General features: G+C 37.9%; 1 protein-coding gene across 2 annotated transcripts; it reads right to left on the bottom strand.

The window, feature by feature from the left end:
• Window positions 1-22,566: 22,566 nt before the first annotated feature.
• Window positions 22,567-65,696, bottom strand: PCMTD1 (protein-L-isoaspartate (D-aspartate) O-methyltransferase domain containing 1). Of its 2 annotated transcripts, XM_026050074.1 has the most exons (7): window positions 65,632-65,687; window positions 64,088-64,143; window positions 46,081-46,501; window positions 42,786-42,888; window positions 31,006-31,177; window positions 29,380-29,503; window positions 22,567-25,093 (listed from the first exon to the last, which is right to left on the bottom strand). In XM_026050074.1, exons 3-7 carry the CDS (start codon window positions 46,385-46,387, stop codon window positions 24,723-24,725), a joined length of 1,077 nt encoding a protein of 358 aa, XP_025905859.1. In that variant the 5' UTR covers window positions 46,388-46,501; window positions 64,088-64,143; window positions 65,632-65,687; the 3' UTR covers window positions 22,567-24,722. The 2 variants fall into 2 exon arrangements, with proteins under 2 accessions (XP_025905859.1, XP_025905858.1); XM_026050073.1 differs by lacking the exon at window positions 64,088-64,143 and having other exon boundaries at window positions 65,632-65,696.
• Window positions 65,697-72,089: the final 6,393 nt, after the last annotated feature.

Genomic DNA, 72,089 nt, shown 5'->3' with positions numbered 1-72,089 from the left:
CATTTATTAGAAATTCCCTCTTGCAAAGCATTTCTCTGCAGCCAAAACAGTAGTCTTACGGCCAAGTTTCAACACTCTATTGCTTATACTGCATATAGAAAAGTGAAGATGCTCAATCTTAAAGTATCCTAAAGGACAGAGATAGTCTCCATCTTCCTTCCCTTCTACAAAATCCCAAAAGCCACCCCTAAATCCACAGCTCTGAGTAATCATATAACAAGTAATTCTAATGCAGAATCATTAAAGCCACTCTTCAGGGATCAAAAAACTTAGAATAAACTTCAGTGTCTGGTAGTGATGGCTGATTATAATCCTGGATCCTTACTCAGGGCAAGCATATTACTGAGCACATGCTCTTGCCTCATGCTTTTATTGAAGAAATGCAAATATAACTGCAGGAAGTTAACTGCAGTCTCAATCTAGAGACCCACTTGGCATTTTTCCTCCCTTGTACAAAGGTTCTGACTTACCAGCACAGTAACTGTAATTTATCTTATGAATTAGATCATATGGTAAATTCTTCAAAACTGGTTTTAAAAACTGGTAAAACCTTTAATTTACCCTTTAGAATCATAGAATGATTAAGGTTGGAAGGGACCTCAGAGGTCATCTAGTCCAACCCCCCTGCTCACGCAGGGTCACCTAGAGCACGTGGCACAGGGCTGCATCCAAGCGGGTTTTAAAGATCTCCAAAGAAGGAGACTCCACAGCCTCTCTGGGCAGCCTGTTCCAGGGCTCTGTCACCCTCACTGTCAAGAAGTGTTTCCTTAAGTTCCTGTGGAACTTTCGGTGCCTCAGCTTGTGACCATTTCCTCTAGCCCTATCGCTGGCCACCACTGAAAAGACGCCGACCCCTCCTCCTCACTGCCTCCCTTGAGGTATTTATACTGATCAGATCCCCCTCAGCCTTCTCTTCTCTAGGCTGAACAGACCCAGCTCCCTCAGCCTTTGCTCATAGGGCAGATGTTCCAGGCCCCTGATCATCCTTGTAGCCCTTTCACTAAACATGTAGCATGCTAGTCACTAGTATGAGTTTAGAGGAACAGTTCAGCTTTAGGATGATTTCTCCCTCCCTCCTCATTGATTAGACACATGCTTCTAAGGATACACTTTATTCCCAATTCACAAATAACCTATGTTATATCCCAAAGCAAAACTTTTAAACAATTGCTTGCTACACGTTGAGATAGCTTTATCTAAGTTTATGCTCTTTTGATACTTCAAGGTCAAAGCAACAGTCTTCGGCATACTAGAATATATTTGATATTTCTTCATTTTTCATTCCTTATGTGTAAAAATAAGATTCTGCAAAACAATTTCTAATTCTTTATAACCACTTTTTTTGATCTACAGTACTTCATTAATCATTTTTATAGCACTTGCAGCAAGTGATTAAAGGGTTAATGTCAAACTTAAACTGAAGCCCTTTAGTTTTGCACGAAGACAGAGCCACAACAGATTCACAGATTCTGTCAACAGATTCACAACTAGAACTCAAATGTCAAGCACCTTTCATGTCAAAAGGTAAAGGGAAGCAAACCAACTTCTAGTTAAGACAAACACCTAAAAGACACTCAATGTAAGCATAGATACAGTCAAGATTTGAAGAGTTTGTCTGTTTTTCAAATTAAGATTTAGGAGCACACACAGAAGCAAGCACAAACAACTCACAGTCAAAGAGAGAAAATGAAACACAAATAAGCAAAGACAGCAGTCTGGGCTTATCCTTTCTCATCCCTTTCATTTCCATCTGTAAATGACTGCAGCTTTTAACCTGCTCAAGCTCCATTTCTTTAAGGGGTACTATGAATTCTATTGGTATTTAACCTGAGGAGGCAATGACTTATGAGCTCAATTATGATTGGAGACACAGATGGAGAATTTAAAAAGCTAAAGTTAAGCAGAAGGGGAAGGAGTTAAAAAGATACAAACAGAAGAACCTTACATGAGCTATTGTATCTAAATGGGTTTGCAATATTCTTGCTGTGTTGTTCATTTAATTTTCTCTTTAGGGGAAAAAAAACAAACAAACATCTTTTTGCATCCTTGGAGGAAAAAAAAAAACACTTAAGTCCTTGGAATTTGAAAGATGTAAATTTCTATACTGACAAACATGTGTATTCACAAGCACTTTTTACTTTGTAGTTTAATAAAGCACTTACCTGAATATCAAATAGCTGAATTAGTGAGTACTGATAGTTGCTTGTTTTTCAGCATAGCTCATGGTAGTTTAAATCTGCCAAGTTTAATAACATTATACTTGTGTATATGGGCAACAGTGAGCTCCTCAGAAGAGAGGATCTATCTGTGGCATATGATTCCACATCAAGGTGCTCACTCTCTCAAAAAAAAGTCTGAAATAGTTTTTTTTTTCCCCTTTAAAAAGAGGAATTATGAAAATATTCCTTCTTTTTGGCTCTCTGAACTTGAGGATTTCTCTAGACACAAATGGACTCCCCTGCAACATTAATTTTGTAGTTGTGCACATTTTACTCATGACCATATAGAGATAGGCAAAGCTATCAGTGAAGAAACAAAACACTGCCAAGCCTAGTTCTTATTCTGAATTAACATCTCCAGAAACTAAGGCATTACAAGGTAGTAAAACTCCTGGGCTATGTCTTGTACATATGAAACATTAGCACAAGAAGCAAAAAAAAAAAAAAAAAAAAGGTTTAGTTTTCTACTTGCATAGTCGTAGCTTGCATAGCTTGCATAGTCAATTAAAGAGAATGCCTACAAACATTTGCACTGTATGCAAATGAAAAAAGTTGCCTAACGCATTCTTATATATACATGGTCCTCTGATCTATCAATTTTCTTATGTGAGATAGGCCCTTGCCCAGTACCACAGAAGCTTCATCATTTCACGCAGCTGAACTGCACCAGAATACAGTACCTGACTGCATTTTTTAAGGCAATACCCACACTGTGTCAGAGGGGAGGATAAGAAAGAAAATTAAAGTAGTAATTTTCTTTTGTTCAAGATTTTTCTCCACTTTGATGTAATTTGTTAGAAGGCATTTAGTAATTTGGTAGCATTCTCTTTTTTTCTTTTTTTCCCTCCAGTCACGTGTCAGCAGTACTTTAAGAGAGCCCCAGGGTGCCTGTCACTATCTGACATCTGCTACAGCTGAAGGCCGTTAGCTGGGTTTGCATGTCAAAAACAAATTCTCTGTATTTCCTGTAATTTCTCTGCATTGTGGCTGTGCAGCAAAGTAGTATCTATTGATCACTGACTGGAATGGTGGTAGGTCAGTGATTACTGCTGGTGTGAGCTCTCCTCTGCCTCAATACGTGGGCATGCATTTATGTAGCTCTAAGTGAGCAGGGGGGTGATGGGATGGTGTTTGGGGTGTATGAGACAAAAAAGGTCTCTGCCCTTGAGAAATTCTTATGTAAACAAGGAAACTTTAAAACATTTACATATATAAAAATAAAACCACATAATCCAGAACAGAACAGCCGTGTGACACAGAAGTTAAAAAAAAAAGTCGTGGAAATCCGAGACTTGTGTAAGTCAGCGATGATAATCATTCCTAAAGCACCTCATTATTTGATTCTACATCTGATGCTCTAAATATAAATATTCACACACAAGGAATTAATGATGTGCTAATATCTTCTGCAAAGTACTAAAAGAAATTCTGCTTAGAAATGAAGTCGATTTACACAATGTTTCTTCCATTTTATAACATCACAAAATTTTGCAAATTCAATTATAGTCTATAGTCTAGTAAAAACTTACAGGACTAATCATAAGTGCAATAACTGTGAGTGACTGGGCTCTTTTGTACGGAGTTACACACCATTTACACATTTGTTTTTCTGGAGAAAAGATGACAAACATGAATTCAAGACAGAAACTTGGGAATTAGGTAGAATAGCACAAGTTGCTTTGTATCAGATGAGGTAGTATATAACAGCAGGCCAATCTCACTGGCAGAGCTTTGATATTATAGCATTTAGATCTCCCAGATAAAAATCTAGTTTCAGCCTTTGGACCTATAACTGCAAACGGACATATGCAAGTACTTGAATGAATAAAATATGTGTAACATCACTGTGAAGTCTTTTGGACAGTTAGCAAACATGACAATTCTTTCCATCTCTTTCACTCCACAAAACAAACAAACAAAAAAAACCCCAATGTTTGAAGTTTGAAGTATGTACTCTACCTACTACACCAAATATTCTGCTACCAGAAATAGGGCCAGGGCAGATGTCCTTGAGGTTCCTGGGTCAGCTTACATGTGCTTCTGTTTCTCTACCAAGCTGACCTTGACGAAGGTCTCAAATACTTAAAGAATCCTGGTTTCTTCCACAGACCATGCTGCTGGCTGGAGGCTCCTCTCCTTGGCCACATAACCACCAGTGACAGTGTGTTGATGTTGGCATGTTGATGACTGGGAAATGAGGTCTTGAGGGGTTAGAGTTCCCTCACCTGTCCCTCATCCCTATACCTCCAGGCTCACAAATAAAGTTGAACTTCACATAAAATGTAATTCCTCCCCTCACTGAGCAGACATGGTGTTCTGAAGTCACCAGGAACTCAACATATCTGGGTATTTGTGTTAAAGGTGTGTGGATAAATGTTATCTCGGTCTTGTAAGAGGGTCAAGAGCAGACATACTCACTTCACTGCATCAGTGTTTTCATCAACTCTGTTTCTAGCTTTGATCTGAAATGGAGTCTGAAGAGCAAGCACATGCAGATGATCAGACATTTCTCTACGAACAAAAAACTCTCATCTGGACAGAAGAGTCTTTGCCACTGTTACCTTTTACACATTAAGAATGCATTTGCTTCAGGGAACCTCAGCAGACAGCTGTGATGACAGTTTATCACTCTTTTTCCCACCCACTGCAGAAAAAAAAAGCATATGTACAAAAATAGATTTTTTGTTTTAAATCACGACAGGTAGTTTTGGACACTGTACGTGAATCAGAAGTCTCTAGAAAATATCTGTAAAAAATAACTGTGATAAATCAAATTTGTAATTTATATAAGTGCTCTCAAGAGTCAATTTAGTGTCTCTTGGGCAAAGAGGCAAAAGTATTTGTAATAACGCCTCTTCACACTACCTATAATGGCACTACATGGAATTAAACCATGCCAACATTCTTGCTATTTTAAACAAAGAATATTATCTGAAACTTTTGATAAGAAAAAAAAAAAAAAAAGCAAGAAATCATATTTTGGGTTCACAAATGAAGTAGAATCAAGAGATTTGTGAATTCAGCTATACTCACATAAATAGCTGGTAACAACAACATTAAGTAAGACACATTGTTTTGCAACAGTAACAGCTTGACATATCCTGTGCACTGCTTAAAACTTTGAAAGCATAAAAAGCATAACAGCTTTTTTTTTTTTTTTTCCCCTACTTAAGTAGGGGGAAAAAAAAGGCAACTTCTTGTCAGCACCAGAAATTCAGCAATTCTACACCAGTGATGAATATCTAAAACCATGTCTAAAAACATATTTTCTGCATCACTAAAAAGCTGTTTTCTCATCTATAACTAAAAAGACTGACCAACGTGCACGTAACTTAGGACACAGTTCTACTTCTGCTACTATGCTGGTGTTATTAGCCATAGCAAGTACAACTACATGACTGTAAACCAAGTCAAATGCAAACATACTCTATTCAATCAGCTGATAAGCTTTTCAGATTTCATTTTTCCTCACTTGCTTCCATCATTTCTGAAATAAATTTGCCACCTGCAGCTACAAACACTATTTTTATAACCTCTGATTATAACCTTCTCATGTCTTTCTACTTCAAGATTTTGGCAGCTCTTCAAATTCACTCTCATACTTCCAGTGTCCCAAGGCTTCAGTGTATATTGAGTGGCTTGTTTTGCTTCCCAAAGCTTAATTTTTTCTTCAAGGCTGAACTCAGGGTGTCAGGAATTTACCACAGTTGGGTTTGCTGCACAGCTATTTATGTTGCTGCCTTCCCAAACTGTAAGACTCTCTCTTCTACTTTAGCTCACCCTCAGATTCTTCCATGTGTTCTCACTTCTTCTGAAGCTCTTCATCCATCTCATTTTCATATGTTTATTTTTATTCATGGTATCTTTCTTTTGCTCGATTAGATTAAAAAAAAAGCAATCAATTAATAAAACTGGATTTTTTGTTTGCTTGTTTTGTTGAACACCTCATTCTTTCATTCAGGTATTTTCTTGCTTTTGCACCTGTCTAGTAACTAAGAGCAAGCTACATATCTGGTTCATCCACATATCCAATGAGATTTAGAACAAAGAAATAACAGGTTCCAAGTGCTTTTACTTTTACACTTTAAAACATGCAGAATTTAATCAGACTCCGAGAATTTCAAAAAGATAAACATCTTAGTCATCTTTACTTGCAAGCTTATTTTTACATTATGAATCAGTTGGAGTCACTTCGTTAAGAATTTCAAAAGATACAAGTGAAAGCCATGGTTTCATGTCATGTAGTAAGCTGTAATAAACCTAGGAAGCTGTGCTGATTTTGTTTAGCTATAAATTCTAAACTACCTTTAATTTCTATATCTATCTTTTGATTCATTAAGCAAATTTCCAAGTTTTATATGTGTAAGCATTTTGACTGCTGTAATAAAACGCTAGATTTCTCATGCTGGCAGTAGAAGCTAAGCAGAAACAGAAAAAGAATTAAGTTAGGAAACACAAAAAGCACCCTATTTAATATGGATTCTCTATTGTTATTGAGCTAAGTGTTCCACTTATCATCCTAATGAGCAAAAAAGAAAAAAAAATCAAAAAATCAAATTCTTATCAGTGAGATGTTCTGCATAATATGCATTTTTAGGTCTCTGCAATGTTGTAAAGAAGCACCATGCGGACTAATGCTCCTAATCCTACTTGAAACCGCAAATGTAATGAGACAATTTGAGTAAGCCAGGGAAAAGCTACACTCCTCCACGTAATGTTGAATTTCATGAATAAAAAGGAGCAGGAATTATTGCTAGCAGCCTGTCTAAAAGTAGAAGAAATAGCCTTAAGAAAGGAAAAGCAATTGAAATTGTGTAAAGTGTATGCTACAAAGTACATTAAAGCATATCTAGGGAGAAGCAAAAATTATGTTTAAATTGGATAAATGCAGCCTACCTTGCTCTTATGTGGTATAAATTGCAATGTAGTTCCCAACTGGTCAGATAATTTAAAATAAAAAGAATAGAGGAGCCTGCTTTCATAATACTACCTACAAGCAAAGCAGAAAATGCTGGAATAAACCAGCCCTTCTTTCGGCTATTGAATTTTATGGCATGTTTTCTTCATGTAATTATTAGAAAAGCTAGCAAAATTTGGACTCAGACCTACTTCCAGGTCCTTATTTTGCCAGTACTAACAATAAAGTTAAAATACTATAGAGGTATCAATAAGTAGAATACTTTATTCTGAAATAATCTTAATGCTAATATGGAGCATTTGCTCAGCTGCCCTCAGGCTCCAGGAGTTCCTCTGATGCCTGTTGTATTACAGGGATTTAGGATTTTATTGCCTCTAGATACCTGCCAGACAGCTGGTTCCTTAGCAGAGATCACCAGCTACATGCCAGCTACTCCAATTCCAGACTGACATTTTGAGTTAATCATCAAACAGAGGCCATGCTGGGTCACCAGAAGGCAAGATGGGGGCAAAGAGATTTCTTGTTTGGCCAGTAGACACTGCTGTAGCTCGATCAATCTGGAGATGTCTGTGAGAGACCTGGACCTTTGCTGGCCAAATGCTCTGGAGCCAATGTCTTGTGGTGGCAAAGAAAGACTTTTTCTCTTCCAGACCTTACATTTTAGTAAGATGGAGCAGCATGACTGCTGCCAGCAGATAAAATTAAAAGGGGATGATGTAACAGCTCCCCAGAGATGGCTCCTATTTTATTTTTAAATGCCACTTTTATAAATGGGAATTGTTTTTTTTTTTTTAATAGGAGAAAAGATAAAATCCATCCCATATTTGTATACAGGACCTAGTATTGTTTTTGCTAAAGTATTTGAAAGGTTTTCCATTTGACATAACAGAAAAAACATCTAGCTGGCTTTTTTTTTTTTTTTTTTTTTTTTTTTTTTTTTTGGGGGAATGGGTTTTTTTTTTCTGGGAGAAGATGCAGCTTTTAAATACCATCAGGAGACTACATCTTTTTTTATAGGGTTATGCAAATAACTGAAAAAGATACGAAATGAATAAAAAAAAATGTTCTAGTCATAGAAGGCAAATGTTTTGTCACAGCTCTGAAATGTAACTCTTGTCAAAGGTACAAGAAAGCTATTTGTTGTTAGGGGTCGACTTTTTTTTTCCCTTTCAATAACCAATGTGCAAACTTTTAGGCTCCTAAAGGCTGTACAAGATCCTGTTGGTTCTTTCTATTTTATGAATGCAAACTTGTGCAGACTGCTAGGAATGCAGACTTGACCTGAATGCGGACAGATGTGTCCTCAGGGCTACTTGTACATGCAGAGCAGCCACATCCATCTGGGGATGCAGATTGTAGGAGACTGACATCATAGCTTCTGTCCAGCACTGGAAAGATCATTAAAAAGATTAAAAGGGATAAAGAAAAAAAGAAAGAACCACAGCAGAGGCATTTTGCATTTGATCTTCCTGAAAACCAGTGGAGAGGCTGTGAAGTCGGTAAGGTTCACCATTTCAAATGAAATAAGACAGGATACGTAAAAAACAAACAAACAACAACAGAAAAAAAAAACTCTGAAATATAATAGACTATAAAGCTTTAGACTTGAACAAACAAAAAATACAGATATTAGAAATACTAACCTATTAGGAGAAGCTTTTTCTAGAAAAAAATTTGATTTGTAAGCAACTCCTCACCCCAGACCCCACCAAGATTTGCCAGTGATCTACGACTATGCAAGGTATTCCCCTCAAGCTCTCTTTTTATAGTCTTTTTTCACTGCTAGCAGTGAACTCTATTAACACAATTCCATGTTAGCTGCTTAAAAACTTTAAAGCTTAACTGTTTAAAAAAAATAAAGGGCTAAATCTTACCTCCATTTTTTGAACGAATAAGGGTGCATATATGGTCATTCACCATGTCTCAGATGTAGCAGGTGGTGGTTACTCAGTCATTAGGCAAGTGTACAAGGTAGGGACTGCTACAGGGTTCAGAACAACCTCATCTCAAAAAAAAAAAAAAAAAAAAAAAAAAAAAGGATAAAAAATGTTTGAATTATTCAGAATAAGATAGTTGTTTATGTATTCAGTCAATTTAGCCATTTACAATTCTTTGCTCAGTAAAAGAGACAATATTAGGAAAAGTACCAAAAAAACAAATCTATTTACTACTGAATTCACAGCAAAGTACCGTCGATACTCATAAACTGAGGAGTATACATTTTTATAGATCATTACCAGTTAACATGGTAACTGACAATTGTTGAATAATGGCCTTATATCCTTTAAGTAATCTCCAGTAAACTGCATATAAATGAACATTAATAGCACTTCTCCCTATTACATGCAATAAAATCTGTTTTCAATTTAATTTTGTGGAACACAAATGCACATAAGTAGTGTAAAAAGTTAATATAATGCCTTCCAAGCACAGATAAAACTAAAAGTTTTGCTAAAATATTTTACTTTCCCTACAGAATGAATACTCTTAGGACGTATTAAGATTCCTTTACTATCAAGTTCTCCTCACATATTTTACATTAGACTTACCTGGGTGTATATTGCAAAAGAAAATTGCCATTAAATTATTTTTGAAGTGATGACGTTGCTGAGTATATTAAAAATATTTTCTGTGCTCAACAGTTGCAGCAAATCAAAAAACATGTTTTGCAGGACTATTCAAAGACAGAATTAAGAAGTCAGCTTTCACTTCAGGACAGTGAGTATTTATTTATTTATTTATTTATTTAACTTATTGGGGGAAAAAAAAGAAAAACTCAGCCAAAATATACAAGGATTTTTTCCAAACAGGACAGAATGTATATTGAGGTTTTTTTTTTTTTTTTTTTTTTTTGAAATTGTTCTGGATCAATTCTTATTTTTTCCTTGATGTGGAAAAATTCTGTGTTTCGAGGACTTCAGGAAAAACTGAACACAGGGTCAGGACCGTTCAATACCTGAGAAAAAATTAAACATGCCTGGGTGCTACAAGCATTTGCCAATTACGTCCTGCTTCTTCTGAGATCTATCTGACAACACCTCCCACTGTCCAGGACACTCACAGTATCAAAGTATAATCAAACTATAGGTTTAAAGAATAAGTGTTTTCCCCTCTTGTTAGGGGGGAAAAGAATAAATGTTTTCCCCTCTATCCTCTAACAAGACTTATTCTTGTTCCCCTCTTTTTTCCCTATCTAAAATAATGTTTGGAAGCCAATCATCCTTCAATCTCTCTAAAAGACATCAAACCTGACTGCCCTCGCTCTCACTATAAACTTCTCCTTTCTTCTTTGCTTCTTCCTTTTCGTTTGGAGAGATGAGAAAACAGAGGTGTTCATAGCAAACTGCAGAGCAAAAGACTGCAGACTGGATAAATACAGTCCCTGCTTGCTTTGTCTCTAAAGACAATTCAGACCAGTTCATGACAAGAAATTGCTTAAATATTGCAGATTCATGATTAGATATAATTAATACTCTAAAAAAAAAATCACTCTCAAATGGCAATCAGTGAGTGGCAGGTTTGACAAGACACTGGGTGGAGGAAGATATAAGCAGAATGTGGACTCTTTATTCAGGAAGCCAGCTGTCAAATCAGCTCCATACTCACAGCATTTCTCCAACTGGATGCTTTTGTAAACATCTTGCAAAAAAAAAAATCTATTGTAGTCACATTGAAAAGGGTTTTCCAGCTTAGCTTATCAAAAAATACAAAATAAAAGAATCAGCCCACTAGATTAGAGCTTTAGGCATATCATGCAGAAAACAGCCAGACATGAAAAACAAAGCATCACATTTACCGCTAAGGAGAAATGAACTTCTTTAGATCCAAAAGAGCACACAGGTTAACAGATGGAATGAGAACTGCCAAACCTCAGGCAAAATCCTATTTTGTCCCTGACAAAGCAGAAATAAATTTTTCAAGATGGAAAAGTATCTTTTGATCAACCATATTTTTTTACAGTTTGCTTGATTTCTTCACAGGAATATGTGAACTAAACTTGTCTAAACCAAGCAATAAACTGTCAAAAATAGATAAAATGTAGACTTGACACATTTCAAGTTAAAAAAAAAAAAGTATAATAAAATAATCCTAAACTTAGAAAAACACAGTTTTAAGTAGGGGTTCAAAATTTATGCCTGAGAAATAATCATCTACATTCCAATGGAAACCAAATAACGCACCTATTTATTCAATTTTTTTATCCAAATGTTGTTCATGTTTTATGTGCATGCCTATGCAGCTCGCCAGAGAATTGCACAACGTATTAATCTGCTAATAATATAAAAAGCACTCATTTGAAAAGGTTTAGACAATGTCAGATTCTGCTAGTTAGTAGTAGGTTTACACTTAAAATATTCTTGTATTCTTAAAAATCTTCAAATGTCCCAATCCATTCCAAGAAATACAAAAACTGCATTTTCCATCCTTCAGCCTCATAAGGGAATTCATACTTTTTGAGGAATTTTAATGTTGTGTCATGCATTTATAGTCTGGTTAATAATTAAGATACAAGATAGGATTTCAAGTACGTGTAGTTCTGCATTTAGCTTGTTTGGCTTACATTTAAGCAATAGTAGTTTTGTATACTTTGACAGAATAAGGTTATAGATTGAATTAATAAAGAAAGATAAACAGCATCAATTAAATGTATACAAAGGTTTCCCTAGTGTTCTTGTGGGTACATTTGCAATACGGAGTATTTTTTTTTCCTCATAGTAAAAAACAGATTTGTTCCTGAACAGAACTGTTTTAATGTTGCTTTTGTTTTTTTTTTTTCAAGTTAATGTTTGAAAAGTGGTGGATTATGGGAGTTCAAGGTACTGTTTAGAATGCAGACGTTTGGGACCATTAAGTTAATTTAAATACTTCAAAATAAATCTATTAATGCCCAGAGGCTTTAATTTAATCTCTATTTATATTCCAGCTTCTGTGCAGTACCTCTCTTTGTTGTCGTTTAAAATCCCATATCAGTTCAATGTAAAACAACGATTAATTCTAATGCACCAAAGAAAAAAAGACTACAACAAAAAAAAGACATTCTCCTTTAAAAGAAAAGAAAAAAGATTACACCACACTCCTCGTGAAAGCTGTTGTGATGATTATTAGACACAATGATGACTGTTAGACATGAAGGTCTGCTATGAAGCAACAGTAGATATCCCACGTCCAGCAGTCTTGATGGGGATGATGGTCTTCTAAAAGACAGAACATTTGATGTGCAACTGCACTACCCATGACATACAAGAAATTATACTTGAAAACTTGTAGTCTTAAATATTTTGGCAAGTAACACTGCAAAGCATCTCTGTTAAGTAAAAGGTATACTTCAGTGGTTTTCTCTTCAGACACTTCACTAGCTCTCTTCTACACAGTCTCTAATAATGTCTTTCCTAAATGCTTTAACCCTCTCTACTATGTCTTTGCACATTTTTTTTTCGCCTTTTGGCAGCATTTCAGCAGGTCTCTGTCTAACTCAGAAAATTGATCCATTTGGGAAACAGGGAGCCTTTGTGTTCAACCTCACTATCTCCTATGGAAGGGGCTTCTGTACTGAAAAGCTGGGAAAGTCCAGCCTCAGGCCATAAGTTCTTTGGTACATGGACTGTGCAACAGGCTTGACACATATGGGCCTTTCATGCATGGTTATTGTCCCTGACAGCACAAAAAATAATAATGATGCTCTTGATAATACTGTTGTAATTCAATATTTAATTTCAATATAATATACAAGCAATTCATTTTCTTAGGTAAAACTCCAGCGATCAGCTGCAGGTAGGTGCTGTAACTGTGATTTACTCTATTCTACCTTAGGAGAAATAAATGAGGGTGCTAGGATGAAATTTTTATTGATCTGAGTTTTAGCAAAGAGATTTGGAAGGAACAATATACAGTGCTCTGGCTATAAAACTTGCTGCTTAGGAGCTTCAGGTAATATACTGTATCTGAGATTAATTAAGTTGTGGTCAAATCCAATCCAAAGTTTTTTCATTCTCCTTTAATTTCAGCCATCCGTTGACGACCCATTTAATGAACTGCCACTTGCTTCCCAGATTCCCCCAAAAGCTGCAGGCAGGTTGCCATTGGAGCTATTAAGAAAAAAACAATGATTACAAAGTTCTCAATGCCCCAATAGCTCTTTCTAAAGGTAAACTAGTCTGACTCCTCTGTGAGATCATGGCAGTCAAGGACACAAAATTGGACAGGTAAATGGAGTATGTCCACAGCAGTCTTAATCAGTTATAAGAAAGCTAACTTTGATTTTAAACAATTCACAAAAACTTAATCCTTTACAAACTCACACTCTGAAGTGATAATAACTAGTAATTCCCTTGCTGCAACTGTTATTTAGTGTTACTTGATCATTTCACACTTCTACGAAACAAATATTTCCATGCATCCCCTGTCTGATATACAGTGATAAAGAGAAGAAAATTGCAAGTGGGAACCTTAACTAAATGACAGTAGAGGCAATCAGAATGAAAAAAATATCTGCTATTACAGTGAAGTTTGCTTTAAAAACTTCAGTTTTTAAAGTGGAGGTGTTTTTTTTTTTTTTTTTTTTAATAGTGGAGGAGTCTTCTGCTGAAGATTCTGGCTCAGGTTCAAGGAGAAGCAGTAAAGCTCAGATCTACAAATGCACCTCGGTCATCTTACCCAAGGCAGTCACACCATGTGGTATCCCACCTGCCAGCCAACAATACCATTCAGCTTAAGCATGTTTGAAGACATTTCCTATTATTTGTACTACTATACTATCCACCTGCTTTTATATTTATCCAGGAGCACCATGGGATATTCACACATCAAATGGATGAAGGGAACTTCTCGTTTAAGCCGAAAATTTTCTGTCCTCCTGTCAACTTTTATTCTTTTTGTCCTGCTAGCTATAGGATTTTTGGAGCTGCTGCAGATGTAACTTCAGTATTTCCTGAAATGAAAATGTGCCCTGGGCCAGTTTCCCGCTTCCCTCTGCTCTTCTTGCAACTCAAACTATTCCTTCATAAGTAGTCAGTCAGGGCTGAGCCTTCCCCTGGCCAGACATCTCCTCCAGCAGCCCTGCTTCCCCAGGGATTGCCACCGCTGCCTGCCAGGTTCACACTAGCCTAATAGCCCATGACACTCCCGGTGAGTTCCTTTCCATGCCCCATCTAACACCTCCAGTGAGAAACTCTCTTCAGCCGCTCCCTGGGCCACTCACCAGACTCCAGCTTCAGTCTGGGAGAAAGCTTCAGGGAGAAACTTTCCTTACTCCCCTTAACAACACATTAAGCCCCTCAATGGCACTGCAACAGAGCACTACATCTGCCCCCCACCAGCACCCACAGACCGTATCCAAGAGATCTTTCTGTGGAGCTACAAGAAGAAGGAAAGAGAAGGAAACATAGGAGAGCTGTGAAAACCAAGGGTGATAGTGGCTCACCTGGCCAAGCTGGGCTGTCCAGGCCCTGCAGGAACCAGAAGAGGAAGGGTGGGAACAAGTCCAAATCAGTGTCTCATGGCAGCCACTAAGTTTGCCCCATTTACTCCTCTGGGCAGCCAGATCCCTCTTATTTTCCTGAACTCTCTATCTCTACTAACTGTTTCTGAGTCAAAGTTATCTCCTTGTACACATTTTTAGGTTAGATGGTGAAAGCAAGAGAGCTGGAGAAAAACCTATTTTACAGGGCCTACAGATGTAGATGTGTCCAATCTCCTCTGCACAGCAAGTATTTAGACCTAACAGACCTAACAGCCTTCATCAATGAAACATCATAAGTTTCTTCACAGTATTTTCTTGCCACAGTCAGTATGACATATTTAGGCAGCTCTGGAAAATATAATTACTTCCTGGTAAAGTTAGGTCAGAAGTCAAACAAGGACGCATAATTGCAGCTAGCCAACAATCCAGCTGATCGGAAAGGTCCTGGCTGGGGTTCTAGAAATTTTCAAAATCTCAGGTGCTTCTTATGGCAGAGCACAAAATTAGCAGCTTTCTTGACCTTACTGCCAACAGCACCACTTTCATCTCCCACTCCCTCTCACCCTTTCTCACCACAAGAGCAAGGCAAGACCACCCTCAGTGCTTGTTAGACACATTTCACGGTCATGTTCCAGCTTTCCCCCACATCACCTTCTGCTTCACATACTAACACTCTCTACGATCTCCTATCAACGCTGCATGTTACACATTTCAAACTGATCCAGAAAAGGCCTCACTTTTAAGTTTTGAACAAAATTATTCAAGCAAAACGCAAATGTTAAACCTAATGTGTCATGTGCCTGTTTTAATTCTTCTTGCATTCTGCATTGCTTTCTGATATTCCCACACATTTCACCTCTTCTTTGTGTTATATGAGAAACTCCTCAGAGATAATAAATTTTCGTGTCAATGAAATGCTGCATTTATCCTATTGACTTGAATGAAGCCAGGATTTCTCAGTAACAAGTATGGTTACTCCTGAGTAGATTGCAAGTTGTCAGAGGATAATCCAGCGAGAAGCTTATTGTTCAGCTATTTTCTTGAATGATTGTTTTGTCTTTTCTTAGCAGTATCCCCAAGCACTAATTAGGAAATTGCTTTGAAACAACTGAAATATGCTCCGAGCTGTAAAAAAGTCAAAGATGGCTTAGTGTGTTTTCTATTGCTGCTTATGACCACATACTTCCTGAAGCATTTCTCCCTCTTTCGTATTGATTCTGATACCTCCAAGCAACTTCAGCAATAAAGAAAGGCTGCACCATTCAGAACAATTGACTTGCACAAACCATCTTTGGGAAAAAAAAAAAAAAAGGCAGACATATAAACCTACCATAAAACACACAAGCAATTATACCTGTCACTCTGTGGTGCTAAGACCATGTTAAATCTATTTTTTGTTTGTTTTTTAAGAAATTTGCACATTACATAGCATGCAATGTTTAAACAATGTGGAGAAGTGTTATGATTTAAGCATCTTTTAAAACCTATCTGGAAATGTACATAGATAAACTTTTGGGGAGACGTTGAAAGGATCCTGGTCTGCATCAGGAGGAGTGTTGCCAGCAGGTCAAGGGAGGTGATTCTGCCCCCTCCTCAGCTCTGGTGAGGCCGCACCAGGAGTACTGTGTGCAGTTCTGGGATCCTCAGTATAAAAGGGATGTGGAGCTTCTAGAGAGGGTCCAGAGTAGAGAAACTACGATGATTAAGGGAATGGAACATCTCTCGTACGAGGAGAGGCTGAGTGAGCTGGGCCTGTTCTCTCTGGAGAAGAGAAGGCTCAGAGGGGATATGATTAACATGTGTAAGTTCAGGAAGGGAGAATGCAGGGAAGAAGGGGAAAACTGTTCTCATTGGTGGCCAGCGACAGGACAAGGGGTAAGGGGCATAAGCTGAAGCACAGGAAGTTCCATCTCCAGGTGAGGAGGAACTTCTTTCCTGTGAGGGTGACAGAGCCCTGGAACAGGCTGCCCAGTGAGGTTGTGGAGTCTCCTTCTCTGGAGGTCTTCAAAACCAGTCTGGATGCCACCCTGTGCCACATGCTGTAGGTGTGCCTGCTTGAGCAGGAAGGTTGGACTAGATGATCTCTAGAGGTAGCTTCCAACCTTAAATATTCTGTGATTCTTTGAAATAAAAGGGCTTTTCAAAGCCCTTGTCTTTTTCGACTAGTAATCATCAAGCACAGCAGTCATTGCACTTAACTTTTTTGGTCCCCAGTGTGGCTACTTGAAGTGCCAAATCACTGACTCTGCATTTCAGCTTTTAGTAAAGATGTTGTAAAATTAGAACGTGTTATCAAGCTTGAAAAAGTCTTTTTTTTTTTTTTTTCAAATAAGGTAGGAAAATGCTGAAAAGTACCGGATGAATGACAATGCTCAGTGTTGTGTGCAATTATTTCATTACTTGATATATCTTACTGTGGTGCAAACACTCCAGGCAGCAAATTTAAGATTCTTTTGGAAGACTAAACTGATTTACTGGTCTTTGTGATAATCTACTCTTTGATATTGTATTAAGAAACCTTTTATGTTCTGAAAAAGAATAACCAAAATGTTTTCCTATTTTGATTGTCTGAAAACTTCTTTTTGTAATGTACTTCTGTCTAGTGGTCTGTCAAATTAAATACTGGAGGCTTCAGTATATAGTCATTTCATAAAACATTAGGAACGTGGGATTGGGTAAACTTGAGGTTCTTATTCACAAGAAAGTCTTTTCTACAAAGGTTTAATTATTTCCAGAACCATTCACCAGTAAAACCTTCAGAGGCAGTTTGCATCATAATACTAAAGCCCAAGTGCTTACCACACCCTAGATTAGATGTGGGCAATTGTTTGCTATCTTTTGAATTAGTAGATTGATATAGCATATTTTTCTTAAGCCACTCAAGACCCATCCACAAATTTTGATTTTGTCAGGCCTTACCTGCACTTGCACTTTACAATCCGGCTCTAAAATATGCATTAATCTAATTCAGACTTCATGAAACAGATTTTAACATGCACATACTAACTAGGTGCCTTTTTTCTCTACCCATTTTCAAATAAAAATCAGGAAACATACCACAACTCTTAATATCTGTCTTATCAGATCCTTTCAGCTAGGCCAATCTGTAGTTACTGATGCATAGCTTGAACCATGCTGATGTGGCATTAGCTTTATCTTAATTCTCAAAGGCTTAAAAAGTCTCTCTCCAGAAGGAGATTTTTTTGACATGTAAGTTTGAGATCTTTTCTCCTGTCTTAGAATTAAAAGGAAAACTAATAGGTTGATAGAGATGAAATTTCATTAAAAGGAATTTACCAAACATTTACATAAATGTTTAAAAATGAAGACACACTAACAATGTAATTTAAGGATATATTGAAAGAAAACTGAAGTCACAAAAGTTTTAATTCACTTTCTGCTCTCACCTATTTTTGCAAAGATTAATTTGATATTTAGCAACAAATGGAAAGAAGACCATCCCCAATGGCCAAGATAGCCAGGAATTTGGAGAAGGTGGTTCTTTCCCTAATAATACATATATGTAATGTCATTGGCTAATGGGAAGGCCTACCCTATCTTGATGGGTAAAATTTCCAATTCTCTTTCTATTTCAGTATGAGCCAATTACCTATCTGCCCATGGTGTTTTCACAAATTTCATGCTCACAACTTGATTTTCATTGGCTGCTGAATTATCATAAACCAGAAATAAGACCTTTATCTTTTTAATACTCATAACAAAATCCCTTAGTTAAGATTCAGTAAGGTTTAAAGAAAATCCCAAATCCTGGTTACTGGAAATCAAGTCACTGAGTGCAGACACTTAAGATGTCTCCATAGAAGGTTCCCTATGGAGATGTTTCTAATTGTCTCCTTTTGAAGCCCTCAGCTTGTACAAATTCTGGTGCATTTATTTAGTGGTACTAAAATCTGAGTTAAAAATCCTGCCAAGTGCCCATCTCTTAAGAGACGTCCTGTAAAATCTCATTCTAGTCTTTCATCTTTTAGTATTCATAGGTGTAGAAGACTGTTGCCAGCACTCATCACAGCACTAGCATCACCAGCAAGCTGAGTTCATTCTGTGGCAATAGTTCCTTGGATCTGCACGTCTCATGCATTAAATAAGACACTAGCTTTTTTTAGTTGCTTCCTCATACTTTCGCTGTTTTCAAAAGTAAATAGTAATTGCCAGAAACCATAAGCTCTCTGGACTGCAAAACTGCCCCTTTTGCATAGCTTGGGGTTTTGGCAGGTTGGGCTAGTGCTGCAAACACTGAGACTTGACAGCCAGTTGCGGAAGGAAAACGTTGCTCCAGGGTGTTTGCCCTCAGGGGCACCTCTTTCCCTGGAAAACACTCCCAGGCCGTGGCCAGGTTTTCCCACTGTGCACAGCATAACATTTAAGCATGCTGTCACACGCACAGTCCTCCACAGCAAGGCACAACAGCAACGTGCCAGTGCAGCTAGTTACACCCATCTGCATGAGTCGGACACGCTTGTCTATGGTGTCACTCCTGACATATCCTTGCCTTTATACATGCTCCATGTCCAGTTCCCGCAGGTGAATGTGTGTACACCGAGCGACTTAGCAATGAAATATTTCACCATGTTACCCTTAACGTGGATGCTTCTTCAAAAAATGTTATCACCTCTACCTGGTTGTGTCAGCATATAAGCTCTACATTCTATTCTGCAAGGCAATACTGCCCTCTCTTGGTGTACTTTATTATGCACAGCACTTTTGTTAGAATTCATCTTCAAGCTTAGAACGTGTTTTTAGGGATGTATAACTTTTATTTTTAATAGGGGAAAAAAAATCTCACCTATATTTTGAAAGAAGACAAACTGTAGCAAGGAAATAGTATAAATTCTGACTGTTTTGTTGGATGTAGATCCAAACAATCACCAACAGACTACTGAAAATCAATGCAGAATTTTAGATTTAGAGCAAATAGCACCAAACACAAATTCCCCTTCACTAAGTGAAGATACAAAAAGAATAATTTCATCCTAAAAACAAGCAAAAAAACTGACTTAAGTAACAAAATCTATAGAAAACAGACAGTGGAATGGTTAAAACATTCCCTGGGCAAGACCTGCTTTCAGCCTGAGGAGGTAAGCATATTGACAATCCACTAGGAAAACAGTGGCAGGAGTCAAAAAATCCCTGCCAAATCTTTCCTTTATTCTGACAAGTTGATGAGTGACAACTATTTCTCTAACTAATGAGTGTCTATAGTTAATCTTGTTTATCTGTGCGTGCAACAATAGTTACATCTAGATAGCAGATATTCCAGATAGAAGGAGGCATTTATGATTATTTATGATGTGATAGCATACCAAAAAAACAGGCCTGAACAGGCAGCACAGTGGGTGTGGGGCTTGGCTCTGGGACCCACAGCTATAACTCACCTGCTGTCAGTTCCAAAAATAATAATAAAAATAATAAAGACACAACCAAACACAGAGCTAGCAAGCTTAGCACTAGGGCTTGTTTTAGCAGTCACAGAACAAACAAATCTAACATAAGTAAATGCATACATACAAAGTAAATTCAGATGCAACAGAGCCCTAGAATAATGAAGAAAGAAAAAGGCCTAAGAGGATGGTAGGAAGCACCTGCAAACAACTCCGTGCAGTTTCTGAGACAGGAAGACACCAAAAACATCGCCAAAATATTCATCCCTCTGAAGGAGTCCAGAGGCAATTTACAGTCATAACCTCTCCAGCAGCGTAAAATTAATGACTTTTAATGACTTTTAATTTTAATTAATGACTCAGGAAAGCAAAGGGCTGCAAGACAAACAATAAAATTAATGCATCCATCTGCATTACAATTTTATGTTGCATTTTTTTTTTCCACTTAAGTAGCCTAACTGTACTAAATTTTCCTTTCCTGAAACAACTAGATGTAGATTAACAGTTCTTCAATTACATTAAGATTTCCATTATACTAACAGCAAATGCTTGGCTTTACTTTATGGAATACAAGGGTATGCTGCTTTTTTGTCAAGAAAAGAAAAAAAAAAAAAAAAGAAAAAAAATAGGTCAGAGGGTTTGTCAATATGTCAATATTCATCATTTTCTTTAGAAACTTTGGATAAGTTTAGAAACCCTACTTTAGACTCCTACTTCTCAAAATATGTTGGTGGATTTCAGACTTCATTGTTATGTTTCCTTATTTAAAGGTTCAGATTTTCAGAAAGATCCAACCTGTCACTAACAGAAGACATGAGACCTTCAGGTGAAAATCAAAAGCACACAGAAACCTGTTCTAACAGAATATACTGGTGCAAGAGCTCAAAGGAGGTCTTTGAAAGAAAGAGGCAGTCAAAGGGCACAAGCAGCAAAGAAAACCACCAGCCTATTGTCTGCAAGGACCATTTCTCAATCTATAGGTTACAATTCTCGTTTAAAAAACTCAATTTACAAAAACTCAGTTTAGAGTACACATCCTTGTATACTAAAACTGTTTGAAGTAGGGGAGTCAAAGACTACAAACAGCAGTAAAATACAAAACTGTCTTCATACTAAACCAGAAAACCCTGATGATTTTTTCCCCTTAGGGGTAAGAGGCTAGCAAGACAGCAAAGGAATGCTCTTATCAAATAAAAAACATTTAACAGTGACTGACAGACTTTTGCTGCTTTCTGTGCCCTTTTATTCTGCCCTATGATCATCCTTAGAGTGATTGTTCATTCAGGTAGGATGAGGGACAGAAAACACATCAGTGTTGCATGAGGCGCTGCTACTTCTCTCCAGCACTGAAACAACTGACAAAAGTCCTATATAAACTCTTCAAGTCTGCTGCAGTGGATTGACAGAGAGACAAATATGCCCTTACCTACACACACATTCTGCTGAAAGGAGATGAAGGAATAGACAGACTTTATTGGACTAATAGGTGCAATGGTCTTTTCAAAACAAGTTTAGAGAAGGTCCTCACACATGAGAAAGACATTGTCAAGATATCGTGCTCTGAAGACCTCTGAGAAGAATGCAGTGCATGTTAGTGCAGCTTTCCAAAATACTTAATTAAATTCCATGTTGTTTTCAAAATGATATTTCAAAATGATGTATTAAAAGCAGCATGTTTACAGAAAAAGTTGCACCTGCATAAATATATGCTTTTCTTTTTCCTCTATGAAAAGGATACGGACTAAGGAGTCAACACACCACATAGCCTGTGCTTAGCTGAACCAAGATGTTCATAACTTGATTCCCATGTGATAGATTGCACTGGTCTTGAGTCATCCTCTGGCACACAGAATAAAAGAAATAAAAACTCCATTTCATCACCTTCTTGCTTATATTGAGTACCATTATAGAATTAGAGTTGGCTTAGCTTATCTGCATTTTATTTTTCTTCTATCCCTAACTGCTAAGTATGCCCTCATTAAGAGAGAGTTTCACGGAAAGTGACTTACTTGCTCATCTTTGTTTTCCTTGCATCAAAATCTTAATTAACACAGATCATGTTTCTTCAGGTTAAAACTGCAATTCAAAACAGTACTTAGAAAAACAGTGATTTTTCTTTTTCTTGAATGTAGCTTAAAGACCATTAAAAAACATTTAAAAAAAGGCTATGGAAAAGAAACTAAAAGTTCACATCAGTATTTGAAACACAGATTTGGGCTCTAAGTAGTTTCCCTGGGTCAATATTAATCTTTTCATGCTTTTGCACAAATTCAAATTTGAGAAAGAAGTTATATTACTGTTTGTCTTTATTTCTGAGATTCAATAATAGCATTTATTAAGACGCTATTGAACTAACTATGAACAAACTGAAAAATGAAATTCCAAGGAAGAGAAAATACTAATACGGAAACACAAATTAAAGCAAGCAGAAACCACCAAAAATCCATTTTATTGCAACAACGTCCCCATCATCAACTGAGATGGCAAAAATTAAGTTTTAATTCATTTCTACCTGCATTTCTAAATTTTCTTTATGTAAATATAAATTCAAGAGTGTAAAATAAATCCACATATAAAACAAAACAAATTCTTTCAGTGACTCAAAAAATACATACTGAATAATCATGACAAGTCATCTGTTGTCCATTCTTCCAAGTACACAGGAGTGAGAAAATGCAGAAAGTTATTCTCCAAAAGCATCCTGTATAAAGTCTTTAAAGTATATAAGTAATATTTAGTAATCTCATTCTTGAACTTATGGATGTAGATTCCAAGAAAGGAGAGAGACAAAACATTTCAAACTTCAATTCATTTAAACTCCATCTAAAATAATCCATTAAAAAAAGTTCAGTTCCTACACTTGAAGCATCACAATTATTTTATTAGTACCATTATTTTGGAAAACTTTTTAATTAATTTTTCCTGCTTTTAAAATAAAGTCAGAATACTTCAAATAGTTTGTTTACTTACACTGTAAATATATTGCGGAAAGTAACTCCACATGCTGGTACAACAGGCCTTCATGAAGTTCCATTTAAACATTAAACAAAACTGACTATAGCATGAAATGCACACTGGAGAGTCAGTATTTATGCATATGGGGATATTATGTATAAGTAGTATGAATGGGGTTATGTACTATTTTTCTTCTCAAATGTAACAAAATGAACACATTTTAAATGACTACTGAGCTGTCACACCACATGTACATTGCCTGCTTGTAAGTATCTGGACTGGGAAATTTAACTGATGAAGAAAAATGATTTATGTTTTAATTACTGTTTGATACTGGTTCATTACTATACTAGGAAAAATTGTATCAATATTGTAAGTGTATTGTGCAGGATGTTTTTTCAAAGGAGATGTTTTCCACTGGGTCCAACAGACAGATGATGTTACTGACCATGGCTTCCAATGCATATCTTAATAAACACAATTTCCCTCGTGGTTTTTACAACAGAAAATGAAGAAATAGAAGATAGCAAAAAGCAACACAAAGCTAAAAAGAACTGCAAGTAACTTCACAAAACAGAGGAAAATGATAAAAGTATTTAAATCAGCACTCTTGCGAGCCCCCAATGTTGCACCGCTACTCTTCAGTTTCCAAAAGATGAATATGATTTTATAAATACATTTTGCGCTAAGAGCCATGTTCAGAAACAAAACAAAAATAAAATGCAGGTCAGCACAAATCTATCGTCTTGGAGATGCACGTTAAGTATAAAATCCACTTACTAAAGTGCATTTGCTGAAATAATCCTAACTTCTACTGTTATAGCTATCCCAATAAGCAATACAAACTAAACGTTACCTAAATTCTATCTCTACTTAAAAGCAGTAAATAGATGATTGAAATCTAAATTACAATCTTTATTACCAAACGTTGTGTCTCAATGCTGTGAGCTTTAGAAATAAACAAGATGTACTATCCTAAACTTCCTGGAAATGAGGAAGTGCCTCTAAATCGAAATACTGAAAGTGTACAATGGAGCTAAATAAGCAGCGCTGAAGTAAACATTGCTTTATTTTATATTCAATACGATGTTTCTTAAGGCTCTGAAAGAAGCTGTTACTTTTCTCAAAATCTTTTGGCAAAAGGTAAATGCAGAAGTAGCGGGACCGTGTGACATGTCGAAACTATTTGTTTTCGTTAAAGCCAGCTCATTCAGTGTTTGTACACAATTATTGCACTTGTGTCGTTGGAATACACCTATACCAACATAGTAATAATGATTGCAACAAAGCCGTACTAAAATAAACTTTGAAGGGGGTTTTGATTCTGACATCTGAAGATAAGCGTCTGCATGTTTAAAGTGTTCCCTTAAGAATAAATACAGACAAACTGCTCAAGTCAGATGCACATGTTTAACAATTATTTAGCATATATAAAATTTCACTCACCCTTTTATCAATACAAATCTCTCCGGGATCAAAAAAGACTTACCATGCAAAATATTGATTAGTGCTGAATAATGGAATATATATTTCTATCAGAGTTAAAACAGCATTTTCAAAATTTAAAGAAAAATAGATTTTTAAAAAGGGATTCTACTGCTGAATGCAAGTCTACCTTGTAGCAAAGACAAGATAGAGATAAGTTACAATTTATCACTGTACTTCGGTCTTGATGAAAGACTAATAATAATTTGTCCATCTATTTCCTAATAAATGCTACATTTTCAAGAATAAAGGAACTATCAGTAGGCATTATTTCTACTTAAAACAAGTTATTTCTCTCTGTAATAGGTCAAGTATGCTTTTAAAGATTCAGGTAATGGTAGACTCATAATTTTCTCTCTCAGCAGATTTCGAGGAGGCTCCTCTGGCTTCAAGGCCTCACTGTGATCTTTATCCTCTTCCTCTTTGTTGTCATCTTCCATCTTTTCATCTTCTTCGCTGTCTAGAGGCTGAGGAATGAGCTGATTTCCAACAAATACATAGGTGTTAATCCTCCGTCTACGACATCTCCTGCGTTTCCGTTTTGGAGGAGCCTTCTGAGTAATACCCTTGGTTTTCATTTCCTCATTTATGAAGTTTCTAAGGGTGCGTCTGATATAGATCCTAGCTAGGTCCTGGAGATTTCTAACAGCACACGGAGCTAAAATGAAAGAGAAAACGAATTATATTCCACTTCCAAGTGGAATTCCCCGCTAACAAAAAACTAGTTGCAAACATTAGGTCTAATGTTTAAGAGCAATTGAAATTTCAGCACGCAGTACATACAAAAAATACAACAAGAGGAAATAAGAGAGCTCCTGAAAAACCTTGCAGAATATTTGTTACTGAAGGACTTCTTTTCCAAAAGCTTATTAGCAGAGATACTTAAGAACTCAAATTTGAGCTGACGATGACTTCTGGAATATCAGTAATCTTTTCTAGAAAGTAGGGTCCTAGAAATGGTGCCTTTTGACAGATAAAGAAATAGAAGTTGAAAACATGGGAAAATTTAAAGTGTTTAGGCAAGCATACACCAAGTAACACCTGTCAACATCTGGAAAGCTTTGACACCGGCCTCTGGCACTGTTCCAAGGCTGCAGCTGGGGAAGAATTCGCTCCCTGTGTCACGCTGCTCTGCACAGGTGCCTCTCCTGCTGGCCCCAACTGCCAAGGCAGGGCCATGCCAACCTGGCAGCTGCCCAGGCAGGCAAAGTCATCCATAACTTTGCAGCAGAAAGTGAAAAACAACTGCTGAGGCCCTAAGAAAAAGAGAGTAGCAACAAGCAAAAGGCCACATTGTCTAATGACAGACAGCTGAGGATTTAAGACTCGCTAGGCTGTTGCATGACTTGCACTAGATAAGAAAAAAAGAGACAACCCTGCAGCCTATGCTACTCTTGATTGTTGTTTTCTTTCCTATAAAAAGCAGCAAGAAATTCATGCAACTACCAAAGATAATTAGATATATTTCTAACTCAACCTTTTGTTTCATACACCAACTTCAGTTGCATTCTAGCTACTCAGACTTAAGACAAAGGATATTTATGATTGAGATATCCCGGTTCTAGCAACATTGATTTCAGTTAACACTAACGGGAAAAATTTGAAACATCACTGGCTTATAAACAAACCTAAAGCTACAAAAAAAGCCATCTGATTATTTTTAACAGTATTCACAATCACAGACCGTGTCAACCAATGTATATACAAGCACTAACTATAAGATGTTGAGAGGTTAAATGAACTGGCAGACATTTATTCTGTAGGGAGAAACACTGTTTGCTTCGTTAATCAACCACTATTTGATCAATCAATCAAATATCCTAATTGTTTAAAAGGTTTCAAGACAAAGGAATGTCTTCAAAGTCCACATAGTTAGAAAATATCCATTCACCAGTTCTTCAGATATGAATGCAACTAAGGGAAGTTGCACAGCAGTATGATTATAGTAACACCTTTAATCAAAAGCTAGAATTTACAAAGTTCCAAAAAGCTTCATAAAAAGTCTTCAGACTTTATATATATATATATATATATATAGTATATCTTTGATACTAATTATTTATTAATAAAGAGCTAACTAATATTAGCAGTATTACAGATAGGACCTCTTCTCACTTGAAAAGGTAGAAATTTGAGTTTTGGACACTTGTCCTAATCAATAAAAAATATTCAAGAACAGTGACTATTCTGTAATCAACAATTGCAAAGTGATTTAAACCAAGAACTCACTGCTCCTCCCCCCTCCATCCCAGTAAGGGGACCTTGGGATGATATAACATTATCCTATATTGAAAGAAACATTTTAGTTTAATAAAGTACTCAAAAACAGGAATATGCAATTTTTGTAAATTGTAAAATGATCCTCTGGTAGCACCTCTACAGCCTTCCATAAAAAGAGTCTACTTTGAGAATGACTGGCTGACATGTACTGGCTTAAAATATATGTAACAACTATTGTAAATATACATTACACGTATGTCAGAAGGTATTCAATCTGCTTTTAAAATTGTCAATTGAAAGGCACAGACTTCATGTTTACATCAGCAATGTCAAATGCAATTTCTGGCTTAATGTTCACAAGACGGCAACATTTACTAGACTAGTCAGGACATTTGAGATATTTCAGAGCTATGGATTGTACTATGCAAGAGAAATTGTCTAAAATTAATTTTTGAGCTTCAAGGTCACTTTAATTCACAGAAAAGCTAAGCCAGCCTGAGCGATTTCATTTTACAGCATGACTTCATTTCCCCGAAGATTTTAAATAGTAGTGTACTTGTGTGGTATTCGCCCCCTTCTTTCTAAAGGGTTTGTTTTAAAAAATTTTGTTTCATTGCATACAAGACACAGGTTTATTGTACTAAAATTCAGCACTGAGAGTTACTGCTCTGCACGGGTTTCATCTGTACTGTGAAGTTTCAGGACTAGTAAGAGTCACCTAAAAAACTTCCTGTGTGTTTCACAGCATTGAACTGTACAGAATCACAGTAAGAACCGACACTATTTGGTAAGTCATTTTTACATTTCACCGTTAGCCTATACATCCTATCTATTATGGAACAGGTCTACAAAGAACAAAAAAGTGCTTGTGTATTGAAAAAGTCAGTTTTAAGAAAACTGCTTTTAAGATTTCAAAAAAGCATTAAAGCTACAGAATTAATTATTTTTGCAAATAACTGATTACTTAAGGTAAAAGATAAACTATACTTCAAACAAAAAAGCAAGTGAAACTATAATAAAGCAACATTCTTTTGTGAGGTTACATATATTCACTGAAAGCCAGGTTCAACCTGCTTGCAACCCAATATGACCGAGGGCTGTGCTGCCATCCAGAGGGACCTGGACAGACTGGAGGACTGCGTGTTGAGAAACCTCATGAAGTTCAACAAGGGCAAGTGCAGGGTCCTGCACTTGGGGAGGAATAACCCTGGACACCAGTACAGATTAGGGGTGGACCTGCTGGAGAGCAGCCCTGCAGAGAGGGACCTGGGTGTCGTGGTGGACGACAAGTTGACCATGAGGCAGCAGGGTGCCCTGGTGGCCAAGAAGGCCAACGGGATCCTGGGGTGCATTAAGAAGAGCGTCTCCAGCAGGTCGAGGGAAGTGATCATCCCCCTCTACTCAGCCCTGGTGAGGCCACATCTGGAGTACTGCGTCCAGTTCTGGGCTCCCCAGTACAAGCGGGATGTGGAGCTGCTGGAGAGAGTCCAGCGCAGGGCTACCAGGATGATCAGGGGCCTGGAACATCTGCCCTATGAGCAAAGGCTCAGAGAGCTGGGCCTGTTCAGCCTGGAGAAGAGAAGGCTGAGGGGGGACCTGATCAGCGTCTATAAATACCTCAAGGGAGGGAGGGAGGAGGAGGGGGCTGGCCTCTTTTCAGTGGTGGACAGTGATAGGACTAGAGGAAATGGCTTCAAACTGAAGCATCGGAAGTTCCACGGGAACTTAAGGAAGCATTTCTTCACTGTGAGGGTGACAAAGCCCTGGAACAGGCTGCCCAGAGAGGTTGTGGAGCCTCCTTCTTGGGAGATCTTTAAAACCCACTTGGATGCAGCCCTGTGCCACGTGCTCTAGGTGACCCTGTGTGAGCAGGGGGGTTGGACTCGATGACCTCTCAGGTCCCTTCCAACCTTGGACATTCTATGATTCTATGACCAGAGACTCTTGATGTGTTTATATCCATTTTGCATTTTAGAAGTGCACACAGAGGGAGTAAAACCATGAAGAGGACAGGTATTTGTTCCCACTGAGCTGCCGCCTAAAGCAGAACAAGAAAAACTACCACTTTCTAACTTAGAGGTTACCAAAACCACAGACATTATTCTATTCCTACCCCTAGCCGTCCAGGCAGACGATCTCATCTCTGCTCCTTGTTTTGATCTTTAACAGGATAATTTATCATCTTGGCAACCGATGCATTTTCAGAGACATTCTATCCCTTACTAACCCAATCCAGGCTACTGCAACTACAGAGCAAACCCCCAAACAGCTCAGCATGACTGTATCAATTGCAGACAGATAAACACACTCGGTTGTTAACATGCTACAGCTACAGTTTAGACCAGCTCCTTCCATCTCAGAGGAAAGAAAAATATTTTTCCCTAAAGTTCCTGGAGACAGTCAGGAAGTGAGCACTTCTGACACACCTAGTATGAGCTGAACAAATCTCCTGTGCCTTATTAGCTGAAGCAAGAAGCTGAACCTCAAGGGAACAAAAACTGGAAAGAGAAGCTGGAAACAAGGCATCACTTGAATTCAGTATATTAATTGTATAGCAATACAGAACATGAGCCTGAAGCACAGGACCTATCAGTCAGCTATATGGCTATTCTAAGCTCGTTCAGTTGTGTTTCATGCCTGCGTAGCGTATCCCTCTCTCTGCTTCCAGAGAAGCACCAGCAGGCACTGGAAGACCCTGCTGGAGATGCCCCAAGTGACACTTACGCAGTCCCACGGTGTCATGTTTGCCATTGTCATTTCTGTTGGGTTGCACGAGCGGAGCAAATGAAACAGCAAGGATATTTTTACTTTCCCACGTGTTCTGTCCTGTTCTCAAGATTTGTGTTAGCTGCAAAACAAACAAACAAAAACAGGAAAGTGTGATTAATGCTTTATATTCAACATTCAGATGGATTGTTGTTTAAATATATAACTATTTCCATATGCTTCAAAATTTACTTAAAAAGGCTGACTTGTGAACAGAAAGAGACAGTAACGAACAGGACTTTCCCTCTTTGACAATGGGCACAGATACAATTTAAAATAAAGGACCAAGGTAGCTTTTTTCATGTTTTCCAAAAGGTTTTTAGAACACTTTAGGTTGGAACCAAACTCTGTAGTCTAAATTCTCACTTGAACATAGCTAAATCCAAAGTTAAACCACACGACTCGGAGACTTTGTCCAATTAAGTTTTGAAAATTGCCAAGCACGGATTATTTCACAACCTCTGGACAATCTGCTCTAACATTCAGCCACTCTCTGTGGCTGATTATTTCTTACGACCAGGCAGAACATCCCTTGCTGCTATTTGTAACCTTTTCTTTTTGCTGTGCATCTGCAAGGAGAATTTGACTCCTGTCTACTCAGTAATCTGCCCATCCCTTTACATAATAAAAAGTCAGTAACTAGATCTTCCCTTAACCTGTTGCTTTCCATGCTAAAGAAACACTTCTGTCAATCCCTCCTAACTTCACATGGCCCAGCACCCCAAACAGGTGCAGATATGACAGAAATATTTAGTGTTAATTTTGCTTTCAAATATTTGCTACTTTTAAGTTGAATGCCATTAATTTCAAATGGCAATATCTCAGTTGGCTAAATACTGAAAACAATAATATTTAAGAAACTGAATGTAATTGGATGATGCAGATTATATTTAAGAGAAATTTGGTACTTTGAGAAAGTAGATATAAACATCAATTTTTTTATTTTATGAAAATAATTAATATTTTAATCAAAATGTTCTGGAAGATATTTGCATTCTTAAAGGACATCTGCTTCAATACCATAGCCTTTTTTTTTTCTCTAATTGCCCTATTAGCAAAACAGGGAGAATAATACTTACTTTTGTAAAGCCTCGAGTTCTACGCATCAAAAGTGATAGAAGTGCAAAGTATTATTAGAATAATACACCTGTCCAGAAAATGTTTAATTCTGACATACAAGAGCAATACTGAAAGCTGCTGAAAGTATTTTTTTCCCTCATTTCCCACTAAGTTCAGTGATTTCTCCAATACAAATCTCTCTCTCTCTCCTTTTTTTTTTGAAGAAGTATTTCTGAAGTATAGACAGAAAAATGTGTTTTGGGGAAAGAATTTTAGAACAGTTTTGGGACTGGTATGAAATACTAGTTTTGTCACAAACTTTGATGGACTGTGGATATTTATGCTTTTGCACAACTTGAAAGTACAGAAGCTCATTAAAAAAGCCAATATTTACATAGCTGCAGCAATACACTGAACCAAGACGTCATTAGTAAAACATTACCTTAGTCAAACATGCATGGAAACGTATTCCCAAATTATATAAACATACTAAAAGATAGGAAGGGGAAATTGTCACTAAGTCACCTGATCTTCTATAGGCATTACTAAAATGCCTCCAACTTTCAGTAAAATTTTCATGTAGTTTTCATGGTCTTTCTGGACTCCAGCTCCACAGTAAATCCGGTCATACTGATGACTGTCTGAGGCTATTTCCAAACAATTACCAACCACAAAGGCAGGCTCACAGAACTCAAATCTGTAGGGAAGAAAAAGGGGACACATTTCAAAGCAATATTTTAAGGAGAGTCATCTAGATAAATACAAAAAAAAAAATCTTCAGACAATGAAAGAGGCATTAGCACGCATACTGTAAAAGCCTGTACTACTTGGCGAGTCTACTTAGAAGATAATGTATTATTTTTGCCACTTTAAGGACCATCGCAGAAAACAAACACAAAATCTTCAGCAGTTCTTTGAACAAGATAGTTCTATTAAGCAATCATAGGCTCAAAATACCAGATTTCATAAATGCAGGCAGATAGGCTTGTCTAAACAACTTTGCAAACTAAAAGTCACTTTAAAAGGGTATGCTCAAACTTTATTCAACAACCTGTTCATCACTCCCATGTTGAAACAATTCAGTTCCTAATAGCCAACTGAATTAACCTCTTAATACTCACTTTCCTCCACTTCCACATTTTCTACCTTGAGTACAATTCATTTCCCCCCCTCAAGAAAAATAAATTCAGTGGAAAAAGTTTTCCTTTTTTTGTCTACACACGTAAAGAGAAAAAAAAAATACATCTGTTCTACCTGATTTTCATTCACAAATGAAAGTTAAATTGTAAATGGACCCAAGTTTGGAACAGAGCTTATAACTACAGGGAGCCTTGACATAATAAAGAAGAAAAATCTCTACACGACAGAACTTCATTGCCAAAGCTGTGTATATTCCCAACGGCAGTATTTTCTGACAGTCTAAAAATGTGCAACTGCTCAAGTTGCTCATGGCATGATGCTGCAATCTACATGTCAAACTTTTCTTAAATGAGGGCTAAAGTCTGGCAGGTCAAAACAAATAGTTAATAAACTTCACCTGGAAGTCTTAAAACCCAGCACATCTCAAATTTCACTTGGGAACAATGATTTTCTCTCTCTCTCTCTCTCTCTCTCTCCCTCTCCCTCTCAAATGTAGCTATTTTATGAACTTTACAGCTGGTTATCATTGGAAAGGCAATTATCTTGACCTATCTAGCAGTAGCAGAACCCAGTTTGTGACCTGGTGACACTTTCAAAGTCATTTCAGTTACAGTGAAGCTTGGCAGCTTCTGCTACTTTCGGATACTGCACATAGAGTTCTGATCACTCATAGCAAATGAGAATTCTTAATTTAAAAGATTAAGACAATTAGCCCCAAGTTTCTGCCTCATGGGTTTGGTGTATTTTGTGCATCACAAAAGCTTGATCTTGAAAACCAGGCAATGAGCCCTTCTCTGGCAGGCAGGGACAGACCGCAGAATCTTTCACTGACGACTACTACTCTTAACATGCTGCCAACAGCCAAAGTATATTGTTGTTCCTCATCTGAATTCAGTGGAAAAACTGCAAATTTCTAACAACAGTCACATATTAGAAATAAGAGGCTTGAAGAGAGTAAAGAACAACTTTGTTGCACATAATTGTGTAGCAGTCCTTAAGTGTGGTTGAACTAATTTCAGAAGAACAGTGAGAGAAGAACAAGTATCTGTCCAGAAAAGGATTAAGGCAAGGTTAAATGCTGGGAAGAAAAATGAAACCAAAGGCATTCATCACTTTGTTGAAAAAGTTCTCATTTCAGAAGTTCATGAGAAAGAATTACACACATTTGCAAAATTCCACAGAGACCAATTGGGCAGATCAGGCTATAACACTCATTTCAGTTTGTCTACGATTAAATCAACGTGGTGCTTGACTAAAACTTGGAAGACAGAAAAAAAAAAAAGTCCCTCTGTGAGAGCTTCAAAAAATTCAAGAAAAATAGGACTGGAGAGAAAGATATGGTACTTTCCTAAAAATACAGTTTTAAGGTTTAAAATAGATGCCTGCTATAATTTGTTCTTAGACAAGGGAAAATAGCCTGCCTAGCTTTATAATTTCTACCACTTTGAGGAATTTTTCTCAAAACATGCTTCTAGAAGCTGGCAAGATTCCTACCAGCTGCTTCTAAACAGCTTCCTTTATTGGAACTTGCACTCATGCCTGTGAGACCACCGGTCATATCTTCTTAAAATAAACAGGAACTACAACTCTCCAGGGAAACAAAACTATTATGAAACAGAAACCTATAAAAACATCTCCAGATAGAAAACAAGGCATATACAATAGCGGATGTTAACAGATTTAGGAAAAGCTGAAGAGCATTTCTCACACAGCTAGGGGGAAAAAAAAAAAAACCCACACCACATCCACACACAAACATCTTCTTATGCCTGTAAAGGTCAAATGGACCAAATAAGAGACTGACTCCACTTATAGATACCAAAAAAATTAGTTGAACCTTGATTCACATAATTAATACAGTTTTCTGGAGACATGAGCCTTATGATCAGGCTGGCTAAGGCCTTTCTTTGTCCATGTTTCAAAAACGTTATCTTCTTCCAAGTAAATTTAGCTAGTTTCCTGCCAGTTTGTGATAAATACTAATCTCCTATAATATTAATTTCTCATAACAGACTATGACACCTGCAAAGTACACTAAGTGAGCTGAGAAATCAGTTCACCTAGCAGCTCACTGGTAATACCCTGCTGACCCACCTGGCTACACTGGCTGCCCATTTAGAGCCTGCACAGCTCTTGAACTGCCACAGTCTCATATGGTTTCTAAGGTATAAGCCCAGGAAGCCAAAGGAAATAGAAGAAACAGGAGGAAAAAGTTTTCACTGTGTCCAGTCACGTCAATGCACCAGGTCAAAAGCCAAACCTCTTACCTTGTAGTACTGCCCACAAAATCAACTGCTTTGTGTGTTTTGGCGTGAACAAGGACAACACAGCAGAAATAAGGGCATACACAGCACTTAACAGAGTATTACAAACTTGCCAAACCTAGTTTTAAGTGCAGTTCACTACTTCCCATGCACCCTCATGTAATCATGTAAACTTAGTCACTGTGGCATCAGAACTCTTTCCTCCCCTACTCAATTTTCAGCGGATTCTGTTTTCCCAGAAAAATATGCATCCTTGCAGAATGAAAACAATCAATAAATGCATGTAGTGAGTTATCATGCAATCAAGTATTTTATGGTAACTTCCCAGGGACGAAAACGGAATTTGGAGAATTTGTCGCTAACTTGTTTATATAGTTTTCAAAGCAAGCTGTATTAAACTTAATCTTATTAAAACATAACTTGGAAAAAGGGAGTCTCTAACATTTGGGGAAAAAAAAAAAGCTCTTAAAAGGAATAATTCTACAGAATTCTACCGAAAAAGGATTAAGTCATTTAAAAGTCATTTAAATACTTTACAAAAACAGAACAAGCTTTAGTCTTATGCTATCAAGGTAAGATCAATCGCTTTGTTTTACTAGAGAACTTCACCACTAAACCCAAATTCTTCCAGATCTATCTGCCAATGTGCCCAGGATATTGGTTTATTTTATTCCCAGTGCCTTAGGGATATCAGAACAGATTGAAAGTTCCATTTCCTTCTGTCACACTAAGCTCTCTTTAATTAGACTAAATAATTATCTAATGACTCTACTGAAAAAAATTGGTTTATGGTTGCAATGTGCAATGTAGAGATACAGATAAGCTACCTACTGCAATTCAGCAGATTTCACTTAGCTAATGGAACTAAGATCTAATTTAAGAAACACCAAGAGTTCTTTACTTTTTATTGACTTTGATGAAGTTGCCAAGGTGGCTTTAGAGACAGTTTAGATAAATGAGGACGCTTCTTGTGATACTTTAAGTAAAAAAAGTGTGCTGAATTAATATGGAGAAATTGGAATCACTTTAGGTTCTCCAGTGGAATTTCATATGTTGATTATAAGAGCAATACAGCAGCCAACAGAAGTTAAGAGTTCCCATTATAAATAACATAGCAACAGAAAGGGTTGTGTTTAAATGAACACCTGCCATAGGCGAAGCAAACACAATTCACGTTTAGCAGTGGCCCAAGATAACCCAGAAGCTTCATGTAAATAAAGTATTTGATATTACCCTGTCCTTCTATCTTATGCATTTCAGTGAACTCTCTCTCAAGGGTGCATTTATTAATCTTCTCAGGTTCACCATAGCCACAATGCTTTTCTTCAAGATATGCACTAAAAACCATCTGAACTTAAGAGTCTGCTTTTGTACTCTGTGCAACAACTTAAAAATTTGAAAAGTGGATTGCTACTGCCCACATTCTTCTCAGTAAGATTCTCCATACGTATCAATAAGTGAAACATGACTAGTGCAATAAAACACCTATACAAGCAAAATACAAAGTAATTTATTGCAAAGAATTAAGAGGTTAAAATTTGCTGCTCTTGTATCCATATCCACCAATCCATTTGTGTGATAACATGACATTACTACAAAACAGGATGGAATAGTACAATAACCTATCATATTAGGAGTTTGTTTCTGTTTTTGGTCTTTCTTCTCCAAGCAGATTAATTGCTTAGTCCCGCCATAACATTAATGGAATTCCTCCTCAATCTGATCATTACTTCCATGCTGAAGATCCACAGCATGCCTTTAGGATAAGGTTTTCTATCTGTACACCCCTTCTTCAATGTAGAGCATAATTAATCCTGATACCTCTTGAAGATGGGAACAAATGAAATCATAAATTGCCAATCCTTTTTCCTCCACTTTCCCCATCAGTGGTAATAAGTGTATTTAATTCTTGATGGAATCAAGAAAGCATGGTAAAAGATGCTTAAAACACAATCCTAAGAAGGAATTGCTTAAGCTAGTTACATCCATCTTCTGCTAAGAGGTAAAAAAAGTTTTCAGAACAGGTATTACTCTAGTTACATTTTACACCTCTCTAATTGCTTTATTTAGTCTAATACCATTTAATACTACATTACTGCATATAATTTTATCTACAAACCACACTCATACCTCATCTAGCCTTTCACATTCCTTACACAGGAAGAAATCTTTCAGTAGGAATTCAGTACACTGGCTTCCCTCCCACAATCCACAACCATTTCCTTCAGTCACAGGCCCTCCTGAAGGGCAGCATCTCAGTCCGTGTTAGCAATCTGCTCCCAAGTCATTTCCCTAAATATTCCTCAAGATGGAAATCACCAAAAGAAATAAAGTACACACTAACTCTCAGCAACTCTAGGAAGACAAAATTAAAATAAATGGCAATACTTTTTTTTGGATGGTTGGGAGGACAGGTAGAAAAAGGATAAAGTAAAGAATTGTTGTTTAAGTCACAGAAGAATATTACATGATTTCTAAGTGTGAGATAAAGGTTTTCAAGTTGTTAACATCTGCCATTTGAACTACACTGAGGCCAAATTTCAAAGTTCTAAATAATCCCAAGAAGTATTCTGAATATTCTACTTCATGGTGCAGGGGTGGGTAGAAAATGCAGATTTAATATATATTTCAGAACACAACAGCAAAGCCATTTGCTTTTTATCAAACTTCCCCTTAAACACAAATGTGCAGATTACACAGATTAACACTTTGAAAATATGTTAAAACCTTATTCATTTTTGTCACTTATTATAACACAAAAATAATACTTTTGTCCTATGCTAATACACTGCCTTTTTTTTTTTTTTTTTTTTTTTTTTTTGCCAAGAGAAGCCCTACAAACAGTGGAAGGAATGTGTACAAAGCAATTTTGGCAGACCGGTTTAGCAGATTCCTCCTCTTGTCATCAGCAACCTAACTAGTCCACTTTTTAAAAGCATAGCCATAGCAGCTAAAAATAATACAATAAATAAACAAGATTTACTGTGCTTATTCTCATATTCAGACTACAAAGCTACAAGTTTAACAATAACCTAGGAAATTCTGGCTCTAAGAGAATAAACAGTAAGCACAGTTTAATGAAAGAATTCTTTATTAATATTCCAAATATTCAGATTTATTTCAGTTTAAGCTGCCCAAAAGAGTCCCTTATCTAACAAAACCAAAGAATGTCAATATTGATAAGGATTTCTGTGAAGTAACAGGAAGTATGAGACAGTATTTCTCAACTTGCATGCCTCATAAGCCTTTAACATTTTACACAAATGTAAAAAAAAGTCTGTTCTCAATGACTATCAACCAGATTTAAAGGTACTTTTCCACATACTGCATAATGCATGGAATTGTTTTCCCATTTGCTTCTTACTAACTGTCTCCCTTGTTACAGGGTAAGAGATGGCAATTTAAAACGAAATAACTAGCTGAGAAAGTCTATGTACAATGTTAACTTGAAAATACAGTGGCAAAATGCAAAGTTGATTGAATCCTTTTCACGTTTTTTCCCTACATTGTCCATTTTCTATCCTGTTTAAACCTTTTATTCAAACTTATCAAGATGGTGTTTGTTCATGTGAAATTAAATGCATTTTCACAAAGTACTTGCGGCTTTCACCGAAACAAACATTTTAATTATCATTTGTGAGACCTTTTGCACATACACTATTAACATCAGAAGAAACAGAAACAAAAAATCAAGTCTTAGAACCCATAGCTGTCAATCTGCAATAACAACTTTAAAGCCACCTGCAATCCAGTTACAATAGAAATTTTATCAGCATCACAAATACAGCTACTGATATGATACAGCTGGAAATTCTATTCAGAAGTTCTGAGAACTCTCAGCTTCCAGACAGAGAGTCTTCCATCAGGAAGAGTAAATGAGAAATTTGTATTTCAGCTTCATGTTTTCAATTGAAATAAAATTAATTTGTCCTGGCCTTTCTATCAAATGACCTCAGTGCTCTTGTTTAAACATCATCTCATTTTCACCGAGATAGATGGATCAAAACTAGTTTCTGGCCAAATCTGGACACTGGTTCTTAAAATTCTTATGACTAACACACACACACACACACTCTCTCCTTCTCTCCAAAAGGTTTCAAAATTTCAACTTCACTCCTTAGGCAAGTTTTGATGACACAAAGAATTGCACTGAAGGCATAATTTATATCATTTCTCCAGTGAATTCTAAAGAAAGGTGGACAGGAATACAGAGGTGAAAAGAATTTTTTTTGTCACCCGAGTGCTTATCAGGGGTCTTAAAAGATCCATACGCAAAAGTTGGTAAAACAGATCACTGTATTAAAGACTATCTGCTCCCTCTCTTCCCCTTAACTATCAGATAAAAATTAGTTCTACAAGTTAAATATATAAATATATAGGTTTTACGGTGTTTTTGTGAAGTTACAGATTTGATGAAAACAAGATAAACGTTTGCACGGACAGTAAAACTATCGAAAAGTGCAGCAACTAGAGTGCTCCAAGAAAAGATTTCACCATGGGATTTATTTTTATAAGATATTTTACTTGTGGTTTGGGAGAACAAGAACAGGAATAAGTGAAACATTTATCAATTGTTATTTATCAATTATCAAATAGTTTAAAAACTACAAAGTAAGTTTCTGTTTAAGTAAGAGGAAATTCAAACTTTTCTTAATTTGGGGGTTTTATAAGGTGTTTGGATAGAAATATTCAATATTTCTAAATAAAAACATCTCTTTTTGAAAGCCTTTTTCTCATTATGTGACTCAGCAGCATGCTTTGATGTCAGAAGTTATTCTGATTAGACTAAACCTCAATGAGTCTATTCATCACTTAATAAATAAATAAGCATTTTCACTACTTGAATCCAAGACAAGCCAACAGTAAGATTTAAACTGAGAAAGCAGCCAAAGAGTTTGGGAGACTGCTTGCTTTTCCTGCTTTGATTTTTACTTCAATCATCATTCAGCTGCAGAGGAAGGAACCTGCTTTATTCTCTCCGTTGTACACACAAGGAATTTTGTTGCTAATCTGCTTTCACAAAGGTAAAACTGCTCCTTCTGTGTCCAATAAGAAAACATGAATTTGGATGATGGCAAATACTCTTTTGGGAGATTAAACTTACTACTATATGACTTCAGGAAGAAGATCCACCCATAACCGGTAGCCCAGAAGTAGTACTAGGGTGCTTGTCACTTACCATTGAAGTGGTTTCTTTTGATCTTGAGAAGGGTTGGTGACTTTCTTTCACAGCAGGGACTTCACCAGCTTACCCGGGTTTGGTTTTGATAGGGTGCTAGAAGATGGGCAACCTAGCTTTGCCCTGTGGCTCTCTCTCCAAGCTGGGTATTCTAGGTCTAGAAGTTGACTGGGAGCAGAAAAGACAACACATTCCCCTTCAATAAACAGGTGAAGTGGGGCCTGACACTTGCACATGGTTTTCAGAGCCTTCTCAAGAAGTGATTTCCCTTAACTGGCATGCATTCTCTCAATGTTTTAATAATGAAAGAAAGTCTCATGTGTATTTCAGACTCAAGGAGTTTCCTTTTGCTCATATTTAAAATCTTCAACATTTCAACCACAATGCCATTTTGGAAAAAAAGTTTCAGAGGACACCTCTCCTTTGCTTTTCAAATAAAATCAAGGCAGCATTTTACCTCTTGGAATGACCAACTCCACGTCTAGTTAGAGCAAAACTACTTTTATAGATTGGTGGGATATGGATACAGATAGAAACTATTACCAAAATGACTGGTCCTTCTGAAACAGACATCTGAAATGTTTTCTGTCCGACAAACAGTTCAAGTGGCAATGACAGAATCCCAGCTACAAGATGGAGATAAACCTCCTTTAAGCAGGAAGATTGTCTTAAATTTTTTAGGATATGTTATTTTCACATTGCTACCAAGCTTTCAGTCAAGCGCCTACTACATTCATATAAAAACACTTCCAAATAAGTTTCAATAACCGTCTTACCAGGAATTAAGAAAAAGTGGTATTATACCAAAACCACAAGATCTGACATCCAAAACACCATTTCCCCATAAAAAGGCTTCCAAGCAAGATTCCAGCTTGTTTTAGCAGTGTAAATTCCAAATCATCATGACTCACCTCCAAGATAAATTATATGCAAAGACAACAGCCTATTATTTCAAGTAACAGAACAACAGAAATCATGATACAATTTGTTTCTTTAGACTCTTAAGATTCTGAAGCTCTTCAAGCAGCTAAAGAAAAGGTTAACCTTCCTTTATATTTATTTAAAAAGGAAACTGCTGTAAAATATTCAGACCAGTCCGAAGAATTTTCGTTTCCACTACAAAGTGATGGAAGACAGAGATGTGACATTGTAAACTTCTGTATAATTGTCCATCTACATGTTACTGCCAGGTAAATTGAATGCAGTCTCCATGATCTAGCCACCCTCTCTGTACCTCTTTGGAGGCTGACAAGAAAATTAATTTCCCCCCCCATAATATGCACGCATCCACGGACATTATAAGCTTTTATTTATATCAGTCTGTCAGATGAAATCTGTTTTCAAATGGCAAGGATGCCTGTTAGATACACAGCAGTGATCAAGAGCAGAAAAACCGTGCACACCTGGTGTTCTTTCATCCAACTCCTAACACCATCAAATCAGCAGCAAAGTTAGGAAATTGCAGGGCTAAGATATCTTCCATTTATAAACCAGGATACAACAGAAATTTACTGAAACAATAATCAAAATTAGCAATTCACAGCACATTCTGAGAATCAGATATAAAATGAAAATGTGCCATGTAGAATTCACATTAAAAAGCACTATGGACATAGAAAAACTCAATCACTGAAGAAAGTCTTTTATCATCTACGTTAGGATATACCGAATTACAAAGAAAGTAGTTAGAAATAATCAGAGAAAAAAGTTACAATTTCCCCCAACAAAACAAAAAATCCAAACAACCAGTACACATTATTTCAGCTGAAATAGTTATTACTTATTCGATTTATATCAAAAACACTTTCAGAGCAGTATAATGTTTGTTATGTTAGTTACAATAGGAGAAGGTTTATCGTCATTGCTTAGTATTTTATTGTAGAAGCAAAGGTGGATCATTAAACAGCATATGCCAAGACTGCAGTGTCAATTAGAGATAAAAGTTTGGATGACATTCCCCAGTCTGCTTTTTCTCCTTTGGAATAATACTGTATAAAGATTTAAACATCACAAATAGCAAATAACATTTAGACCACTGCACTCAGAATCAGGGTGCTCTGAATTACAGGATATTAACTTCTACTCTTAAGAATATTTAGATCTGTTACTACATACAGCCACTTTTTTTCCCTTTCAAAGAATACATACACGCTGATGTTTATTTATGACAAATTTAGCAGCTCTTTCTCCATTTTACATATTTTATAAATGGCACTATTCCTATAAGAATATTTATATAAACGATAATAAGATTGACTTTGGTTAAACAGTCACTTTACCCTGTCAACTCGTCATTCAACTTCTCTTCATTTCTGTACATAAACATATCACCAGATCTAAAAGACTCTTCAGTCAAACAAGGGAGTTCTTTGTGCTTTTCAATGATCACACAGGAAGTCATTATTTGTTTGCAGCATCTAACCAAACAGAGCCACTAACACAGTATTAGCAGAAAGTGACTTTCACACGCTTTGAAGTGGAGATCATATCAAGTGGTCCATAAAATTCTACATTTAATACATTTTTTTATTCTGCTTTCCGTGTATATGTTTCCTGAGCTAATAGACAGGCTTGAATAAAATGTTACTGCAGTAATAAAAACACTCAGATTTTAAGTAATTTATTTATTCTACTCATAAAGGGTAGAGGAAAAAATAATACTTAAACTATGTTGCCAGCATCAGAAGTACAGAAGTGAAAACAGACACAGGTAAAACTAGAAACATATTTTGAACTCAACTTCACACCCTATTTCGAAGGCCATTCATGAATGGAAGGTGGTCAGATAAGACCTCTAGAAGTGGTCTAGTCTGGTCAGAAAAGACTGAGGAAGACAGGAAAAGTTTGAGGAAGACAGGAAGGTGATCAGAGCTCCAGCCCAGAAAACCAAGAGTCGAACACTTCCTAAAGCTCATCTCCTTGCATTTGTTGTAGGAAGAACTTTTTCTGTTCTCCATCAGCCAAAAGATGACTAGAACAAGCAACTCTTGTGCTTGCCCTTCAATTCAGAAGTTTTACTGGATTTCCAGAAGCCAGATTATAACAACTGTTGAAGAATGTTTGCCTGACATGAAGAAAATCTTTACAGATAACAACCCTAACAAATATCACGGGATTACTTTCATGGAAGAGAGGATCAAAATCCAGATCATGGACATATCTCAAAATAACGAATTGTTGGGTACGCAGAGCAAATTAGATTCCTCTAATCCTGAAGCGAGCCAAGAGTGGCATATGAGACTGGATGCACGTACTGCTAACCTAAACACAGTCAATTTACTCATGACTTTCACACCCAGACCAGCAATGGTAGATTAGAAGAGTTGATTCTGTACAGGAAAAGGATGTCCAGCTATGTAACCGAAACTGCTTTAATGGATACAAATTGCTTTGTAATACAAAGACCTGTACATCGCAAATCTTTCTTTATATACCTATATATACGCACACACAGATACATACGCTCCCAAAAAAGGCAGGGAAAACAATTTTGCCAAGCATTATACAGCAGCAAAAGCTATCTTCTGAAATTTCATTTTTTAAGTCTTAACTTACCGCATTCATTAAATGTCATAAACTTGAAGTTATGCTTTTGTTACAGAACACCGTTCACCATGTTTGATGCCACTCATCTCCTCCTCTCCCTAATCTCATGCACATTGACATACCCCAGTTTAAAAAAAAAAAAGCTGAAAAGTGAACTAGACAAATTAAATACTTACTTATCAAAGCTATCACTATATTTTATGAAGCTCTCCAATTTTTCCTTGGCATATTCTACCACATCTGAATGAAGCTCTATTCCATGATTTATCCCAAAAGGTCCTGCAAATAAAAACAGCATTTTTTTCTTTAAACACAGCCCAAACACACGGAAAAGTATTTTAATCTTTCATCTGTAAAAGCACTATCATCACATAAAACAATTAAGTCTCCAGGTGTGGCCGAACAGATACTTTTATTTGCACTACACACACTTAAGAGGAAATATATGATGAAGTGCAAGGCCAGAGGCTCAAAGAAAGAGCTAGCATAGCACTGTGGCAAAATATTGTTTTATATCATTTATTTTCTTCATATATAAAAATGAACCTAACTATATTCAAGACATTGAACTACTCCTTTTGTTTCAACACAACTTGTTAGACAACATTATCAAGTCCTTTAGTTTGCATTTTGATATTTAAAGTTTGAAGAGTTCTCTTATGGTATATTTTTCAACTTTTAGCAATTTGAACACTGTTCAGTAATATAATAAAAATATGTTCTTCTAATTTGTGTTTTGGGAAGCTTCAAGACAGAAGATTGATTTATCATTCTCCATATAGTACATTTGAAGCTGACTGCACTTGCAAGTTTAATTCGTCATAACAACATTCCAGTTGCAACTGTACAGTTGCTTTCTTGCAATCAATATTTGGCATCCAAGCCTCCCCACTTCAAAGTTGATTTGTGTGCCAGAAGCTAAAAATTATTTCAGGAACAGGAGGAAATCATGAGACAGTATTACTAAGATTAGTGCACATCAGGAAGGAATCTGAATCAGGCAGCCACATTCGCTGTGGGGATTCTATATTTAACATGCACTCATAGCCCAGAGACCTTAGTCACTGGAGCATAGAATTGGGATAGATAGAGTAAAGAAGAGAAAGCAAATGACAAATTTCTAAATATTAGCCCCTAAAATGTTTGTCATTAGTCAGACACTGATTCATCAAAATTGGGCGACGGTTACTGAGAAAGGTTTTGTTTGGTTTCATTATACCACATGAACTTTTTTTTATGTCACTAGGTAGATCAATAATTACAATTCTTCATGTAAAACATTTCTGTGTGAAACAAAAAGAGATTCAGAATACTAAGTTCCTATGTACACTGGTCTGATAAGAGCCAACAGTTCAACAGACTGTGTAAGCGAGGCTTTTTCAACTTGTGAAGATATTCCTTCTACTGACACTCAGTGATCCTTCAAGTTTAGCACATTTTATCTATCACATTAAGAAACATGATCAGCACAGCCAATTTCTTCCTCGCTACTTCATTATCTTCCCCTGCACACTAATAAACTGACACATTTCTAAACAGCCTAGTTGCAACTACACTGTTCTGTGGCGATTCACAAGGTATGTCTTAGGTAGCATTAATTACCATTCCCTTAGCCTTATAAAGTATTCTATTTCCTAAAGTAAATTAAAAATAGACTGGAAACAAATCTTTGAGCAAGACACTACTATATACTCTATTATTCATGGATTGATCACAGAGATACACACTGTCCCTCATGAGGAAAGGTAATAGTTGCAGACTTGAAGCAAAAGATGGCAGCTCTCAAAAAGTGACATTAACTTTTGTGCTACTCTGCAAAGTTAGTCTCTTTGAATGCACCAAATTACTAACACTACCACATAATCTTAATGGTGTTTAGAGTTTAACTCTCATCAATAACTGCTTTAACTTAGTCTCCATGAAGTGTAGCTTTTTGGATGCTATTATGCTTACCAAGTGTTCTCCAATTTCAAATTACTTGCAAATTGCATCAAAATAACATAGATAAAAACACAGCAAAATTATTCACTGTACTGTCAGCTCATGAGATATTCAGCTACTCTCAAAGAACATGATTTGTTATTATTAATCACAGCGGATGTTGAAATTGATTTAGAAGTAGGAATATTTTAAAGCAGGCATTAAATTTAATATAGTGGATATATACTTGTTTTCCTTTAAAGCAATTTAAAATAAATACTAAAATTATGATTATTCATAATTATTAATTTCATCAAAGAAGCAGAAAACAAAGGCACACATCATTCAAACCTTTCCACACCTCAGTCTGGCACTCGAATCACATTAGAGCAGTACACATACTTAGGAGACAAAAATGCAGCATATATTATCTGTAGGTTTGTTTGAAATAGTCATCACTGAAGAGGGTAATGAAAAACTGCTTTCCATCATGAAGAGAAATGATTACTCTTACTCACTAAAATGAGCTTATTAAAATATAGTTAAATACTTGCTTAAAAAAAAAAAAGAAAAATACTACTGTAACTCTGAGCTTCATATCTTAAAACACCTACTCCCTCAAACAGAAACTCTGCAAACGGCGAAACTGCACTATCAGAAGACTTGCTTGAACTGCTGCCTGTGCAGGAGCACTAACTCCCGCTTCCACAAGGGGGAGCCAAGAAAACGGCTTTGGAATTTATTTATAACAGGAAAAATGAACACTGCTGCTGAGGGAGAAGAGGGCAACAACTGAAGTTCTGTGTACCTATTAGGGATATCTTACGCACTCCAACAACTTGCTTTCCTTCCTATCATTTTAATTTAGCGAATCAACACTCCACGACAACTTCACTTTGGAGCTGTACACGTATATGCAAAAATATGTTTTACCAGTCAGCAAGCTTTCTGAAAAGGAAGTAAACTGAATTTGTGAAAACTACTTACTAAAAGAATAGTTATTCTAGGTGATGAAATTGATCAAAAAACGTATTTGCTACTGAGAGAAAAAAAAGTAACTGAGGTAGGCTTTACAGTTTAAATTTGGCCAGCAGTAATTTAGTAAGTCATTTCATCCTTTCTCCCCACAGAGGATGCAATAATCTCTGAAGAGAGCTGTCTCCATGCTAAAACGACAGATTTTTTTCCCTGTTTTTCCAAGCACCATTAGCCTTCAAAATATAGATTTCCTTTCTATAAACTGAGAACAAAACAGTAATCTGGAATAGGGCATGAATATGATGTAAACAGACTAAACATTTAGTCCTCATGACAATTTTTCCTCTGCCTTTTCTACTTCAGCAAAGTCTTTTTTCCAAAATGAAAATTTTAGACAATAGAGGCAAACATAAAAACTGCCTATTCCGGAACACTTAATGTAATGTCAAGCTTGTATATAATATCCAACATAGTAAAATTAGTATCAGTCAGTCTCAAATATAGCACTGCTTGAAGTTTTACAAGGCTCAAAAAATAAACAGAAACAGCATAAAATAAAAACATTTAAGTTACCTAATATTAATCCCACCATTGTACTCAAATATCCGGTTCCACTACCCAGATTTAGAAAAGACAATCCAGGCTGAAGCTTCAGTGCTTCCATGACTTCGGAATAAATGCAGGGGGCTGACAAGTGTATATTTCCATGCTTCCAGGCCAAGTCTTTATAAGCATTGTCCCTGTATCCTTCCAGATAATAATCACCACGATCGATTGCTCTGAAGGCTTGTTCCACACTCTCGGTGCGAATATACTGAGCTTCTTTCAAGTTATCAATTAAGTCATCGTTGTCTTCTCCAGCACTCACAGCTCCTCCCATGATGAACTTCTACTTAACTCAGTTAGTTTCCAAAATGCATGAGAAGGAGAGTTTTCCAAAACGCAGTGTGTAACGGATTCTGTTCTTCTCTCAAAAGCACATCAGGCATGAATCCTGAAAGATATATTTACATAGTTTGAGTTCCAAAATATTTTAAAAAAACAAGTGTTAGAGGGTGACAGAAACACCTTCTAATAGAAGAAACATCAGCACCAGAGTCAGGAGAGCCAGCATTTCATCAAAAACCTGCCCTCCAGATTCACATCCACTTCATCCACTTTTCTGGTTTGACTCTAATACAACAACATTAGCAAGTGACACAGCATAGAAGGACTTTATACAAGATGAAAACATCCAGTGCTAAGAACTTAACACTCATCATGTATGTTTGCAGAGAGGGAAAGTCTTTGGACTAGCTCTAACTCCATCCTGAGAACTAAGTGTACATCAGCAGCTGGGAGTAGGTTCCAATTCAGTAGCACTTTAAGTGTTCACTCCTGACGCGAGCCATAATATTAGCACCGACACAACCACACACTGTTCTGCTCTTAAATGACCAGGAAGATTCAAATTCTGTTAGCATATTTCAGAATAAAGCACTCTTTTTTATTATTCTGCAGTCACTACTCTATTAACCACTGAAGTCATCTATTCCACATGTCAGCATTTTGAATGCTGCAAGAATTACCAGTGGAATAGCAACCAGATACAAGAATAAAGGAATACCAGTTTAAATCTTGTTTCCAAAACAGCAGCCTACCAGGCTGACTGTTAAAACAACCAGAGTTCTGCTCACAGTTCCACCACAGGTATTCCTGCGTGTTCTCTGCAGCAGTTCATGGAGGAACAGAGCACTCATCGCAAGTTATTCACATTAATTACAAAATCTTGCTTGAATGACCTTGAAAGGTCAGTTTCCTTAAACTTAGCCAGCAGGAAAAAAAATAAACAAATACCAGTGCTGCTGGTCCAGATCCTAGTTAGTCAACTGTACTTCCCTTTTCAAAGTTTCAAAGTGGGTTTTTTTGTTTGTTTGTTTGTTTGGTTTTTAAGTAGTCTTTTAACCCTATCCAGCATTACACATTTCAAGTCCAAATAAGCATGGGCTGCTTAAGACCCAACATATTTGAGAGACTTTTCTCTACCAGAAAGGGTCTGTCTTACAAACTTAAAAAGAAAAGAGCCAAAAAAGGGTATTTTTTTCCCAAAAGGTAACACTCTAATATTACATCGACAAGAGGTATGTATACAAGACAAAACATGCAAGTAAGAAGATCTGTAGCCACCGTGGTGATTTTGCATTTTTTTTCACCAATGAGCAAGAGAAACATGAACATACCTACACTTGTTTTGTTGTACTACATACCAATAACTCAAAAATGTCTCTTCGAACCACCGTATTTCAGTAAGCATTTTCTTTTCTTTTAGACTTACTCTTTCTTTGGAGATGTTATGTAAATTACTATTTCATGCATGTCTACTTATATAAAGGAGTAAGCCAGGAACTGGCAAGCAATCCAGATGTCCAAAGTCATGTAAAGTTGCCAGTACAAAGTTGGTTCCTAAGTTTATAACATCAAGGTCAACTGCAACTACAATCATCAGAAACTCCCCTACCACCGCATCACTAAAAGATTGTCTTTTTTCATCTTTTATCTCAGTTTAGTTTTTCAGACTATGAAAGAATGCTAAAAGACCTTTGAGAATGAGAACTTTTATCTGAAGTCTGCTCACCTGCTGGACTAGAGTCCAATGCATGAGCTCACTTTCCTAGAGATCACATCTAAAAAATAAATAGTAATAATAATAAAAAAACCCCACTCCTCTCCAAATAGAGGCCAAGACCTTAAGCTGTTCAGAACTTACTTTAAGCTTCCCATGGAACAAGTATTAGTACCCCAAAACAGGGAGCTGGAAGTAGTGGGAGTCCAGTTCTCCTCAAGACTTCCCTGTCTTCCAACAAAGGAAACTTCATTTCTTATTTGCAGCTTGGGTTGATAGAAATGTTTCCTTCTTGCTCTCTGCATTAATTTGCATAAAACTATCAAGTCACTAAAAGATGAGTAACTAGGAGAGAGAAATGTTAATGACCACTACCGGCCCTGGTAAAATCATGGGGAAACTGATGAGTATCCCTCATTTGGACAGTATGTTTCCATCTAAATCAGAAACAACTCTCATTAACAAACCAAAACAAAAAAGATACCAGGCACAGTTATCAATCAGGAGGAAAACCTCTGGCACAGTGCACTTGCAGGATGTAAGCACGCAAATACATACATACATCCTGACATGCACAATCCCCAGCCATGCTCCTTTTTCATCTGTGAAAGGAGGGACACTTTCATTTGTAAAAATATCCCAGGTCTGCTCATATGTCCACAGTTGCGACACACTTGAAAGATTAAATTTACCTTCACAGAAGACTTCAATGAACTACTGAATCAAAAAGCTAAAGAGATTGAAAAATCTCTAGAACCTAAGAAATAATAGCTATCATCTCTCAACCCAAAGCAAAACCAAACAAACATCTTGTAATTCACACTTAGTCTCACCTGCACGATACATTCACTACATGCAGCCACCAGATGGAGAACTTCACCAGCTCTCTGTGGCTCAACAGGTCAGCAGGCAAATGCAAATGTTAAAGGAAAATGGATATTCTTCCAACTGGACAAAATACTTTACAGTTTCTATCAATGTCTTTATTAGGTTCACCAAAATACAAGATTTCCCATAAAATAGCATTTATTAATTTCAAGACAACTCACCACACAAACTAAAATAAAATTACAAAACACTGACTTTTTTCCTCGGGGCTTTCTGGTATCTCAGAGATTCACTACTGCTGACACCGTCCAAGCCTTTCACTTCATTAGTGATTATCACCCTCAATCTTAAAGGCAAGAACAGCAAAGATCTGCTATATGCCACGGCCCTGGATAAATCAGTGCAGAAAAACGAAGCCTACACTCTCACCATCCGCTGGGACACCCACAGCAAAACTGAGTGAGATTAGCTGGAAGTGTGGTTGATGACTTCCAAATGGGGATAAAAATAAAACTGGCTTTTTCTGTGTGAGTTAAGTTAAGAATAGGGATAGTCCTCACTTTTTAGTTAACCTGCTTTTTGTTGATTCCATTATTCAACTATGGTATCCTACCCCAGCACCTGAGCTACAGTTAACAAACACTGCTCTTGAGAGGGAGATTATTTCTATAAACAACAATACGTAGAAAGTTTAACAAATGAGTGTAATCATTCAGTGGAAAGTGATCTCTTGTAGCAGTAGTTTTAGAGGGACATTTCCCTTCAAAGCATTTATGCTGGCCTTCTAAAAGGCAAATGATTTGCTCATGACAGACGAGAGATGTGCAAAATCAGATACACTTGTTACTATTTTAAATAGGCAAGAAGCTACTCCACAAGCTATGCTGATAGAGTTTGTGTAAAACAACCTAGTTAGCCCAAGCTTCCTTTTAACAGGTAATCCAGGACTGAGATAAACAGATTGTCTTAAAATAGAAAAAAGTTCTATATGGCTACACCTCACAAGAATTACACAAAGTGTCCTGTGAATCCTACTGGTGTCCAAAGTGGAACACATTGAACTGGAACAGTACGAACAGCATTTTGGTACGGTGATTTTGGAATAAAGCAGGCAGGATACACGGCATTAATAATAAATGCCACAACTGTCCTTAGCCCTACCAATCCCTGGAACCCAGTAACCATCAGAAACTGTAGCTTCAATACATTTTTAAAAAAGATTTTATTCACTAATAAAAGCCAGTTTCAGTAAAAAAATAAAATCTTTCTTATTCTACATTATACATGAAGTGTTTGTTAGAGTTTATCTTGAGAAGAATACATTTGCACTTTGTAAATAAACTCCTTAGGTCACTTGGGACCGCAAGCCTTTCTTAAGCACAAGTTAAATATCATACTAACAAGGTACCAACTTAACTTGACAAATGAAACCTTGCCCTTTGTAAATCCACACAATTATAATACCAATATGGCGACCACACATTGTCTAGGATCATCATCATGCAACTTGATCTCACTATCTTTACTTTTATTTTGTCTAGAAGGAGGCGAAAAAAAAATATACAAATATACACAATCACCCGTATTTCAAGCCACACCTATTTTAAAGAAGTGACTATAAAAACTCTTTCCAGAATAAGCAATATTTCATGACAGTAGAGCATTAACCCACACATGCACGTAAGGGACTAAACAACTTCATTTTTACCGTTGCAGACGGTTTTGTTCACAATTCTCTCAACATAAGCTTTGTTGTTGACAGAAGTCAGTAACATGAATTCTCATCAGCAGAAATACAGTGTTTCCCAAGCTACCAACATTAAATCTGTTCTTGAGGCCATTACCACTGAACATTTTGCTCATTCTTGTCCTAGAAGAAAAATCCAAAAAGGTTTGCATTTTTAGTTTAGCTTTCCTTTTCATACCAATTATGACAAAAGTGCAACAGTAAGGAAATTGAGCTCCAAACTGCAGAGCAGAAGCTTTAGCAGAACCTCCTGATCAAGCAGAATAACGGATAACTATGAGAAGAAAAGAGAAATTATTCCATTATTCTCACACCAGGCAACAGCTGCAGAAATCAAAGCGTAAACTGTCTGGGCTAGAGGTGATTTGACTTGAAGAACCAGAATAAGCTGTGGGACACAGGCATTCCAGAATGTAGGATTCAAACACAACAACAACCACCTCACACTTCTAAAGCTCTTACACTTCACAACTCTTCTAGCCTGGTTCCTAAAATGCAATGTTAGGTAATAAAAAGTCTAAACGTTCTGGAAGAGCAACTGCAACTTGAACTGCTCTCTTCTACAGCTATTTTTGGCATTTATGTTAAATAATTTGGAAGGAAAACAATCTTTTTCAGATAAACCATAGTAACACAGTAAACCACCAACTGAATAAAGAACTCAGTGTTAGAAATACCATTAGCTTTTCAAGTCTGTATTCTGGAAAGACCTGTTTCACTTAAATGAAAGCATTCACTCCTACCCCACTGTTCAGCATGCATCACCTCAATCAGCTTTTCAGGTTAAACATAAACAAGCCATACAAAACCAGGCATGGCGAGTCCTCCGGCTGACTCCAGAAATGACACAATTCAAAGTTTGCAATTTAACAATAGAGTAAGGAACAGACCATGGGGTTGATGCTAAACCAAATGAATTTTTAAAGCTGCAACTACTAATTTTACCTGAGTTGCATTGACCTTCCTTGGCAGAAAATGTTAGTCACATCAGATAAACGCTTTAATCCCTCATCTTCCTGTTTAAGAGCCTCCAGAAGATGCTGGTACAAGTTTCCAGGTGTGTGTGCTGTCTCTCACTCCTTCCCCAACTTCGTGTCTCCTATACAAACTGAACCCCACACTGCTAAGGCATTTATGTTGTAAGAGCCGCTAAGGCCTGCGACACTGCACCGATGACTGAGCAACAGCAAGCACATTTGTGCAGACTTCATTACAAAAACTAGCTACAGCTTAATCAGGATGATTACACAAGGGTATAATTTTCAGACCAAGCTTTCTGAATGACCACTGGAACTCCTAATTTTTTTTTTTTTTTTTTTTAATTAAGACTGTTCAGAGGAACTGAAAAAGTCAAAGTTGTAGTTGAATATTGTTTGTTCAACTCAAGGGAAAAAAAAAACAAATAAAAAACACCCCACTTCTTCCTTCCTCGTATTGGCATATTTCTTCCCAGTACATTCTCCTCTACACATTTGTTTTTCCTCATCTGATATTCTATCCACCTTGTTTATATAATGATAAATACTGAATACTGAAAAGAACATTTTCTGTATGCCAGGCATCTGGCTGTTTACAGCTATGCTGATGAAGACTGTAAAAATCTATTGCCTCATGTTATTTAGCAAAATAAAAAAATCTAAGAGTTTCCTGGACTTTTAAGAGGCAACTTAGTACCACATCCTGATTCAGTACTCTTTACTGCATCCAATCTGGATGACTAAAATGTGTTTACAAACCTCAATCTCCCAGACTTTAGAAAAAGTTTCTTCTTTGAACAGTCTTTCCTTTGTAGCACTATGTAAATGTGGTTTGAATTCAGCTGTCTACTTCAAAACAATGAAATAGCTTTCTCATGTGAGAATGGTGTAGTGGCACTGTTAGGAGTTCATGTCATACAGTGATGAACACCAGAGGGTACAGGACAGCTTCTGGAATTTAATAGCACAGAATTATTTCCAACAAGGATCAAGTAGCTCGACACCTTCAGAAAGCAGTTCCTCAGACACGTTCTGTGCATCTATCTTGGGATACCAAACAGCACCACTTATGACTCTGCAGTTGTCACCATGGTCACATCAGACCCAGCTTCAGCATTCTTCATATCCAATAATGCCCTCTGGGTCACCAACTGACCTTTCTTCATTATATCTTCTAAGAACTCCCTGCTGAGAAACGGGAAAACTGCCTCACTGCCCTTGTTAAGTGACTAATGGCTAGCAAAGATTATCTGTCAGTCATCTGCATAAGACTATTCCTGCCCCTTTTCAAGTGTGTGGGATCTTTGGGGTCTCCATATCTAAAAACATTTTGAATCTAGTCATTCATGTTAGAAGTTTTAAAGTAAGCCCAGGAAAACAAACAAACAAACTTATCCTAATAGGATCTGCTCATATCTTAGCTTCACTGTTAAAATTAGCAGTTATTGTATAGACCATGAATGTTTTGCCAAGAAATGCTCTTTTTATAAAAGAAGAAAGTTCCCTGGATGAGAGGTTGGTAAGATAAGCACTTCTGGAAACCTCACTCACCAGTGACTTTGCAAAGACCTCATGAGTTTTTAAGCATCTGACATTACCACCTGTTTAGGAGATACGATTCTGTGAGGCACAAACACACTAGTAATCACTTGCTGCTTAGTTCCCAGAACCAGCACCTCAAACTTCAAGCAGGTGGTGAACAAAAGCATTGGTAAAATAACCTTTCTTCAGCCCACAGCAAGCAAGTTTTTCCAATCAGAAGGATGCTGAGAGCTAGTACCCTCACCACAGAACATCTAAGAACCAAAGCTTGTTATGCCTTTGTTAGTTCAGTGACAGTGACCAAGACAGTAATTCTAAGCCAATTCTAAAGTATCAGAAAAAAAGTCTTCACTCCTAACAAGAAAAAACCTCTGAGAGTGACAGAAACTGGCACCAATGAGGGGGTATCAGGCAGCTTCAGTGGTGAAGCTACATGGCTGCTGGTACTTCGCTGCCAGTGATGGGTCAGAGCAGCATGAGATGGGTTTTTTTCCCCCCCAGAACAAGCACTGTCACCAAACAGCAGTAGCTTCCACAGATGTCAGCCTGTTGCTTACTATTAGTAGGCAGCCATATGGAAAAAAGTAACATCACCTCAAGAGGTTGAGTGAATGCTAAACTCTGTTCTTATAATGTGTACATTCAGAAGTATCCTCTCAATAGTATATTTCAAATCAATTATGTTGATTCTCTCCCTACAGCAGCCAAAGGAGTTTGGTGACCAGTGTTTGCAACATACTGCAGACAAATGGCTTATCTTTAGGAAGAGCAGGATGGGTTCATGACCCATCACAGTTATACTAAAAGATCCCATAGGTAAGGAGAAAACAATGTTCAACACAAAAAACTATACCCAACAACAAACAACTCCCCCCACACTGTCCTTCTTCAAGCAGCGTCCTTGAAACAGTCTGGCAACAGTCTCCTTGCAGCTAGCACACTCTCTTCAAGGCAGGCAGCTCCTGAGAGGTGTGCTTACAGCACTGCCTATTCCCAGGCTAGGGCTACTTAAGTCTGCCAAGTATAAATTAGACCTCGAGAGTACTGCTTTATTACAGAGCAGCTGCGAGGAAGGGAAAAGAAGGGAAGCTGCTTTGGAGAATGCAAAAGACTCACAGAAACAGGATGTGCCAGATAATATTGGCTAGTTCACTGGCAAGATTTTAAAATATCAGGGCTTCCCAAGACAGACAGGAATCAGTGAYGTTCAATATATGCAGATGTCTGATATTCACTCAGTCTGCATCATGCACCTGTTTTTCAAACGATAAACTGCTGTCTGTGCTCATATTTCACAGGAATTACTAAGCTACAGAATAGCCAAGCTGCAAAATTCATTGCCACAATAAACAGCTTTGTACAAGAGTATTTAACAGAGAATACTCAAATTCAAATTTCAAATAGGTTTCCATACACCATGGTAATCAACAGTTAAGTAGGAAAAATGCAGAGATATGTTTAAAAAAAAATGATCTTACCCTATTTAGTCAATCTGAAAATGCATACAGCCTAATTGACAAACATTTCCACAAAGTTTAACATCACACTGAATATACAGCAATTAAGCAAATTGACAAAAAGACAAATGATATCCTCAACATTCTTTAAAGTATGTCTCTCYTTATGAAAGGTTATGAAATGATTTATGAATCATTAAGCTTGTGGTGATGGGAAGATAGCTTAAATAATTTATCTTAATGAAGATTCCACTAAAAGATTGAAGAAAACCTGATTCTTGCAGCAAGAAAACTTAACATTTTAAAGTTAAATCAAGATGTTGCTTACACTTGTATTTTTAAAAACAGCATAAATATAAAGCAAAGTTATCTACAAGTAGTTAATGTCACGTGGGCCTTCAGATATTAACATATAATTTTAAAAGCCCTTTGTTATGAAGGATGAAACAAGAAGATTCAAGTTAACAGGATGTCCATAATTATAACTGTCCCAGAAAACACAGTTTATACACAAATAGTTATCTGTAGAACATTAATGATACGCAGCAGACTAAACAGCAGATCTTTCCTTTCAGCTTCACATTTATAAAAACAGGTAACAGTTAGAAGGGAATAAAAAAAAAGGTCTTATGCTGAAATATGAAACAGCTTCAATGCAGAAACTGAAACATACCCCCCTAACCTATTACTGAAAAAGRTAGGTTCTGAAGCTGTAGTCTTAAACAGATCAAGTCATATTTCATATAGTTTTGTGAAGGTTAAATGTAGGCAATGACAATACATTCAGTAGTTCAGCCACTGACAGAGTTTGAAAGCTTGCTGCACATAAACATTTCAAGTTATTTAAATAACTTACTTCCAGCAGCAACATAACAACATACGCCTGTTGCCTTTAGCAAAAGAAAATAGAAATGAGGTCAAGTGTAAAAATAGAAGATGGTTACATTCCTGTCACTTGAAACCTCATCTTAGAGCTATGTATTTACTGCAGGCTCTACAGAAGAGAGAGGAAAAAAGACCTCAAACAAAAAGTCAACTTTATCAAGCTAAAACCTTCGGGGTTTTGAGAGCTTTACATAGAWAACTTACAAAAGCATGCAGTAAGAATTGTTCATGCCATAACATTGTTACCAAAATGTTTGTTTCTAAAACAGTGAACTCCTTATTTTGTTTAGATTTGTATCTTATGAGATACTAGTCAAAGGAGTACTGTGCAAGGCTGAATTATCAGTTCAGCAACAGTGAGATTCCYAGTAGGTTTCTGCTAGGTGGAATCTGATACCCTGTACAAAGGCCAAGCACAAGAGCAAGAAAAGTCTTTATATCTATACGGTCTTTAGTAATGCAAAAACCACAATCCTTTAAAAGAAAATGTCAAGTTTTATAACCAGAATCACATTTACTAGACTCTTAATATGATCCAYGTATTACAGTGGTATGTTTTGAAGAGTTATTTTATTACTTAGGCCTTTAAGAAGATGAATGAGTAAGGCCTCGTCTTTTGTTGACCATTTCTTTCTCTGCTCTTTAGAGCTGTGAGGCAAAAAAAAATATCTTTTACTCCCAATTGATTCCTAAATTCTTTCATTAAAGAAAGCAAAGAATCACATTGAAGTAACCAATTTTACCCTGGTTTGGTAAAAAGAAATCTAATTCTGTAATGATTACTTAAATTTATCTGGTTTAAAAAAAAAAAGTGTCTTGTCTTGTACAGAAGTTCCTTCCCTTTATTCCTCAAAGCCTGTGCATCTTCTTTAAGACTCATCACATTTTAAAGACCCATGTCATGATCTGCTTCATTCTCCAGATACACCATGTAAATCCATAAACCACCAACACCTTTTAAAATGGCTTAATCTTGCCCAAAAATCTCATTTATTTAAGATATTCCATACCTGTTTTTTGTATAAAAGACACTTTCTATACTTAATATTGTTAACCAAGAAAACTGTAACTTAATAAAACTATCAAGATCTAAAAGTGAAATACGCACTTAAAGGTATATCAAAAGAAGTCTTTATGCAAAAGTCATTCAGAAAATACAGTCAACTCAGCTTACAAATGAAAGTTTAGAGCTGAAGTACTGTTGCCAATGCCCTTCATTTTTGTGAACAACTACGCTCTCTTTGCCAGCACATTGGAAAGGTAAAACTAAAAATATTAGGTGATTAAAAAAAGGTCATTTCTACACTCATCAAGGAGCACAGACATGGACTGGCAAGGAATGCCAACGAATACAATAAACCAGGTCCTCCCAAGGTTATCTAGAGCTCCATCAGCACCCGGTCAGCAGGAGGGATTGAACTCCCTAGAGCACCTTTCAGACTGAGTGCGCCTGGCATTGCTGCCTAGGGAGCTATGAGACTTATTATAGGAGGCAGAGGAGGAACATTTGGCAATTGTACAAGACTAGCCTTGGGAAGTTCAGGGGAGGAACCAAAGGCAGGGTAACAGGAATCAATGTGGCTTGGAGAACAAGAGAGAGGGAAAAATAGCGAGATAAAGGGGGGCAGTCACCCGAAAACAGGCTGCTGGTCAGTATGTCTGTCTGGCCATGTCCTGCATCCAGCGATCACAGTCTGCCCTGCCACTTCATTAAACTATTTCTAACTATTTTCCTGGGTGGGGAGGATCTACTCTTCTCTGTGCTCTATCCTCTGTGCTATGGATAGAGGTGTACCTCCCAGCAACTKCAGTGGGACCACAAGTCACAAAGACAATGTACCCATGGTGACAAAAACAGGAGCAAYGGTTTCTATATTAGTGCATGATGACTAGCAAATATGAAGAGAGCAGGATAAGTGGTTTGGGAGCCAGGGGTAGGCAGGTGTGGATATGTGGAAAACAACTGAAGCAGCTAGCTACTGGAGGGAGCAAGGGGTCCAGAACAGCTGCTGGAGACCATGGTGTTTTGGGTGTTGACCAAGAGCCCCAAGCATGYTCCAGGTGCCACAGACATGGTAGCCCTATTGCCAGTTACTGAAAGGATCAATACCAAATTTACTTCCCACTAATGGGTCTAAATCCTGCTTAGCCAGAGAAGGGTACATGATGAAGTCACTGGTGCTGTGTTTTCAATCTGTGGTTCTGCCTGGGGGTTGTTCTGTGGCTGTGTAAGACCCACACACAAGGTTTGTGTGCACCCTTGGGAACAGATACACAGTCTCATTCCTGCTTGGACCTGGGGTATGGAGCTGCATCAGCTTCACCTCTACTGGGCTTCCATACTCAGCAACTCCTAGACAAAAACTTAATGTATAAAGTGCCACATATAAAGCCATGCATACTTAAATGAAAACTCAGATGACAGATTTACATTGAGACATAATTCTTAAGCCATTATTGTAAATGATATTTGAAAGCTCCTTGTTAGAAAGCAGCAATCCAAACATTAACCWCATATTCAAATTCTCCCAAGTCTACTCACTCAGATATCCTCAGAATGCTTCAGATGTCATCAGCACTTAAATCAAGCCTGGTCACACGAGTTTTGGTAACAGATGCATTGCCTCCTTAGGGCCCCAAATCTTGAGGCTATTTAACATGGCTAAACATACATGAAAAAGCAGGATTTAGTTTTACTTTATAAAAGAAAAGAATCATTAATACTTTCAAATAAAAAAGGTTAAATCAGGATGGAAGTCTAATCACAAAAGAAGAAAAAAAAAAAGACCTTTCCCCTGTGACTAAGTGGACTGTTTCAAAAGGAGTAACTTATCAAAGAGAAGATTCTATGGATTTATTTTAAATTCAGGAAATTGTGCAGTAGGAAACCATTTAACTACTTTATGAAAAAAGCTGGAGTTATATTTATTCACCTGACTTCTAAGGCATTTCTATGAAAAACTTACATAAATATAGAAGAAACTAATTTCTGGCCATCTCATCAATTATTCTCTAAAAAGAATACATAAACAAAAATCCCATGTGGAACTATTTTAAACTACAAATCTTCTACTTTAAGAGAACTATCARCATATTTCCTTTACTTCAAGATTTTCTGCTGCTTGTCCTCTTCAAAAAAAAAGGCATAAACAGTTTTACATTGCTATTTACATTCTTTTATGGCACTTCTGGCTTAGGGTATCCTTTTGAAGGTTATTTATTCAGGCAGAAGAGGGAAAGCAGTCAAGGGAAATCATTTTACAGTTTATACCAAACGACTGGTTTGCATACTGTCATATTAAGCTTTTAATCTGCCTAGTCTCTAGTTTCTCTAGCTAAGGTTACAGGACAGAAATACAGCTTTTAAAAGGGATATTAAAATCAATACAATTTCATACAGTTACTGTCTAAAATTGAACAGAACTTGGTAAATGGCCCCTATTTCAGAAGTTTGCTCAAATGATAGCTGTTCCTCACAAGTGTTCCAACCTGCCTCTGGTCTCAAAACAACCTCAAGGGGGCCTGAAATCATAACAGCTTCTAGTACTGCCAAAAATGGTTAAGGACTTGAACAAAACCCTCACAGGTCTTCTTTAAAATACAGAAACCAGAGTATACATGCACAGCATTTTTAATTTGAAAATGCTTATGCATCGTTTTGCTTCCACGYAAGAATCAAGTACTAGCAAATCTATGCTTCTGAAGTTTCAACCTACCTACAGTACTAGCAACTGCAGATGTTCAAACCTAGAAGTTAGTAACCAAGGGTTTAGAACATTTGTAAACACTCAGGTAACCATTTCCAGACACTCAGACAAATATTCCATCACAACATGAAAGCTGACAATTTTTCACCACTGCTTGATGTTGCAGCTGTGCACTTCAACAGCAAAAGCAAAACCTTTATCCCCTAACCCTACCCCATATTTTCTGTTCAGTGATGAAAAGCACCTGGGTTTCACCTGACAAATGTAGTTTACAGACCATAACACCAGAGGCTGCTGCAGTCACATAACCTGCTTTAGTCATACCAACTAATTTATCCAAAGCATCCCAGAATAGAGAAGTCAAATCCTACAACAGCTTTTTGAAAAATGGGTTATTCCAGAAGACACCACAATCTCAGGAAACTAGGCAGTAATGAGTCTTAGTCACAATGAATGCATAATTAACTGAAGTAAATAAGYGGTGATTACAGCCTGTGGGACTCATATGCTCCAACTGTCAGCTCACTGGAAGTTATAAAGAAACTCAGCAACTCAACTTTTCATTGTCCTGCCAGTTTCACTGACCTATTGACTGCAATAATGACAAATTTGGAGTTTGAACAACACAGAAAAGATTAAGTGATTACGTTGCAGRTGATCACACTGGATGAAAACAAAAATGCAACATATTTCACTTTCAAAAGGGTAAAAGGGGGAGTTTTGCAAATACACAGCAGGGTCACRTGGCTCAGGAGAAGAGCCAGCAGACCTCTGCTGACATAATCCAAAAGAACAACAAGAGTGAACAAATACTTTCTGAGTCTAAGGGAAACATTTTCAGATAAAAATCAACTCTCTCAGTGGCAAAATGATTTCCTAATAACAATATTTATAATTCTCCTGATTACTTGAAATTATTAATATTGCAGAAATATTAAGCTTTAACCTTCTGCTGAAGCTAAGCATCTCATCTTCTAAATTAATCCTTTCAGCAATATTCATTTCAGCAGTTTTAGTCACATCTTTCAGAAAAAGTTTGCACGCATCAAGACACCAAGCCATGGTCTCCAAATCTCCGCTCTTTTTGACTTTCATATGTAGGACCATTATATAGCACTGTGATGCTCACGGGGCTCAGCAGTATTGCCTGCGTTTTTCTTTCTTACATTTGTCAGGAAACTCACATGGCAGTTCCTGAATGTCTACTGAAAGCAYGTCCTACAGACGTACCACAAATGTTAAAAACTAGCACTCCTTTCTCATGTCCTCCCCACACGGTCCTAATTCCTCTTTCAGTGTTAAAACAAACTCTCATAGGAATAAAGCTTTTCACTTTTGACAGGCACACCACAAACATACCACTTTCTGGATTCACTAGCTATTACCATAAACAGTTTAAATAACTATTACCTTACATATGAGATACCTACATCAATTTATGGCTTCTTCAGAGAAGCAATTTCCTTTTGCTTTCAGAAAAGCAAAGCAAAACAAATAAACCCGGCAAGACGGACATGTCATCTATGAGATATTCTCTTTGAGAGGAAATATATAACGTGGTAAAGGCCAAATACATGTTTTACTGAATGTAATTGAAAATAACTGTATTGGTTCAAGCAAAATAAGTAACACTTGGTTGTTCTCTTCAAGTCYTGAAAAAAGACTAAACTTAAAGAGAATGTCTTAAACTGCTCTGTTTAAATTTCAAAAGGCAGGAAGAAAAGGCAGAATTCTTCCATAGATCCTGYGTCATACCTAACAGCTCCATGCTGACAGATACCCCACAACACCTAAAAGTACAACTAGACTACTAGGTTAAAGTAGCTTCTAAGATCTGCAATGTGGTACCAACATGCAATGCAGTATGTTGCTATCAAACCATTTGATCTCTAAGCTTAAGCCTTAATTAGAAGTTCCTGTTGCAAAGCRATTCAGAATGTAACACAGAGGCTTTTAAACATAAAGTCTCTCATGCCACATGCCAGAAAAAAAAATTGCAAATCTAACTTTTGCATTAATTTTTAACAATATATTGAGCAATGCTGTTTTAAGAAAAGGTAAAATGTATTACTTAAGAGAAAAAAATCCTAAGCCTCAATACCAAGCTTCCTTTTCATCTTAAAACTCAATTTCATACAATCCATAGAAATTAATGTTCTGTATTTGTAAGAAACAAGCCTTCTTCTTGCCACTCTACAAAGCAAAGCCAGATGTTCAAAATTATCCTTCATTTAAAGTATCTTCTGAGCAGTGCACTACAACTCATTTTCTGCCACAAAACAACCTTCCAACCAGAGTAATGGTTAATTCCTGTTCCATCTTCACTTCCCCCACTCTACAACTCCTCCACCCAAGAAGACACCAGAATATGCAGTCCATGGGTTACCATGGTGACTCCTGATGTCACCTCTACACTATTTTAGGACTGTAGGGTTGGGTTTTTGCTTAACTGCTCTATGGTGACTTCTAAAACACTGTTTTCTCTTTAAAATGAAGCACAATTTATGGTTATGGACATCAATTTAAGGCATAGGGTTTTTTTTTATTGCATCTTGCAAACTAAGCATCTGTAGCATTTTTAAAAAGAAATACACACATAATCTTTACTATTTCAAGCTCCTAATTAACTTTACTCTCAACTTTGAAGTAGTGATACTGACTCTCAAACAGAAATTCAGTATGATGCACATGGAGAACAAAAGCAATGGAAAATTTACTCTTCCCAATGTCAACTGGGTAGTCATTTGCCACTAAAAAAGTGATATTCAACATCCTAGGCTGCTACAAGTTCTATCCTTGCTTCAAGGCCTGAAAGGGCAGCCCRATTTTCTTAACACAGCAAAACGTAAGCAACTGCTAAGAACCTGTGTTCAGCAGGCCTGAAGACTCTCATTAACATCCCGTACACAAATAAGCCTCACAGGAAATGGAGCACAGCAGCTGTTTCCTCATATTTTAATGTAATTAGACCCACATTTTATACCAACTACTTCACTCCCTAGAACTCTAAGAGAAAAGGAAATAAAAAAGTGTTAGCATGCTTCTGTGAAGTAGATATATTAAAAAGTTCCTTCAAAAAACCTTCACATTCATGCTATTTCATCAGTGCTTTTCTAGACATTTATTTAAATGTGAACTGAAAGCAAAATGACATCACACAGCCCTGTTCTAAGAGCAGTCAATAAAACTAAAGCAAACAGCACAAACAAGCACAGAAATATGTCCTTGTTTCCTGTGTTTTGAGTCACTACTTCACAAAGTACACTTCACAAGGTTAGTGAAGATGAAGCACACAGATTAACTTCTAAACCTGCCAGAAGATGCATGAAGTGCCTTTGGGCTAGTCACATACCTGATTATTCATTTACAAAACAAGATGGGAGCCTTTGCACTGAGAATTTTACATTCCAAGTAGGTAAAATAATCTGATGATGTAATTATCAATGATGCTTGCAGGAAGGATTATTCCAAATCTGTAGATTCCAAGGGACTTTCTTAAACTGAGAGCTAATTAATGACTAGCTTCAGAGAAGCACCTATAGTTCAGAACAAAACATTTTTCTGTGGTATTACTCACTGAAAATGCAAACCATGTAGGAACTGAAGAGAACAGGTCAGAATAAAGACGTTCATCCTGAAATAATACAGGCCAATGACTACATTTTTTAGTTATTTCTTGATATGCATTGAAAAACTGAGATGCACATTCCCATAGTAGATACCGATTTCCAAATTACTTTTAATGTGTTGTTTTGAGGAAATCTTACATTATCAATATAAAACTTACTGGAAAAATTCTTTGAAAAAAATACTATCTGTATTAAGCTACAGAAACACTTCTGAAAGGGAGGAAAATATTCTGTTGCTAACTACGCTCCAAAGTAGAAATTTGAAATTCAGCAGTCATTGTCTTGTTCTTTCACATTTGCCTAGGGCAAGTCACAGAAAGCCTATTCTCTTGAGACTGACATCACAYCTGAACGTACCTGCAGCTTCAGAACACACACCTATAATCCCAAACCAGCTGCACTTCTAGATTACTAAAACATAGCCAAACAACTGTAGTCTCTGCTGTGGTCCAGCACAGGAACAGAAAACTATGATACAAGTTGGGCAGTTGCTTTCTATTCTTAGTCTTTTATTAGGCCAAAGCCTTTTCTAAAAGATTTGTTGGGTTTGGTGCAGACAATGGAAGAAAAAGAGAAGACAAAACAGTAAAAACTGCCAATATGACAAAATCAGTAGTGTAAAAATGACAGGGCTTCATAAATTAATAGAACAAGTAGTACAAAGTCCAAAGTAGATGGCGAAATATCTATGAGGAATGACAAAAGAAATGACTCGGATGAAAAATCCACAGGTAAAACCATTTAACAGAGACTGAAAGATTTTTACAAGGATTCTAGARTGAAGACATGAGGCTATGCAGCAAGTAACCTAACCCAGTGGAGACCTAGAGATAAAATTCAGTTGTTTGGGACATAAATTTAATATTACATAACCTTTTCTGTTGCTGCAGTTTCGTGACATCTTCCTCACTGCAGACCTCCCAACAACACCCAATTGTTCTCCCCTGCACTTCTGTGGGGCTCTGACCATTGCCAAGAACATCTGGCTAAGAAGCCAGCTCCAAAGCCTTCATTGTGATCCTCTGACCTCAGTCATGTACTTCTTACATTAATATAATTATGTTTTATTTATTCTTTCAAAGTTAGTTAAGATACTGCTTTGGACTTTTCACACACTTTGTCCACCTACACATTTAAATTTTTCTTTTTCATTTTTTTTTCTCCAACAAATCAGCTAGGAGTCCTAGAGAGAACAGCTCCATTTACCCAAGCCCGATTCACTCCTGAGAGGGGCCGTCCAGTACTCAGAGTAAGAAAGAGTCCTGTGAAAAAAAAATGTATTATACATTACGATTCATTTAGAGTGAATTACAGTTACAAAGGCACTCAGTTCTGATATTTATTACCTCTAGATTTTCATACCTTAAAAGCACTCCCTTTAATACGGAAGAGGGTCAAGGGGGATTGAGTATCCTCATTAATTCATTAAAGTGCCGACTACCCTTATCTGGGACTTCTGCGTCTCACTCGCAGTTTACTGCTCTTTATCAGAGGAAACCTAACCTCTCTGCTTAAGTTTGCAATTCGGCCGGCCTTGACCGAGTAAAAGCCTGGCAGGGATACAGACCACCCGCTGGAAGRGAACAGCGGTCAGAAAAGCCCTGCAAGGTAACCACACTTTCTGTGCACGCTGCAGCAGCTCAACCTCTGTTCTCACTTAGATTATGTTTCCCTTTGCCTTTCACCACCAAACTGAAGGAATCTTCTCTCCCTATCACAGGCTGGTTTGGGTTTTTTTTTGTCTTGTTTCCCTCCCGTTTCGCTCCGGCCGCGGGTGACGGCAGAGCTGCCCGAGCCAGGCCCAGGCCGCGGGCTGCGCCTCCCACAGGCGCCTCTGCTCCTTCCCCCTCGCTCGGGCTGCGCGGCGAGGCGGGGGGGGACCCGGTGGCCGCCCCCGGGCCGCAGGACAACAAAGGAAGCGGGCGGGAGGCGGCGGCGGCCCCGGCGCTGCTTCCTGCTCCTCCCCCGCGCGCTCGGGCCGGAGCGGAGGCCGCGGTGTAAACAGAGGGGAACGTGCGCGCAGGCCCGCGCGGAGGCGGCCGCGGCCCGCGGCCCCGCGCACTCGCTGCATGTCAACAAAGTGCCGCCCGCCCCTCGGCTGCGCCTGGGGGAAAGGAACAGCCTTCCCCGCACCGCAGCTCGCTTCCTTGTTTTTTTTGGGGGGTTGTTTTTTTTTTTTTTTTTTTTTTTTTTTTTTTTTTTTTTTTTTTTTTGGAAACTAAACGTCGTTTCGCAAACGCTCCGCAACGCTTCGACTTGGGGCGCGCCGAGCCTGCCCCCACCACACGCACCGGACCCCGCGTTACTGCGGAGCGGGGCGCGCTGCCGCCCTCGCTCCCCGTCCCCCGAGTCAACACCGCGGCGCGGAGCAGGCAGCGCCGCCGGGCCCTGCCCCTCGGCCGCACTCCCGCCCGCGTCCCCAGCCCGGAGCCCCCCACTAGCCCCCCGTTCCCTCACACCGGCGCGGCCCCGCGGACCCCCTCACCGGGGCCGGGGACGAGTCACGGCGCAGGCAGCGAGAGGACGAGAGAGGAGGCCGGTCAGAGAGCAGCAGGGGCCGCCTCCCCCTCACCCCGGGCTTCCTCAGCCCCGCAGGGGGAGCCAGAGGCGGCCGCCGGCGCTCGCCTTGTCCGGGCCGCTGGGAAACGGCCCCACGAGGCCCCGCTCCGGCCGCGGACGCTACCGACGCCCGTTGGCCAAGCCCCCAGCTCCAACGGCCGCCCGTAACGGCCCGCGCGCGGGGCACTCACCGCGACCCCCTGCCCGGGGGGTGTAGGCGGAAGGGCGGCTCGGCCGCCTACGCGGAGCGACGGCGCCCGGAGGCGGCGGGCAGGGAGGGAGGGAGAGGAGGAGCAGGGCAGGCGGCCGCCGCCGCGGAGGAGCCCCCGGAGCCGCCGCGGCCTCGGCGCTGCCCCGCGCGCCGCTGTTTGTGTTGACGCGAGCGCCGCGAGGGGAGGAGGGGCCCAACAGCTGAGAGGATGTAAACAGAGGCCACGTGACCCCGCGGCGCGCGTAGCGCTCTCCCTCCCCCTCCGGCTAATAGGGATGGAGGAGCAGCATCGCTTCGCCTCGTGATTGGCCGCGCTTGGCCAGYGCCTGGGCCAATGGGAGCGCGGCGTTCGCGGCCTTCGTCAGCAGTTGCCTAGGGAGGGTGGGATCCTCTTTGCGGCGCTGGGAGCGAGGCACGATCCCTCCTCTCCCCCAGCAGCCGCCGTTGCAGCGGGGCAGCCCGGGGGGAGGGGGAGGGGACCGGGAGCAGGCCGGGACATGGAGGGGGCGGCCGGGAGGACACGGAGCCCGCGAGGAGCGGGACGGCGGCGGGGACCCTCCAGCGCCGGCAGGAGGCCGGAGGGGCTCACGCAGCTTGTTGTAAGACCTCTTAGAGGAAGGCAAAAAAAAAAAAAAAAAAAGCTACTCTGAAAAACGAGAAAACTTGAAAAAATGCTGGTTTTTTTTTTTTTTTTTTTTTTTTTTTTTTTTTGTCCTCCCTTCGAGGAAGAGAGTGAGAACGGCTGGAGGCGAGGGGGTGAGGGTCAGAAAACTGGTGGCATTCACACTTGTGGAATGAGCAAGGTTCACTGCACCCGGCCACAGGCGTTCGGTGTTCAGGGACTTCAGCCAGCTGGGCGTGGAAACCTGCAGACCAAAAAGTGAAGCTACAGTGACAGAAACATCAGTATAAGTAACCCGGTAGCGTTCACAGTGATAATTTTAAACTGRAGTGGTTTTGGTGTTGAGAGATTTGCAAAAATAGAGCCGAGACGTAAGGTTTTGAGTTTTAGCCAGAGTTTGAGTACTGGCAGAGTAGGGGTTTCTAAATAAAAAACGTCGAGAAATGAGCTACATAAAAATGTAGCTGGTAAGAGGCCAGCGATGAGTATTACCTAGTTGGGGAGGGAAAGAGGGGAGGAAGGAGCAGCTMATAAGGAGCAGCTAAGGGCACAGTGGAGAGCAGCATCTCAGGTGGGAGTAACTGGCAGCTTCTGCAGGACTAAGACAAAAAAATAATTCCCCACTTTTGCTAACTAGGCTGAGAAATGTGAGTCACACAAGCATGAACTGGTGCGCTCCATCACAAGACAAATAGAAGGGAGAAGAAAAAAACAATCACCTTGAAACAAGCTGTGTTCTCATGAAATAAATCACATCTGTTAGGCCTGACTGTTAAACACTTTTTCATTAACAGCTTTTTGGGTTGAGGTAATAAGTGTAATTCCCCACCTGTTGCATAAATAGACTGTTGTTACTTTTCATTCCTTCTCATGCCATTACACACTTGGTGTTCTCATGTGACCAGCACTCGTTACCTGTTAGACTAAGTAGACTTAATCATACCAGTATTCACTCCAGAATCAAGTTATGCCACTTTATGCTTATTTAATTTCGAGGAAACTTTGTTGATGTTGTTTGTCTCCTTTCCCTCCCAAATTAATGTTATGCTGAGCTGATTCCATTTTCCTTTAATTTGCAGCAGATGGACATGTCAGTTTGGGATGGGAAGGTCATTCTCTCAAAGCTGAAAAGTAGAAGCCCCCGTGTTCAGGCTTTGTAGGAAATTCTACTCTCAAACATACACAGTCCTGCAAATCTAATTTAAGTCATGTCATCCATCATCAAGCCAGAAGTAAGGTGCATATTTTCTTTTGTAATAAGTTATAACCTTTGCATCTTGATGTGAAATATACTTATTGCCACTTCATTTTAAATTTGAGATGTGCATAAATTGGACGACCGTTTTTTTCATACAAGTGTAAGTTAACACATTCCCAGAAACCCGTGTCAGCTCAAGACTTACATGACAGCTCTGTCAAAGCTCTGTATAAATTAGTTGAGTTCAAAACCTGTRTAGAGCACTTAAGAACAGAACAGTGAGCATCCTTTAACTCCCATTAAATAATGTCTTATTTAAGTTACTGTATCTCCAAAACTTTGCTATTTGGAGTGTTCTTATTTTCTATGCAGATTTAAGCAGAATTTACTGTTTCAGTAGTCTGACCTGATTCTGTGTTATATTTTTTATGATCATGCAAAATGTAGGGAGGAAGGAGCCAAGCTCTTCTCAGTGRTGGCCAGTGACAGGACAAGAGGTAATGGACGTAAGTTGAAACACAGGCAGTTCCATCTCCAGGTGAGGAAGAACTTCTTTACTGTGAGGGTGACAGAGCCCTGGCACAGGCTGCCCAGGGAGGTTGTGGAGTCTCCTTCTCTGGAGATCTTCCAAACCCACCTGGATGCCGCCCTGTGCSCCATGATCTGGGTGTCCCTGCTGGAGCAGGGGGCTGGACTAGATGATCTCCAGCGGTGCCTGCTAACTTCAACCCTTCTGTGATTCTGTAATGTCTTCATTCTGCACAACTGGTCGAGATTATAATATTCACATGCTTGGAAGAAAAGTACATACTTAAGATATCTAATTTACAGATAAAAATTGAGATTTGCTACTACTGGTCATTAAAGTATTGAGCGTGTCACCATATTGCAACGAAGTGATAGATATACGCAACCAAACATGGCAAATGCTRAAAGAGCATTTAGACCTTCCTAAAAATACCTCACTAGCTTAAAAGTAAAATGGAGCCAATACTATTTCTTAAACGTAATCCTGATAATATAAAACCAACAGGTAACAATATACTTACACTGATTTTGCATTTCTCCAGACTTGTAAAACTTGTAACATAACTGCCATTGTTGAAGATTTTTTAAAATCAGTTTCAACTTTATATTTTGGAATAGCAAAAAATCACTTTCACATATTTTCCAGTGCCACAGCAACTATATACCAATTACATTTTTATTGAAATGTTATTTTTACACATGTAAAATGTATTAACAGTTTAAGAAAGCTTGACATTGTATTTTTTTATTAAGTTTTTGCTTTTAAAATAGTTTTTTATCTTAKGCAGTCTAATAAAGTTACAATATTCTAATCTTATGTTGGATTGCTGAGGATTTGGAGTACTTTTTAAGTGTTATCTATATAAAGTAAGCATATCAGTACTCCCTTGCTTAGTTCTAGAACAGCTATCAGAGAGAAGAATAAAAAGGACATAGGATTAAGCTGTGTTTCTACTGAGTTATTTCATGTTGTGGTTTGTGCATTTGAGCGTTGACTTAGCTTTTCAGAAAATAGTGAAAACTTGTAAATTACCATTTTGAAATGATCGACCTTTTCATTTCCACTGATTTTGTTCTTTACTGTTGTTAATAAAACCAGGTTTTACTGTAAGTTTTAATTCTAATGTTCCATTTTTTTCTTTGATTGATGTTTTAGATATGTGAACAAGGCAGGAATATAAAAGGAGAGAAGCAAATTCTAAAGTAGCTGTTTTAATCTATAGATCCTTATTACTATGTGGGTTACTTGGCATTTGCTTTCCCGTTGACAATTTTTTAAGGAAATATTCTGAATGTCAGAACTTATAATTAATGTATAGGTATACACAGAATCTTTTAACTCAGGAAAAAATAATTAAGTAACAGATGGTCACTCTGAGATCTAAACAACTGGAATTTCTTATTTATGGAAAGTTATCTCTGCCTTACTATGTTTTCAACTGATCCTTTATGGACAGCATAAAATCAAACAGGAAAAAAAAAAAGAATAAAAAAGGAGATGTAATATTGGGTCAGCATATTGTCCATAAAGTCCACATAATAAATACCCCAATAAAGTAGTAAAATAGAGAGGAACTTATGCAGAATACAAGATACACCCAAAATGCTATGGAAATTTAAGTAGCTAGTCCGATGAAAAAACTAAAGCTAAGCTTATATTTAACTTATAGGCCACTGTCTGTATTCAGATGAATTGTCCTGAGTGAGACTATATGGAGATCAAAGCCAGGCAAGAATTAAGCCAAAATAATTTCAGAATCATTTTTTAAAGCAATTGAAAGAAATATTAAGAATATACATTTCTAATTCAACCAATAATTCCAGTTGTTAGTGGTCCAACTGAATAGAACAACTCTGAAGAGTGCAAAAAAATCAGTGTTGTTACATCTCACTTTTTTTTTCTGACACATATTTCTTTACTGAAAATGTCCTTCAAATTTCATTATACCAGTAAAGTTGGAATCAAAAGCCATCCTAAAGAATATGTTAGGACTAGTGTTTTCAGAGTTAATGATAGTTGCTCTCTCTGTCTCTTATACTACTGTCATCATAGGCACAATGTAGCACCCTCTCCCTACTTCGCCCCCCTCCCCCGAAAAAGAGTGTGTTGACACCAGAAACTGAACACACATATAATTTTAATTTATATCTAGTTTTACAGCTTTGGTCAAGTCTTTGATGCATAACATCCTGTTTCTCATTCTTTTTACAGTTAGTCTCTTTGTTGTTCTCTCAGAACTTTATGGTCTTACTAGACTTCCTTCCCCGTCTAATCTCATTTTCCTTTTTTGGTTCATCTTTAATTTTCAGGTTTTCTAATACTTCAGTTGATTCCCTCTGTCTGTGAGAGTTTATCTTTTTAGTTTATCTTATCATTGTTTTATTTCTTCTCTTTTATTTTTGCTCGATTTTATTTTTTTCCTTTTTTTCCCATTTTTTTCTTGACTGGCTCTGACTGGTTATTTTGTATGTGTACAGCACAAAGAGCATGTCCCACGTAAGTAGCAGTTTCAATTTCAGATATTGTTTTTTGCTCCCTGTAGGAGGTGTCCCTTCCTGCCAGGAACACGTATTTCATACTCTATCACGCATTGCCATTGGTTTGGCCTGTTGCAGGAAGAGGACTCTGAAATGGAGAAAAACTGCAGCAAGTTTCTCTCCCAGCATTATTCTTCCCTATGTATTGTACTGCTTAAGAAATTGCAAGTGATACAGAGGGGAAGGTGGTTAAGTAACTACTGGAAAGCCATTTCTTCTATCCTTAAGGTTTGGCCTCCCTATCATACTTCAAATACATTGCAACTTCCTTTTGCATTCTTTGCTCCCAGATACTGGAACATGACATCTGAGGCTGGCATCTATCCAAGCAGCCCTTGTGCTGTCTCCAAAGCTCAGCAGTGCTTGAGATCTGCAGGTCCCAGACAGGCCGATTCGCTCACACACAGCACCAAAGCCAAGCTGTGTCCATTCAGTTGCACCTACAAGACCAGCCCTCTTGCAGATAAGTTCTAATGAGTCTGCGCAGTCGTTTATCACATGGCAATTTCCATTACTAATGCACAAAGAACTTTCAGTCTGGTTCTATACATTATTCATTTGGTCCCTATGATAGGAACACAACTACTCTGTTTTGAGGCATACCCTGGCTCTAAGAGTGGTTAGGTCCAATGAGTCTAGTGCTGCTTTGGCCTTTAGTGAGGCCTACAAGACCTCACCTGTAAGCCTGGTGAGCSCTGCATGTGCCGGCTGTTGTGCATCTGGGGCCTCGTTAACGGGGATTTGGGTAAACAAACCCCAGGTGCCTGTCTGGGACAGAAGTGGTTCTGTGGTCAAGCTTAGTAGGAGAATAACTTCCCCTAAAGCCCCCAGAACTAGTTAATTTTAAAGGGAGTAAATTATGATTTACTCCAAAATATGGCTTTACACAACACAGTGCTTCCTACAGTATTCCTACTAGACTTTGAGAATTGTCTACAACTTTAACTTTCTTTTAGCATTGCATGCTGTCCCTCTCCTACGCCCTCCCGTGAGGTGCCTTGCTACTGTAGCCTCTCAAAGGCATTTGTAATTTAGGAATCRAGATTTGTATTGCTTTAGATTTTTGAAATACACTCTCTTTGGACATAAATAGCAGTAAGCGATTGAATACCATTACGCACCTTGTGGCTCACAGGGGTGCTCCTCTAAGCACACAATTCCAGCTGAAATGTGCCGGAGTTTGAGGCAATAGATSTTATTGGGTATCCCCATATTTATCYCATGCATTCTAGCTCTTATGCACCAATTAAGTGATTGCAATCTTCATTATCAGAGCAAATGTGATSAAATAGTAGTAGAAATTCCATCCTTGGCTGCTCTGAGTAAGCAGGAATAGCAGCCGTATTTACCCAAAGTTATATACCTGCATACACCTACTTTGGGCAGTGCAGGAACCTTTTCACTTGCCATGAAATCCTCTGCTAGGGTAGTATTAGTGTTTCTGAATTTCCTAGGGTAATCGCTGGGAGTGCTTATGGGTATATGCAAAGGATGGCATGTAGCCAGAAGTATCATTTTAGCTGCAAGAACCAAAGTTTTGCTCAGTTTATAC

This window comes from Nothoprocta perdicaria, unplaced genomic scaffold (genome assembly GCF_003342845.1).
Source record: "Nothoprocta perdicaria isolate Ctin4 unplaced genomic scaffold, notPer1 scaffold_65, whole genome shotgun sequence".
Lineage (NCBI taxonomy): Eukaryota > Metazoa > Chordata > Aves > Tinamiformes > Tinamidae > Nothoprocta > Nothoprocta perdicaria.
This window is presented reverse-complemented; position numbering and strand designations above follow the sequence as displayed.

Excerpts from the sequence above, each read along its gene's own strand:
- PCMTD1 (XM_026050073.1), bottom strand. The coding sequence starts at position 46,387 with ATGGGAGGAGCTGTGAGTGCTGGAGAAGACAACGATGACTTAATTGAT. Across the intron at positions 31,178-42,785 it reads TATAGTGATAGCTTTGATAA|ATTTGAGTTCTGTGAGCCTG; the intron begins GTAAGTATTTAA and ends TCTTCCCTACAG. Across the intron at positions 29,504-31,005 it reads TAATGCCTATAGAAGATCAG|CTAACACAAATCTTGAGAAC; the intron begins GTGACTTAGTGA and ends TTTGTTTTGCAG.